Here is a 72,089-nt window from a genome sequence, read left to right as displayed (position 1 = left end):
TATTTTTGAGCCTTTCATCGCAAATGCGATGATAAGGCTAGGCCGGCAGAGTTCACAAATGTGAACAAACCTTCTCAATTACGAAGGGAAACTAGGAGGGGGTATGATTGCAAATGCGATCTTTTACACGCATTTGCGAGGGACAGTGTTCGCAAATGCGACACTTTCCTCGCATTTGCGAAGGCAGCAGGATTGTGAAGGGCTTCGCATTTTCGATGGCTCCTTCACATTTGCGAAGCTCAGGTCGCAAATGCGACATCTGCAGCTGATAACTTTGGACTTAGACGGGATTTTTCATTCATTCTTCCATTTTAAAAACCTAAACTTCAAGAGGCGATTTTCCAAAGACCATTTCTTTCCCAAATCATAGGTAAATGATTCTTAACTCATTTCTTTCAATCTATTATATCTTTTTACATGATTTCGTCCTAGAATCTAAGGTTTTCATGGTGGAATTGGGTGTTTTTTTGGTAGAACTTAGGAATTTCGAAATTTAGGGATTTACACCTCAAATTGAGGTCGGATCCCAAAACCAATTGTACATCCGGTCTCGGGGGTGAATGGATAATTGGGTTTTGGTCCGAATTTCGGGTTTTGACCAAGTGGGCCTGGGGTCGGTTTTTGACTTTTTGGGGAAAATGTTGGGGAATCTATAATTATGCATTGGAATTGGTTTCTTTAGAGTTACTTGATGTTATTAAGTTAATTATGACTAGATACGAGTGGATTGGAGATGGAATCGAGAGGTAAAGTGGTAATTGAGATTTGAATTGCCCGTTGGATTGAGGTAATTATTTGGTCTAACCTTGACTCGAGGGATTAGGGATCCCCGACTTAATTGCTTTGTGAAATTCCATGTGTGTGACGTATAGGTGTGGTGACAAGTACCTATGCACCGCCAAATTATCTGTTAGCCTGTTCCCTTCCCCATTCTTACCATATTGTTTTTCTGTCATAACTTCTACATGCTTATTGATGTTTCCATGTCTAAGTGTTTCTTGTTAAATATTGTTTTCTCTATTGAAAGTATCAATTATTCCTTAGTTTCATTATATTATTTTGTTGGTTTTAGTTGGTTTATTGGTGCTTCATGGTACACTTTGGTTGGTCTCGCTGTGTAATATTTAACTGATGAAGTTTCATAATGGTGTAGATTTCCCGTTGTTTTGGTTTGAGGTATAAATGTTGTAGAGGGTTTTGAGATAAATTGTGAAATACTTGTTCTTATTTTGTGATTGGTACTAATGTGGTGGGATCGGGTTGCATGCTACAACAAGAGTAGTAAGGGTGAAATGTGATTGTCTGGTGGGATCGGGTTCCACGCCGCAACAAAAAGTAATAAGGGTGGAAAGGTGGGATCGGGTTGCACGCCGCAACAAGAGGAGTAAGGGTGTTATTTTAAGGAGTAATAAGGGTGGACTGGTGGGATCGGGTTGCACGCGGCAATAGGGAGTAATAAGGGTGAATGTTAATGTTGTTACTTGTTGTATGGTGGGATCGGGATACGCGCTACATCATTTTGTTGTTTATGTATTCTTCCTCTGCTGTGATTTTATTCCATAGCATTGTAATTCTCTTAAGGATTAGTTATAGCTGAGTATTGGCAAAATATCTGGGTTCCGTATTTACTTTTCTGCAAGTTACTGTTTCAATTCATTCCGTATTTTCTTTTGTTTTATCATATAATGTTGCATGTTATATTGTATAAGCCCCGCCTTAGCCTCGTCACTACTTTGTCGAGGTTAGGCTCGGTACTTACTAGTACATGGGGTCAGTTGTACTGATACTACACTCTGAACTCTTTGTGTAGATTTCAGAGCTAGTTGTGGTTGATCGAGAGGTCGGTTGTAGGCATTCCAGGAGACCCAAGGTAGTCCTGTAGGCGTCTACAGGCCTTGGCATCCCCTCCTATGTTTTCTTCATTTCTATTTTACTTTCTTCGAGACAGATGTATTTTCTTTCTAACCCATACTTGTAGTTATTCATAGAATGTTCGTGAGTTGTGACAACAGTTTGTGGGTGGTAACTATTTTGGTTTTGTTAATAGTATAAGGAAAATCAATTAAATATGTACTTCCGCTTTAATTTTTGTTTGGATGAGCTTTTGTTAATCTTAATTATGAAAATATAAATGAAAAAAAGATGATTATAATTCTAACGTTGGCTTTCCTAGCGAGTGCAATGTTAGGCGCCATCACGGTCCCGACGATGGGAAATTCGGGTCATGACAAGTTAGTATTAGTGCACTAGGTTGCCTAGGTCTCACAATTCACGGACAATCTTGGTAGAGTCTGAGGGATCGGTACGGAGACGTTTGTGCTTATCCCCTAGAGGCTACAGAGTTGGGAACAATTTCACTTCTATTCTTCTCTATCGTGCGATTTGATATTCCCAATGCTAATTGAACTCTCTACTCTTGTTCCTTCGCAGATGGAGAGAACGCATACCGCTTCATCAGCTTATTAGTAGCCCGAGTCCCCAATGGTAGCTCCTACGAGGGGTAGAGGATGAGGTCGAAGCAGGGCAGGGCTCAGCCTAGAGCTCGAGCAGCAGCACTAGCGGCGGAGCCTCAGGTAGAGTTTGACGAGGAGGCTTCGGCCCAGACCGTTCCAGCAAGGCCAGCTCAGGTTCCAGAGGAGTTTATAGCTACCCTGGTACTTTAGGATGCTTTGGTCCATCTGGTGGGCCTTATAGAGAGTATTACTCAGACCAGTACATTCCCTGTAGCACCAGTCTTCTCTCGGGCTGGGGGAGGAGCACTGACTCCTACTACTCACACTCCAGAGCATATGGCTCCCCAGTTTTAGACTCCAGCAGCTTAGCGAGTTGGGGTAGTTCCACCGGGTGTTGTAGCACACACCGACAATGGATCAGCTATGTCTTTTGAGGCCTTATGGAGATTGGACAGATTTACCAAGGTCTTCACCACTGCCTATGGTGGTACATCTTCAGAGGATCCCCGGGACTATTTGGACAGTTGTCATGAGGTGTTACAGAACATGGGGATAGTGGAGTCCAATGGGGTCGACTTTGCTGTTTTTCGTCTGTCAGGTTCTGCCAAGAAATGGTGGAGGGATTATTGTTTGGCCAGACCAGCTGGGTTACCAGCTCTTACTTGGGACCAGTTCTCTAAGCTATTTCTGGAGAAGTATCTTCCTATCACTCAGAGATAGGACTATTGGAGGCAGTTCGAGCGCCTTCAGTAGGGTTCTATGACCATCACTAAGTACGAGACTTGATTAGTTGATTTGGCCTGTCATGCTATTCTTATACTTCCTACCGAGAGTAAGGGTGAAGATGTTTATTAAGGGACTTGCTCACCCTATCAGATTACAGATGGCTAAGGAGTCAGGGAGTGATATTTCTTTCTACGATGCCACCAATGTGACCAGACGAGCTGAGATGGTTCTATCACAGGGGAGTGGTCAGGGGTCTAACAAGAGACCGCATCACTTCGATGGATTCAGTGGGGCCTCATATGAAGGTCGAGGAAATCTTGGTAGGGTCCATCCTCCCAGGCCATTTCATTCAGCACTTTAGACATCCCATGGAGCTTTAGGGGGGCGTGGTCCTTATGTACCTCCTTCAGGGCACCCAACTTATAGTGCACCACCAGCTCCTATCAGAGCACCTCCTCTTCAAAGTTATTATCACGGTCAGCCAGCTCGTCAGGCTCAGCCATAGTATTAGGATGGATGTTTCGAGTGTGGTGAGTATGGGCATATCGGAGGGCCTGTTTGAGATTGGTGGGTGCTCAGCCACAACAGCAGGGTTCTCGTGCCATGATCCCGGCACTGCCATCTCAACCAGCTAGAGGTAGGGGTTAGGGAGCTCGAGGTCGGGGTCAGCCCGCTAGAGGTAGAGGTCAGGCCGTTAGAGGTGGAGGCTAGGCCGCTAGAGGTGGAGGCCAGCCAGCAGGAGGCCGTCCTAGGAATATGGTTCAGTGGTGGGGCCCAGCCCCGATATTATGCTTTCCCAGCTAGGCCTGAGGCTGAGTCCTTCGATACTGTTATCACATGTACTATTTTGGTTTGCAGTAGAGATGCTTCAATTCTATTTGATCCAGGGTCTACATACTCTTATGTGTTTTCTTATTTTGCTTCATATTTGGTTGTGCCTCGTGATTCTTTAAGTGCTCCCGTATATGTGTCCACAGTGGTGGGGGATTCTATTGTTGTAGATCGTGTCTATCGCTCGTATATGGTTATTACTGGGGGTTTTAAGATTAGCGTAGATCTCTTACTTCTCGATATCGTGGATTTCGATGTCATTTTGGGGATGGATTAGCTATCACGTTATCATGCTATATTGGATTATCACGCCAAGACCGCGACCTTAGAATTTTCGGGGTTGCCTCGATTGGAGTGGAGAGGGACTCCTGGTCATACTACCAGCAGGGTTATCTCTTATGTGAAGGCTTGGCGTATGGTCGAGAGGGGGTGTTTGGCTTATTTAGATTATGTTCGTGATTCTAGTGCGGAGGTTCCTTCCATGGATTCTGTACCAGTTGTTCGGGAGTTCATAGAGGTTTTTCTTGCAGACCTGTCGAGGATACTACCCGACAGGGATATCGATTTTTTCATTAATTTGGCTTCGTGAGGTGCGCCGGTGTTATTTGTAAGGAAGAAGGATGGGTTGATGAGATGTGCATAGACTATCGGTAGTTGAACAAAGTCACCATCAAGAAAAAGTATCCATTGCCGAGGATTGATGATTTATATGATCAGCTTTAGGATGCCAAAGTGTTTTCGAAGATTGATTTGAGATCTAGCTACCATCAGTTGAGGATTGGGGCATCCGATGTCCCTAAGACAGCTTTCCGGACTCGATATGGGCATTATGAATTCTTAGTGATTTCATTTTGCTTAACAAATGGCCCAGCATCATTTATAGATTTGATAAACCGGGTGTTCAAGCCCTATCTGGATTCCTTCGTCAGTATTTTCATTGATGATATCTTGATCTACTCCCGCAGCCGAGAGAAGCATGAGCAGCATCTTTGGATCGTTCTTCAGACTTTGAGAGACAACCAGTTATATGCTAAGTTTTCGAAATATGAGTTTTGGTTGAGTTCTGTTGCTTTCCTGGGTCATGTTTTATCAGCATAGGGCATTTAGGTGGATCCTAAGAAGATTGAGGCAGTCAAGGACTGGCCTAGACCCACATCAGCTATAAAGATTCGGAGTTTATTGGGTTTGGCGGGTTATTACCGTCAGTTTGTGGAGGGGTTGTCATCTATAGCGACCTCGATGACTAGGTTTACCCAGAAGGGTGCCCCGTTTAGATGGTCAGATGAGTATGAGGTGAGCTTTCAGAAGCTCAAGACAGCTTTGACTACGACATCGGCGTTGGTGTTGCCCATAGGTTTAGGGCCCTATACGGTATATTGTGATGCATCTCGTATTGGACTTGGTGAGGTGCTGATGCAGAATGGCAAGGTTATTGCATATGCTTCACGGTAGTTAAAGATTCATGAGAAGAATTATCCAGTTAAAGATTTGGAGCTAGCAGCCATTGTTCCCGCGCTGAAGATTTGGAGGCATTATTTATATGGCTTGTCATGTGAGGTGTTCACGGATCATAAGAGTTTGCAATACTTGTTCAAGCAGAAGGATCTCAATTTGAGGCAGAGAAGGTGGTTGGATCTATTGAAAGACTATGATATCACCATCTTCTATCATCCTGGGAAGGCCAATGTAGTGGCCGATGCTTTGAGTAGGAAGTCAACCAGTATGGTCAGCCTTGCGTATATTCCAGTCGGTGAGAGACCACTTGAATTAGATGTTCGGGCTTTGGCCAATCGGTTCGTGAGGTTGGATGTTTCTGAGCCCAGCCATGTTCTAGCTTGTACAGTCGTTCGGTCTTCCTTGTTTGAGCGTATCAGGGAGCGACAATATGATGAACCTCATTTGCATGTCCTTAGGGACACAGTGCGGCACGGTGGTGCCAAGTAGGTTACGGTTGGAGATGATGGAGTTTTGAGGATGTAGGGTTGTGTTTGTGTGCCTAATATGGATGGGCTTCGGGAGTTAATTCTAGAGGAGACCCATAGTTCCCGGTATTCTATTTATTCGGGCGCCGCTAGGATGTATCAGGACTTGTGACAACATTATTGGTGGAGGAGGATGAAGAAGGATATTGTTGCATATGTATCTCGGTGTTTGAATTGTCAACAGGTAAAGTACGAGCATCAGAAACCTGGTGATTTGCTTCAGAAGATTGAGATTCCTGAGTGGAAGTGGGAGTGTATCACTATGGATTTCGTTGTTGGACTCCCATAGACTCCTAGTATGTTCGATGCAGTATGGGTTATTGTGGATAGGCTGAGTAAGTCAGTGCATTTTATTCCTATGGCAGTTTCCTATTCTTCGGAGCGGTTGGCAAAGATCTATATTCGTGAGATCGTTCATCTTCATGGTGTGCCCGTGTCTATCATCTCTGACCGAGGTACATAGTTTACCTCGCATTTTTGGAGGATAGTACAGGGTGAGTTGGGTACGCGGGTCGAGTTGAGCATAATATTTCATCCTCAGACGGACGGATAGTCTGAGCGTACTATTCAGATTTTGGAGGATATGCCCCGCGCCTGTGTTATTGACTTTGGAGGTTCTTGGGATTAGTTCTTGCCTTTAGTGAAGTTTGCCTACAACAATAGTTATCAGTCAAGCATCGAGATGGCTCCCTATGAGGCGTTGTATGGTAGATGGTGTCGATTGCCGGTTGGGTGGTTTGAGTAGGGGAGGCTCGGATATTGGGTATAGATTTAGTGTAGTATGCCTTGGATAAGGTTAAGATCATTCAGGATAGACTTCGTACAGCTCAGTCCAGGAAAAATAGTTATGTCGACCGTAAGGTTCATGATGTGGCATTCATGATCGGAGAGAGAGTGTTGCTTCGGGTGTCACCCATGAAGGGTGTGATGCGATTTAGGAAGAAGGGCAAATTAATCCCTAGGTTCATTGGGCCTTTTGAGATCCTTAATCAAGTGGGAGAGGTGTCTTACCAACTTGCATCACCACTCGGTTTATCAGCAATACATCCAGTGTTTCATATATGCTTCGGAAGTATCACGTCAATCAATCCTACGTGTTAGACTTCAGCACTGTCCAATTGGAAATTGATTTGACCTACGAGGAGGAACCGGAAGCTATTCTAGACCGGCAGGTTCGTCAACTGAGATCGAAGAGTTATCCTTCGGTTCGTGTGCAATAGAGAGGTCAGCCTATTAAGGAAGCTACCTGGGAGTCCGATTCTGATATGCAAAGTAGATATCCTTATATTTTCACCGACTCAAGGTACTTTTCTATGTTCGTTCGAGGACGAACGGTTGTTTTAGAAGTGGAGAATGTGATGACCCAAAGGGTCATCTTCTATTTTAGAACTCAAATTCGTGTTCCAAGGCCTTCGAAACCTCATTTTATCTCTCCTCGATTTGCATGCACAGTCCGGGCGTGTATCCGAAAAGCCTTTATGTGAAAAATTTAAGAAATGATGCTTTTTGGCCTAAAAAGTTAATTTTTTGTTGACTTCGATCAACGTTTTGGATAAACGAACCCAGACCAGTGTTCCTGACGATCCCGGAGGGTCCATAGTAAAATATGGGACCTGGGCGTATGCTTGGAATCAAATTTCGAGGTCCCTAGCCTGAGAAATGAATTTTTGATGGAAATTGATAAGACTGAAAATGTAAGAATTTAAAAGATTTGATCTTGTTGGTATCGGGCCCGTATTTTAGTTCCGGAGACCGGTACAAGTTCATTATGACATTTAAACCTTTTCTGTAAAATTTGGTGAAAACGGAATTGATTTGACAAGATTCGGACCTTTGGTTGAGAAAATAGAAGTTTTTGAAACTATCTTGAAAATTTCATGCAATTTGGTGCTAAATTCATAGTTCTAGGTGTTATTTTGGCGATTTGATCGCATGAACAAGTTCATATGATGTTTTAAGACTTTAGTGTATGTTTCGTTTGGAGCCCCGAGGGCTCGGGTGAGTTTTGGATAGGCCACAGAGTGATTTGGAACTTAGAGAAAATTGTTGGTATGCTTCAGCTTGTTGCAAGCCCCTGATCGCGCAATTGCAAACCCTGCAAGGTCATCATTTGTGAGCTTTTCATCACAAATGCGATCAGAAGGCTAGGCCGGTAGAGTTCGCAAATGCAAACAAACCTGCGCAACTGCGAAGGGAGACTGGGAGGGGTTATGATCGCAAATGCAATCTTTTACTCGCATTTGCGAGGGACAGTGTTCGCAAATGCAACACTTTCCTCGCATTTGTGAAGGCAGCAGGACTATGAAGGGCTTCGCATTTGTGATGGCTCCTTCACATTTGCGAAGCTCAGGTTGCAAATGCGACATCTGCAGCTGATAACTTTGAACTTAGACGAGATTTTTCATTCATTCTTCCATTTTTCAAAACCTAAACTTCAAAAGGTGATTTTCCCAAGACCATTTCCTCCCCAAATCATAGGTAAATGATTCTTAACTCATTTCTTTTAATCTATTACATCTTTTTACAAGATTTCATCCTAGAATCTAGGGTTTTCATGGTGGAATTGGATGTTTTTGGGTAGAACTTAGGAATTTCGAAATTTGGGGATTTACACCTCAAATTGAGGTCGGATTTCAAAACCAATTGTACACCTGGGCTCGGGGGTGAATGTGTAATCGGTTTTTGGTCTTTGGGTTTTGACCAAGCAGGTCCGAGTTTGATTTTTGACTTTTTGGGGAAAATGTTGGGGAATCTATAATTATGCATTGGAATTGATTTCTTTAACGTTAATTGATGTTATAAAGTTAATTATGACTAGATACGAGTGGATTGGAGGTGGAATCGAGAGGTAAAGTGGTAATTGAGCTTTGAATTGCCCGTTGGATTGAGGTAAGTGTTTGGTCTAACCTTGATTAGAGGGATTAGGGATCCCCCGGCTTAATTGCTATGTGAAATTCCATGTGTGTGGTGTATAGCTGTGGTGACGAGTACCTATGCGCCGCCAAATTATCTGTTTAGCCTGTTCCCTTCTCCGTTCTTACCATATTGTTTTCTTGTCTTAACTACTACATGCTTATTGATGTTTCCATGTCTAATTGCTTCTTGTTAAATGTTGTTTTCTCTATTTAAGGTATCAATTGTTCCTTAGTTTCATTATATTACATTGTTGGTTTAAGTTGGTGTATTGGTGCTTCATGGTACACTTTGGTTGGTCTCGTTGTGTAGTATTTAACTGATGAAGTTTCATAATGGTATAAATTTCCTGTTGTTTTGGTTTGAGGTATAAATGTTGTGGAGGGTTTTGTGATTAGTACTGATGTGGTGTGATCGGGTTGCACGCCGCAATAGGAGGAATAAGGGGGAAATGTTATTGTCTGGTGGGATCGGGTTGCATGCCACAACAAAGAGTAATAAGGGTGGACAGGTGGGATCGGGTTGCGCATCGCAACATGAGGAATAAGGGTGTTATATTGAGGAGTAATAAGGGTGGACTGGTGGGATCGGGTTGCACGTCACAACAAGGAGTAATATGGGTGAATGTTCATATTGTTACTTGTTATATGGTGGGTCAGGATGCACGCCGCATCATTTTGTTGTTTATGTATTTTTCCTCTGCTGTAATGTTATTCTGTAGCATTGTAATTCTCTTAAGGATTAGTTATAACTGAGTACTGGCAAAATATCTGGGTTCCGTATTTACTTTGCTGCAAGTTACTATTTCAATTCATTTCATATTTCCTTTTGTTTTATCATATACTGTTGTAGGTTATATTATATAAACCCGCCTTAGCCTTGTTACTACTTCGTCGAGGTTAGGCTCGACACTTACCAGTATACAGGGTCGGTTGTACTGATACTGCACTCTATACTCTTTGTGCAGATTTCGGAGCTGGTTGTGGCTGATCGAGAGGTCGGTTGCAGGCATTCATCCTAGAGACCCAAGGTAGTCCTGCAACCGTTCGCAGGCCCTGGCGTCCCCTCCTATGTTTTCTTCATTTCTGTTTTACTTTCTTCGAGATAGATGCATTTTCTTTAAAACCTATACTTTTAGTTATTTATAGAATGTTCATGAGTTGTGACACCAGTTTCTGGGTGGTAACTATTTTGGTTTTGTTAATAGTATAAGGAAAATAGGTAAAATATGTACTTCCACGTTTATTTCTTTTTGGATTAGCTTTTATTAATCTTAATTATGAAAATATAAAGTAAAAAGGTGATTATAATTATAACGTTGGCTTGCCTAGCGAGTGCGATGTTAGGCGCCATCACGGTCCCGACGGTGGGAAAACCAGGTCGTGACAAGAATATATTGGAAGAAGTTGGGTTGGTTAGTAATTGTTGAATCGACATGATTGTGGTAGTGATCAGTTCCTTCATCGTGTTAAGTTATATATGTTATTTGTGGTTGTACGTGCGAGGCTTGACAGCCACCATAATTTGATTGATCTAGGAGGTATTTGGTTCTAAGGACTCGGTTGTGTAAATGGATTCCGAAAGAGTCATGGCGGTTTAGATCACGACATTTTGTATTTCCCGTGGTTTGAGAATTCAGTTGCATGTTGCATTAGTTCTTCTGAAATGAGCTAAGTAAAAGGTTTATATACGATGAAGTGTTTATTCTATTAGTGGTTCAGGAGTTATGATGAAATTCTTATACTCTCGCGTATTGGCATGTTAGGTGCAGTGAGCGGTATGAGAATTGGAAGATGGGGATCAAGGTTATGGTTCGGTGTTGACAGGAATGTCACAAGCTCGGATGAGCAGAAAAGAATTCAGATGTTTAAAGTAAGTTGGTATTGTCTTTAGCGTCACCTAAGATCTGTGTCCTGTGTAAGAGGCTTTGTGTACTGTTTTGCGGATTCATGAATCGCTTTACAACCTTGTATGGCCAGTGATAGGGATGTGCAGACTTTGCTACCTGGCGCGGAAGGTCGCCGGGGCGTATCCCACGGGAAGATTGTATAAGTGTGACATTTAGTCACTTGATTGATTAAAGATTAAAACCAAGTATGGAGATTTTGGTACTATCGCTAATGTGAGAGTTTAGGCCTGGAAGGCATTCTAATCCTTGGGTTGTAGACTGTGTGAGTTTGTTCCGGATTTGACGGCTATTCTCATTTTTCATGAATAGGTCGGTATGGATCCTTGAAAGGTTATTAGCCCAATGTGGTATGATCAGAATTGGCTTGAGGTCCGTTGATGGGTCTAAATGTGGATGTGTGCTCTACTCCATGATGGTAATGTTCATTCAACATAGCATTTCTTATGGAGGAGTATTTGAACATTGGATGTTATTTTTGTTGTCAGCTATTTCATGTAATACTCTATTGTGCCATGTGGGTTGTGAGACGGTCTGTTTATTCGTATATATGTTGAGGTTCCGCATAGATGTGATGTTATGTGAGCAGGATGGCTCTTGAGATGCAGATTATATATCGCACCTTAGTTGTGCTTGAGTTTTGTATCGTATGGCGCTATCTATCTCCCCAGGGATGGTATTATGCACTTGGCGTGCTTGTGGTCGACATTTGGGTATTTCGTATATACGAGCATTCTGGCTCGGTAGGTATTTCCTTATAGATTATTATGTTTGGATTGAGTGACACACTGCTATGGGTATATTTTTTGGATCGGGTGGCACGCCGCCACGGGTATCATGTGTGGATTGGGTTACACGTTGCAACAGTGTGATGTTGAGTATAGTTCCCCTATATTTATTCTTATGTGTTTTGTTTCCCATTTTCTGAGGAAGGTTCATAATATTCTTTCCGCTGTTTAATTAGTTACGTGGGTTGAGTAGTTCTTTCTAGAGTTCGTTTTCCTTATGTATTACCTTCGAGTTTATAGCTTGTTGGTGCATTTTGGCATCATATGAGATCTTGGTCAATGTTTGAGGTGGCTTATTACCGAGCTGCTTGTACTAGGTGAGACAAGATTTTCGGACCTGAAATTCAGTGCAATCAGATCTATATAAGGTATATCAAAGAGCAAATATTATTATTGTCGCACCTCCTTTTTACCGCGCCCGCGGGGCGCGTGGGGAGTTTTCTCCAATTAAAGGACAGTCGAAACGGGATTTATTTAATTATTTAAGAGTCGCCACCTGGGAATTTTAAGGCGTCCCAAGTCACCAATTTCAATCCCTGAATCGAGGAGAATATGACTCTGTTTATTATTCTGCGAACCAGAAATCCTGAGTAAGGAATTCTGTTAATCCGGAAGAAGGTGTTAGGCATTTCCGAATTCCGTGGTTCTAGCACGGTCGCTTAACTGTTTTTATTATTGTCTTAATTATCATGATTTTATTAAATATATTGATGTTACATGATTTTACTACCGCTTATACTTATTGTGATTGAAGACCCTTCTTTGAATCGAATTACGCGTACGTATATTCGTGTTATAAATTTAAAAATGCGGAATTGTGTCACGCATACGTGTACACGATAACTTTTGGTAAGATATTTATTAAACAATCATTTTTCGAAATTGTGTCGAATCAAGAATATTTGTTTTTTCTTAAATAGTGAACCGTACATCTCGGGTTTTTATGAAATTGATTTAACGCCTTTGGAAAACCTTTTATTAAATATTCGCTCGAAATTGCGCGTACGCATAATCCGAATTTTTTTGCTTTTAAAAATATAATCAGGGTACGCGAACGTATCCCTAATTGCGCAAAATATTTGTAATGATATTAGGTATTTTTCCACAAATTGTTTATTATATTATGAGAAATCTTCATTTAAGATACCTTTTAATTCTTGAAAAAAGAATTCACAATTTATTGAATGTTGCCCGTTGATTATAATTTCCGCATATAACAAGTTCATCCAAGACTATTCAAATTCAAAATAAAGAATAAGAACATGATTAATACTATTCTTCACAAATACAACATATATATCTACATGCCCAATAATGAATTGTATATGAAACTAAAAATGATTTATAAAGGGAAGAATATATATTTTTTTTCAAGAACTTTTATTATTTCTATTTAGTGCAAGTCCTATTTCTAATTGTTGTTGATAAAAGTGTTGCAATTTGTATATCTCATCTTATTCTCATATACTTGCTTTTAATCTAATAGGCCTAATTATTTATTTAGGATGGTAAATAGGCATCAAATTGATAATAAAGGGAATTATTGTACAAATTAATTAACAACATTGCCTTACAAGCCACCTATTTGTATGTCTTGAAACATTCGTAGCACTTTAACATTATAATGAGCCATAACAACTCAACTCACCATCCACTAATGGTTCTATAAATACCTGTTATCATACCACATAAGAACGTACAACTTATATCATTCCATCCATAACTAAATCAAGTATAAGAATAAACTAGCAATATGGTTTTGATATTTTCACTCTATTCTAACAACGCCACAAGGCCTAGTAAATGGCCAATCTTTATGTCATGTTTCTTACCTTGACAATTCAAATATGATTAAACTAATGAGATGAAGGGCTAACATTATTACAAAGCTTTATACGAACTTTCAAAGTAAGACAATTAGCTCATAGCTATCAAATTGAATTCACTACTAATTAACTAACATGAAACAAAAAATGAAATTTAAACTGATGAACTTGGACAAATGGAAAATAGAATTTCAATTCAAGCTTCATTGATGAGTCATGTTGAATCTCTTTCCAACTTAAAATTTAAAAGACATGTACCTGAAAATGAAGGTAGAAGGAGTAAATTTCAGCAGTTGCAGCAGTAACAAAATTAGCAGAATATACCAATAACACAGCAAGTCTGAACAAGACCCGTTAACCCAGATGAACAGTGACAGAGACTTGAGAAAAATTTTAGATTTGGACTGAACAATATTCACAAGCAAACAACGGACAGATTCTAGAAAGATAACATTTCAGATTTCAGTTTCTTTCCTCTTCCTGTTTCAGATTCCTATTCCACATTTCTTTCTTTCTGTCTTTCACAAATGTGTATGTATTTCTGTGTATATTTCCTAATGTTTTGAAAATCAGCCTCTCTTAAACAGATAACCTGAAGAAAAACAAAACTGCCTTTCTAAATCAGATTGTTCCTCCTCTTAAAATCTACCCAAAATCTCAGTTTTCTTTGTTCTAATCTCTCTAAAAACTGAACTTTAAAATTTCTGTCTGAAAACTGATTTCTCTCTCTCTGAAAACTCTTAAAATCTGTCTAAATTCTGTTCTGAAATCTCTCCAAAAACTCTTAAACTCTCTTCAAGTTTTCTCAAAAACTCCTCCTAAATCAGTCCCCATTCCCCTCTATCTTATACAGGTCTGTCCGGCTCTCTTAAATGCTGCCTGGACCCTTTTTTTTTTTTAAATAACAGAAAATCCCATTAAAAATCTGCTTTTACTACTTTAAGTCCCATTAAGTTAACTTTTTCCTGATTTCTAGCAGCCCATTATCCCTTGTTTCCCATTAGTATCATTAACTAATAGTCATTAACATACCACTTTCAGCCCTCTATTATATCATATTACCTCACTGTTTCATACCAGTAGTACCCCTGAAAACCTACTGTTATTACTGAAAAATCAAAACCCACTGTAAAACAGATTCTATAATCTGTATAAACGTAATTATCCTTCTGATTTACAGCTATAACCAATCCTATGATTTTGAGACAGTATATCACATTTCTAATAACTGATTGACAAGAACTGAATTTAAACAGGGGATTCTCAACTGAACACTGAATAAAACACCCTTAACATTACACAGAACATGCAGGATTATTTCAACTGAAATTCAAAACTGAACTAAAAGCAAACAAATACAGGAGCATTGTCAATATACTGACAATGCCCTGTTCAGAAAACAATATATACATACCATTGACAAACTTTCTGAATTATTAAAAGAGAATCAATTAATTGGGAAGAACTAATTGACTGAGTTCAATAACAATAAACAATTCCAAACGGATAAACAGGGTATTACAAACAGCATTAATGGCAATAAGAATTTACAAAACAACTAATCGACGAACTTAATCGAGTCGATTACACATATTATGACCATTCGTAAACAACAGAAACAACAGTATGATTCTGATCCAATAGACGAGTATGAGACAGTATAACAGAATTGACTAAAAAATATGAAAAAATTAAACAGACTAATGAAAACAAACATAAAATACTCATAGAATGCTCATAAGAAACAGAAATTACCTCTGAACCTTTAAATTCAAATGAACTCAACTCGACTTGGATTTGGACTTTGTTTGAAATCAAACAGACCTTAGTCGAAGTATTTTCCACTGAAAATATTTCGACTAAGGTCGATTAAACCTCAATCTTTATTCAATCTGGACAGAATCCAAAAGTTTGGTATTTTAGGGTTCTTGAAAGTTTGATTTGGGACTTACTCATTTCTGGTTAGATTCGAGGGAAACCAAAGATGTTCTAGGCACGAGGGAGGTCAGGGGGTAACTGGTGTGGGTTTGAAGTAGGTTGGGATAAGGTCAGGTTGTACTCGAATCTTCAAATGAAGATTCGAGTAGTTCCATTATGATTCGAACCATGCAACTAACAGATCCATGATGAGGGTATCTAGGGGAAGTTGTGGTGTTATTTTGGAAGCCATCGGAGAAGATCAGGTTTTCAGGCCAACCTTCGATTTAAGATTCGAAGGGTTGGGGCCTGATTCGAATGAAACTAAGGTCATATTCGTGTAGAGGATGTTCAGGGGGTCTTAGGGTGTTATTTTGGTGACCGGCGGCGTTGATGCCGCCGGGTTTCAGGCGGTGGGATCTTAGGGCGGCTAGGGTTAGGGGGAGGGTCTGAGGAAGATGATGAACAGTGAGAGGAGGGGGGGGTTCAGTTAGGGGTCGGGGTAGGGCTTGGGACTTATATAGGGGTGGGGTGGATTGATATTGTCAGTTAGATCAAGTAGAATGAAGGGCCAGGATCAATTCATTAATCCAAACGACGTCGTTTGGTTTAACATTGGGGTCGGACTGAGTCGGGTCACTGGATCGGGTTACGGGTAAAGGTGATGAAATCGCGTCCGTTGGTTGGATTTGATCCAATGGTCCTTGATAAATGTGGCCAAACGTCGTCGTTTGGTCTTGGCTTTGGACTGGACCGGACTTGGGCTGCCTGGATTGGGCTAAAGGGGGTAATTTGGCTTGGGCCTAGATTTAAATCCAGGTCCGATTTTTATTCCTTTTTCAACTATTTCATTTTTCTAATTTAAATTTCCAATTTTAATTATAAAACAATTTTAACTTCACAAAAATATATTAATTACTCTATAACAATTATTTAACACATAGACAAAACATCAATCACACAGTGAAATATTTAAAATAGAACTATCGCATATTTTTGTGATTTTATTTAAATTATCTTTTAAATGCATAATTAAATCCTATATGCATGCAACATGTATTTTATTTTATTTTTCATTTTATTATGACAAAGTAAACATTTACGGACATAACACAAATATTTAACACCACGCAAATTCAAAAATTACACAGTAAAAGAAATTTATTTTATTTTTTGATTTATTTTGGAGTAGTTTTCGTTAAGGCAAAAATCACGTGCTCACAATTATTTAGTTCAGAAAAAGGTAATGGTCCTTAACAAGAAGAGAGACTCCATGATTTGTTTATTCAGCAAGTGGTTATGAGTTTATACACACCTCTTCCGTCGTGGATGTATTGCGATAGTTGAAACAGGGCTTATATATGTTATGAGGTATACTACGGGATTTGGATCAATGGAAATTTTAGCTATTGTGCTGAGGGGAGATTGCCTTGGGCAAATAAGTTATGTGGTGCATGGTATGATTTCAGCAGAGTAGCATGGTCATGTTGGGTTCAGTGTTTGGTGATTGGTACGGTGTCCGTATGTGAGAATCTGGTATTGTAGAGGATTTCGGATGTTGGAATTTGGTTCTACAGCTTGTTAGCTAAGGTAGCATGATGGATCTTCAGCCTGGCTCGAGCTAATGTGCCCAACCTGGTTGTTGTAGCACGAGTAGGTGCACGGGGTGTTAAACAATGATTTTGGACAACTCTGGAGCAGTTCTTAGCACGTTCGAGGACGAACGTATGTTTAAGTGGGAGAGAATGTAACGATCCGACCACTCGTTTTGAGCTCTAACGCGTCATTCAGCTGTTTGAGGCCTTGAGTAGCTTCACTTCAGGTATTATGACTTGAACGTGTGGTCGGAATTAAATTTCGGGAAGTTCGAAGTTGATTTAGATGGAAAATTCTCATTTCGGAAGCTTTAAATTGGAAGAGTTAACTAAGGTTTGACTTTTTAGTAAACGTGCTCAGAATAGGGATTTGAAGGTTCCAATAGGTTCGTATGATGATTGTGGACTTGGGCGTATGCCTGGATCGAGTTTTGGATGGCCCGGGAGCGTTACGGCGCCTATTGTGGAAAGTTGGCATTTTGGAAGAATTTCATGAATTTGGGTTGAAGTGTATTTTAATGTTATCGATGTCCGTTTGGGATTTCGAGCCTGGGAATAGCTCTGTATGGTGATTATGGTCTTAGGAGCACGTCCAGATGTGGATTTGGGGGTCCGTAGGTCATTTCGGGGTCATTTGGTGAAAGTTGGAAGTTGAATGTTTTTGGAAGTTTGACTGGTAATGGACTTTTTGATATCGGGGTAGGATTCCGATTTCGGAAGTGGGAGTAGGTCCATAATGTCAATTATGACTTATGTGCAAAGTTTGAGTTCAATTAGAATTGATTTGATAGGTTTCGGCATCAAATGTAGAAGTTTGAAGTTCTAAAGTTTATCAAGCTCGAATTGGGGTGCGATTCATGATTTTGATGTTGTTTGATGTGATTTGAGGCCTCGAGCAGGTCCGTGTTATGTTATGAAACTGGTTGGTGTGATTGGGAGGGGTCTCGAGGGCCTCGGGTGTGTTTCGGGATGGTTTCGGACCAAGTTTGGTTGAGTTGTGGCGGATGATGTCTGGTGTCTGGTTTTGTTCTTCGCGAATGCGATGGGATTCCTGCGTTCACGAAGAAGGATCTGTTGGTTGCTGACTTTTGAGCTACGCGTTCACGAAGGAGAAATTGGGCCTATGGGAATTTTAGCCTTCGCGTTTGCGAAGGTTCGCCTGGTAAAGCATCGCATTCGCGAGCAGTGACTCGCGTTCGCAAAAAGGGATTTTTTGAGCCGGGAGTGGTAATTGCTTCGCGAACACGAGGGACATGCCACGTTCGCGAAGAAGGTCGTACTAGGAAATGTTCTTTTATAAATCGGGAGTTTGGCCATTTTTATCTCATTTCCTCCATGGGAGCGACCTAAGAGTGATTTTGGAGCACCATTTTCATCGTCAATCATGAGGTAAGTGATTTCTAATAGTTGTGAGTTAACTACAAGGGTTATATGTGGATTTAGACATGAAAATTTGTAGGAATTTGGAATTTTGAAGAAAATCCTAGAAATTGGTATTTTTGGATTTTGACCATGAATATGGGCATGCAATTGAGAATAAATTATATATTTGAGTTCGTGATGTTATGTGTAATGTTTATGTTCGAAATTTTTTCGAATCCGGGCATGTGGGCATGAGGGTGACTTTATCGACATTTCAAGCAGAGTTGGAAATTATTATAAATTAAATTATAATGAGTATTAGAGTATATACTTATGGATTTGCACACGAAGCGATGGGCATCAGTTTGAGTTGTTGGAAAAGCTTTCCAGCCAGTTATGGAACTTCGGAGCAAGGTAAGTCTCTTTTCTAACCTGTAAGAGGGAATTAACCCCATAGATGAATGATTTAATATGTGCTTCTATTTGTGGGAGCTACGTACGCACGAAGTGACGAGAGTCCGTACGTAGCTACTAATTATTCTTTTGTCCGGGTAGTTTAGGACCCAAATCATGTGATACTTGCGATATTTGCACGCTACTTGCTAATTTAAATGGTTAAGTCATATTGGAACTTGATAAAAGAATTGCGAAAGGTCGAATTTCATTTACTTGAGTTTGGTACAGGTTACTTGACCGTTAATGAGAATTGGTGTTTCTTTGAATATTAGCCTCTTAATAATCTTGAATCGGTTGTTTATAAAAAATATTTTCTCTTCTTGTGGAGCTGGCCTAACGCCTTGGTAGCAGATAGATGCATCTATTGTTCGTGTTGTTCGACCCTTAGCAGTGCACAATTTATATAGTTGTATGTTGGATCGGGCCGTACGACCTCGGCATAATTCGTGCGTAAAAATTCATGGAGCCCAATTATAATTGATATTATTTTATTGGCTTAAGAGATTAATTTGTTAAATGATGAAACTTAATTAGGGATTTACTATTAGTGAAAGAATCATTTATTTATTTCTTGTTATTGAGTTTTCAGCTGTATTTTTGTAATCCCTTCTTAATTATAATTTCGGTACTTTATTGTTAGCCCATAGTAAGTGTCAAAGTTGACCTCTCGTCACTACTTCTTCGAGTTAGACTAGATACTTACTGGGTACGCATTGATTTACGTACTCATGCTACACTTGTTGCACATTTTGTGCAGACACGTATATGTCTAGTGGTCTTGTGGGCGCAGAAACGCGATTATTGCGGGGACTTAAGGTAAGCTGCATTCCATGTTTTGAATCCACAGCATACAGAGTCCCCATCAGAGTTATTTACATTCTGCTATCTAATTTGTATTCCAGACAGATGTTGTATGTTATCATGTTTCCTAGTTGATGCTCATGCACTTGTTACACCAGGTTTTGGGGATGCTTACGGGTCGTTCATTATTGTAGTTGTGAAAAATGTTATCATTACCCTGTAAATTCTATTTCTTACTATTTAATTGATGAAAAATTATGATTTTGGCAAAGGGCTAAATATACCCCTCTACTTTCAAATATTGTTTACCCCTAGCTCTCGTTATACTATTGGGCTATCTATACCCATACCGTCATACTATTGGGTTATCTATACCCCTACTGTCATACTTTAAAACAAAAATATCCCTATTTTGGATGGAGTGACACGTGGCAACACCAGATTAAAACGACCCATTTCTTTTTTTTACCCGACCCGTTTTTAAAGAAAACCCACAACCCGACCCCTATTTTCATTTTTTTCCAGTTTTTTAAAAAATGAAAATATTTTGTTAAAAAACAAAAAATATTTTTTTTTCTGTTTTTACAAATTTGTTTTTCCAGTTTTTACAAAACAAAATTCTTTTAAAAAACTAAAAAAATGAAAAAAATATTTTTTAAAAACGAAATATTTTGTTGAAAATAATTTTTTCAGTTTTTAAAAAATGAAAATATTTTGTTAAAACATGAAATTTTTTTCTGTTTTTACAAATAAAAATTCAGTTTATACAAATTTGTTTTTTCAATTTTTACAAAAAGAAAATCTTTAAAAAAACTGAAAAAATGAAAAAAAAATTTCAAAATCGAAAATATTTTGTTGGAAATATTTTATTCAGTTTTTAAAAAACGAAAATATTTTGTTAAAAACTTACAATTTTTTTCAGTTTTTACAAATATGTTTTTAAAGTTTTTACAAAAAAAAATTGTTAAAAAAATGATTTTTTTTCAGTTTTTACAATTTGTTTTGCAAAATCTTCGGTATCTACTCAGTTTAAAAAAATGAAAATATTTTGCAATTTTTTTTAAAGTTTTACAAAAAGAAAATTCTTTAAAAAAACTAAAAAATGAAAATATGGTTCGAGTTGTGGGTTTTTTGTAAAATGGGTTGGGTTAAAAAAAGAAATGGGCCATTTTAATCTGGTGTTGCCACATGGCACTCTATCCAAAATAGGGGTATTTTTGTTCCAAAGTATGACGGTAGGAGTATGGATAACCCAATAGTATAACGAAGGGTACAAGTAAACAATATTTGAAAGTAGAGGGATATATTTGCCCCTTTGCCATTTCAAAAATACTAAAATGAGTAATTAAGTTAATCATTCACTGTTGGCTTGCCTGACGGCGGTGTTAGGCGCCATCACGACCTTTAGTGGATTTTGGATATATGTTCCCTTAGGTCTCACGAGTCATGAGCAAGTCTAGTAGAGTCTTGCGGATCGATACAGAGACATCTGTACTTATCTTTAAGAGGCTACATGGCTGTTAGGAGCACTTCCTTTCTTGATTCCTCATAGTGAGATTTGATTCCTTTGAGGCTTATGCCTTTATTTCTTTCCTATTAAATCTTATGCGACGTGAAACACTTGTTATCAATTAGGAATCGATGGATTGTAGTGGTACTGCAGATGTTGTGCAGGATGTTTCTCCCTGCGTATTTGATTGGACTAATGTCTTCGCCTTGCGGAATGGATGTTCTGTCGTTTAAGGTAAGCATACGTATTGCCTATGGTTTTGAGAATGGGCACTGATTGTTATGATGATTCGTGCGTTGCTATCGCACAATGTTGGTGTAATAGTAGGGTGCTTATTTATGGATCGCGGTGGTGAATGGCTTGAAAGGAGGATTTCTCAGCGCATGATATAGGTTCAACATTTATTTCCAGCAAGGGAAAGACAATCAAACTATATTTGTTCGGGCTTGAGCTGATGGAGTGTCGCGCCCCCTTTTTTCCTCCGCAGAGAAAGTTCGGGTTTCGACATTCATGGGGGGTAATAACTCAGTTCCTTTTGGGAATTGGGTATTTGAAGAGTAGCCACCTAACGGGTTATGATGAGTTAGGGCACCTAGGGCGATTAATTCTTGGATTGGTTTGCATTACCAGAGATTAGGGTAAGGGCTCGAAATGACCTCGAGGGGAAGGTGTTAGACACCCTTCTTGGTCCACAACTATGGGTATCGGCCGAACTTATACTTACGAATTAGTCCATTAACAAATAAATAGTTGAATCAAATAGTTTGCAAGTAAAGCACGTTGGACGTTGTATAACTCAAATAACAAGGCAAAGATTTTGAACAAGTTGCATACTATAAAACAAGGTTTAAACAAAAGGAATTTTGGAAAAAGGGGAAGTCCTAGGCTAGTTAGCCTATAGGATCACCCCACATAAGGTCCGATAAACACTCCTCAATGAGGGGCTACACGTGACATTAGCGCGTAGTCATCATATCCCATATCTACCCTTCCCACCCCCTTAGTGGTCATTAAAGCGAGTGTTGGTCAGCAATCTCTATTGCGTGTTGTTACCCGTCCCTTCTTAATGGTCTTGGAGAAAATTTAGGACCTCTACCTATAGGTAGTTCTAGACAGACCACTAAGGTTTAAAGGAGAAAATACTAAGGCGACTGGCAAGAACAAATAGGACCTTAGCACATAAGACAGGAAAGAAGCAATTAGAGGCTCAAGTTTACCTCCACAAACAATGCACATAAGCAGCATGACTAAAACACAAATAAGGGCCTTTTGTTAAACAGTATCTTAAGGCATGATGTCTAAATAAATATCAAGACACAGAAGATAGGCAGTTTATTTATTTTATAAACTCAGAAGTAATGGCCTTATCAGTTTGCCTAGTGATTTTTTAAGCCTATTAAAATTAGAACGACACTAAGTAGCAGAAACAGTTTCAAAGTTACAGGATTTGAAAATGCCCTACAGGCTTGCCTACATACGGAATAATGATAACTACGTTTTATATAGTAAAACAGGGGAGATTTTAAAACAGATTCTTGAATCCCTATAGGCATAGACATGCTGTCTAATGATAAATTAAGGAAGTTTTGAAAGAATTCATTTCAGGGAAAATAAACCACTAATTAAACTAGTTTCGAAGTGAACTAATCATGGACTAGATTGATTTATTTAAACTAAACTGGTTTTAGATCTATAGGCAGAATTTTTGATGTTGTTCCCTATAGGCATGATATCTAATTATTTAAAAAACTGATGTAGAAATTGGTAGGCATGATAACAAATGAAAGCACATATAAATATCTGTTATAGTATAAGTTGAACCGGATCTTATTCTATAGGCATGATATCTACTTGTAAGGTTGATTTTAAGACCTATAAACATGATTTCTATTATTAGAACCACTTGATACCTATAGGCATGATTTCTAGCATGGTAAGGCAAACATAGCAAAATATAAAGTCCTATAGGCATGGTTTCAACCTGTATTACCCTACAAATATGTAACTACCCACCCTTTTCACTAGTTACCCCGATATTCATTTACAAATTATTATAGACCATATGAATGAATTACATAAATAGATAAAAGGAAAAAAAGAAGTTACACTATAGGGAGCCTGAATCAGACCCAAATAAGTTCTCAAAACCTCTGACAACCTCAAATGCCAGTTTCATAGACAATATCATTGTCTAGGTACGTCAGATTTTTCTAAGGATCTCAAGGATCTCGGGTAGTGCTCACACCTAGACTTTGTAACCAAATTGAGTAAGTGCAGTGTGGAAGGGATAGCTTCAGTGTGCCAGAGTTCAGAGGGTTCTCAAGAGGATCCCAAGGCAGTACACACACTGGAGGGGACGGAACCTAGTGACTTATGAGTAGAGTGAGAGTGCTTGACACAATTTGAAAGGTTTCAGTCGGAAAACAATATTAAAAAGAGAGATGTGCTTGAAATGGTTTTGTAAAAAAAAACATAAGACAATTTAAAAGAAAGATAAGGTGACTAACAATCAATCAAACTAAATACAAAACTAGAAGCACTTCAATACATGGAGTCAGATAGGTGCACATATCCACTTAGGGGTAATGGGGATTTGGGATCAGCATAGGGTATATAGTAAGCACAGATGCACCTAGGCACAGAATCAGAGGAGCCTTAAAAGGGGCCAAGGCTTTTAAAGTATAGCATGAACTTTAGGGTTAATACAGAATCAATAGGCGAATTACTTCATACAGGAAGGTGCATGCCAGGAATCAGAGAAACATAGTCACATTGGGACATACTAGAAGGGGATCCTAAGGGAGGTATATAGCATGCAGCAAAGAAGATAGTGAAGTACATATGTTAATTGCAGGTTGAACAACAAAACCATAGATAGAAGCATAATATAAACATGACAAATTGAAGTAATAGGAGAAACATGTTGTTTTGGGACTTGAATTAAAATTAGAATGTACCAGTAAGGGGATAGTAAACACAAAGTAAAAGGGAACCCAGTAGTCAGCCTTGGCTTACAGCTGGCTGATTTTAGACAGTAGTAAGTGACACAAAAGAGATCAGAAAGTTTTTAGTATGTAAGAGAGAGTTTTTGAACCAATGTGTTCGTGTGTTTGTGTTAATGAGAGAGTGTGTATATAAATTAGGCAAAATAAGGCAAGAATCACAGTAGTATAGTAATTATGGAACCAAGTACTAATCAGAATCAAATCAATGCAAGTACTCCTTTAATTAAGGGGTAATCAACCAACGGTAATGAGCAGAAAATGTTTAAGGAAAGAAATCAAGTAGGGCATTAGGTACAAAATAGACAATTAGGGGTAAGTACATAAGGGTTCAATTAAGAAAACAGCTAGTGAAGAATCAGTAAAATACTCGGTTAACCAAATAAGGTAAGAAAACAAAATAAAGTTGCAGAATATGAAAATAATCGAAAATCAGCATATAGTAAATCGGTGAATCAAGGACTCGAAATTACTGATTTAAGGAGAGTAACATGGGTTCCCATGAATAAGCAAATAAACCAAGTTTAAACAGGAGAATCGAAGGTCTAAAGGGAAGTTTTCAAATCAAGCCAAGAAACAGGGAGCTCAGAGTCAATCAAAGAGAGAGTCATGAGTCAATGTTTTAGCATATAAATAGAGTGAGATAGGAGTAACCAAACATAGCAAGCAAAGAGGCAAGTATTGACCAGTTAAGATGAACCCCAACATATAGAGTTGATGTAAGTTAGGCATAAAAACTCAGTAGAAATATATTTGAGGCGAGATAATCATAGAAACTTAAACAAGAACAGGCAATCACAAAATCAGACGAAGAAACCTAGAAAAATTAGGGCTTTCAACATAGACGAGTTAAAGATGTGATAAACTCATAGAATCAGTTAAAATAATGCAAGAAGTAGAAGTTTAAACTCAAAGAATCAGTTAAACAAAATTTTAAAAGAAGTTCTGAAACCCTCATTTTTAGAAGAAGGTGAAAAACACTTGAAATCAACAATTCTTGTAAAAAAGTTCCAAGGACAGTGTAAAACATTAAAAAAAAACTCAAGTCGTCCTAGATCTGTACAGATCTAAGAGATATAGGAAGAAATTAGGGTTTCAGAAGAAATCCATATAGAGATGAAAGAACTTGTCTAGAATCCCAAGGATCGTAACAAATATAGCATGACTTTGCTCAAAATCACATTGGAGTAGCCAAGAACAGACAAGTGACGAACCCTAGATGCAAGTCGGCATGGACTTGGGCCCTTGAAGACCTTAGAGAAGGTAGGCATTACATGAGAGAAGCCATTGGAGGCTTAAGAGTCGATGAGAGATCAGCGGAGAAGACCGGAGAAGAGAGATCGGCGGTTGAAGGGCTAGGCTTTGAGGGTGATGAGAGAAGATGGGAGAATACAGAGGCGGCGGGTTTGAGAGAATGAGTTAGGGTTAGGGGCCGTTTAGAGTTAAAAAAGGCAAGAGCTAATACGGTCTGTTGATCTTTTTAGATCAACGGCCATGATTTAATTGGTTCTGGGTTGGGTAGGCGGGTTTAAGGTTTGGGTCGGGTAATTCGATTAGGAATTGGGCTGGGGTTGGGTTAAAATTGAGGCTAAAATTGAAATGCAATCTGGCTATATTTTAAATAGCCAATTTATCCCCATATAATTTATAATAAATAACAGATAATTCCTAGATAAATAATTTTGTGTACAAAAATGATTTAAAATATATATTCAACATTTTAAAAATATAGAAGGTCGTTTTGTACATATAAAACGTAATTGTACCCTAATAAGGCTAGTATTGTTATTATATGCAAATTGGCTTTAAAAATACAAATTGCAATTATAAAAATGCACAAAATATTTCAACAGTATTTTGGCATAAATATAGGATTTAGATGACTAAATTACCACAACAATAATTTGAGGGATAATTGTTGGGGATTTTATGAGTAAAAGGGAAGGAAATAAATCAATTTAAAATCTTTAAAATTATAGAAAAAATTATAAAAATCTTTGCATGCTTGTACATGCATATATATGCTCTTTTGAAAGTATTTATGCATATAAAAAATATATAGGGAAAAATTCAGTATCAACGACTGCCTCTCTTTATCCGGGAAGGATTACAAGAATTAGGCCATGAGTAGTTCTAGATTTATTGGCGGAATATACAGATGAAGTCATTGCAAGAACGGGCACGGGACACAAAAGTGGCTATGGTGAGCGGTTTAGGTTCGAGACAGTAGAAGGAACTGAAGCGAGATCGCTCCTGCTAGGATAGCGGTTGCTTACTAGTTACCTGCGGATAAAAGATGCTATAAACATGTATTTGCGAAAATTTAAACATGATGCAAATTCCCTTTGGACCATGAAGGTTGTCTTCAGACGGTTGAAGATGACTTCCTCAGACCATGACGTCTTGGGCCATGAATTGTTCAGTGAGGGATTCGCAGGCCATGAAATGATGTTCTCGGGCTATAAAGATGGTGCCTCTGAACCATGACACCTTTGAATAATGATATGCAAATTTGAGAGGTCTTCATGCCATGGCATAGTGTCTTCCGGGTATGAAGATGATGCCTTTAGACTATGACGCCTTCAGATAGATTGGCGATATTTCAGCCCATGATATGCAGTAACGATGTTAACAAGACAAGGCTTTGTCTCGCGAAATGGAGGATAACCTGACAGAAGAGCAAATAGATAATGCTAGAAATAGAGCAAAATTTGTACGAAAAGGGACAGTGCTTAGTCCCATGCGAATGGGAGGGGGGCAAGGATTAGCCTCATGCAAGTAGAGAGTCAGGGATTAGACTCATGCAAGTATGGAGGCAGAGATTAGCCTCATGCAAATTAGGAGTCAAAGATTAGACTCATGCAAATAGGGAGTCAGGGATTAGACTCATGCAAGTATGGAGTCAGGGATTAGACTCATGCAAATAGGGAGGCAGGGATTAACCTCATGCAAATAGGGAGTCACGGATTAGACTCATGCAAGTGTGGAGTCAAGGATTAGACTCATGCAAGTAGGGAGACAATGATTAGCCCATGCAAGTATGGAGTCAAGGATTAGACTAATGCAAGTAGGAAGGCAGGGATTAGCCTCATGCAAGTATGGAGTCAAGGATTAGACTCATGCAAGTATGGAGGTAGGGATTAGCCTCATATAAGTAGGGAGGCAGGGATTAGCCTCATGCAAGTATGGAGTCAAGGATTAGACTCATGCAAGTAGGGAGACAGGGATTAGCCTCATGTAAGTATAGAGGCAAGGATTAGCCTCATGGAAATACGGGGGACAGGGATTAGTCCCATGCAAAGACCGAGCAGCAAATAAGAGTAGTGTATGTCTTAGCTGGAGATGTATTCGATGTCTGATGGCCTAATTGATAGTGAATTATCTTTGTGTATACATGTTTTGCGAATGCTATCGTTATGTCAAATGTGCCTGCGTTCAAAGAAAAATTGTAAGTTTTGTGGGGAAAGGTTGGTTCGTGCTCCTATTGGCTGGATTTGCTTTGCTCCGTTCTGAAATCCTTTGGAGTTCCCCTGGGTGACACTTGACTCTTATAGAAATAGAGTTTCGAACAGATGCAATTATTGATAAAAATAGAGTTGTTTTGGAAACGTATTGATATATCAAGTAATTTTTTATGAACTAGTACTATAACACATCTCAAAGGCATTGCAGCTCTCTCATATTGGAATTTTGAGGGTCCTCCTCAAAATTCTGCCCCAGTTTGGTAGATGATCTTTGACTGTTTGCAGATAATGGATCTTGCTAAACCTTCTTCGGAATTTTGAGAATCCTTCTCAAAATTCTGCCCAGTTTCTTAACCGATTCCTGACCGTCTGACATGCGATGGCGTTGGCTGGACTTGCTCCGGAATTTTGAGGGTCCTCCTCAAAATTCTGCCCCAGTTTCTGATCTTGGGGGAAATGAAAATTTTATTATGATATGACCAAACCCATAAGGCTGCCTACGTATCCCCTCTTAAATGAGAATCAGGTCAAGCGTAGTTTAATTACATCAGAAGAGAAATGTAAAGTAATCTAGGCATAATATCTCTTGACTATGTCTGAATTGATTGGTTTTGGCCAGATTTCTCCATCCATTTCTGCAAGTATGAGTGATCCTCCTATTAGTACCCTATGAACCATGTATGGACCCTGCCAGTTAGGAGAGAATTTCCCTTTGGCTTCATCTTGATGCGGGAATATTTTCTTCAATACCAGCTGCCCTGGTGCAAACTGTCTTGGTTTGACCCTTTTGTTGAAAGCTCTGGATATTCTGTTCTGATAAAGTTGGCCATGACATACTGCGTTCATCCTCTTTCCATCGATAAGGGCCAATTGTTCATAGCGGCTCTTTATCCACTATGCATCGCGGAGTTCAGCATCTTGTATGATTCTTAAAGAAGGGATCTCTACCTCGGCTGGGATGACAGCCTCGGTACCATAAACCAGCATGTAGGGAGTAGCTCCGGTTGATGTGCGAGCTGTAGTGCGGTATCCCAACAAAGCGAAGGGTAACTTCTCATTCCACTGTTTGTGATTCTCTATTATTTTCCTTAGTATCTTCTTAATGTTTTTGTTGGCGGCTTCTACGGCTCCATTCATCTGAGGTTTGTAGGCTGTAGAATTCTTGTGCTTGATTTTGAAAGTGTCACACATAGCTTTCATCAGATCACTGTTGAGATTGGCGGCGTTGTCAGTAATAATGGACTCGGAACTCTGAATCGGCAGAAAACACGATCCTTGACAAAATATGCGACGACTTTCTTGGTTACAGCTTTGTAAGATGCAGCTTCTACCCATTTTGTGAAGTAATCAATGGCTACCAGAATAAACCTGTGTCCGTTTGAAGCAATGGGCTCAATCGGACCAATAACATCCATTCCCAAACGGCAAATGGCCAAGGAGAGCTTGTTGCATTGAGATCATTTGGCGGCACTTTTATCATGTTGGAGTGCATTTGACATTGAAAGCATTTGCGGACATACTGAATGCAATCCATCTCCATGGTCATCCAAAAGTAACCTGCCCTGAGTATCTTCTTAGCCAAGATGAAACCATTCATGTGTGGACCACAGGTCCCAGCATGCACATCCTCAAGTAGCTTAGAAGCTTCCTTTGCGTCAACACATCTTAGTAAACCCAAATCAGGAGTTCTTCTATACAAGTTCCCTCCGCTATGGAAGAAGTGATTTGACAATCTCCGGAGTGTGCGTTTCTGAGTGTGATTTGCATGCTTCGGGTATTCTCCTTTTGATAAGTATTCTTTGATGTCATGGAACCAAGGCTTTCCGTCTGCTTCTTCCTCTACATGAGCATAATATGTCGGCTGATTATGGATCCTTACCGGATGGGATCAATGTAGTTCTTATCTGGATGTTGTATCATAGAAGACAGAGTGGCCAATGTGTCGGCAAACTCATTCTGAATTCTAGGCACATATCGGAATACTATCTTCGTAAACCTCTTTCTCAATTCTTGCACATGGTGCAGATATGGTAATATCTTGGAATTCTTGGTGGCCCACTCTCCTTGTACCTGGTGCACAAGCAAATTTGAATCACCGATCACGAGCAACTCCTGAACGTTCATGTCGACTGCCATGTTGAGCCCTAGTATGCAGGCTTCATATTCTGCCATGTTGTTGGTGCAAGGAAATCTGAGTTTAGCAGATACCGGATAATGCTGACCCGTTTCTGATACCAAAACCGCTCCAATGCCCACTCCTTCGAAATTTGCGGCTCCGTCAAAGAACATCCTCCAACCGTCATATGTTTCGGTGATGTATTCTCCTACGAATGATACTTCTTCATCAGTAAAATACGTTTTTAAGGGTTCATATTCTCCTCCCACCGGATTTTCAGCAAGGTGATCTGCCAGTGCTTGTCCCTTGACCGCCTTTTGAGTTATATAGATGATATCGAACTAACTTAGTAGTATCTGCTACTTAGCCAACTTTCTGAATTTTCGGTGGCCGTTGGCGACGGAGACGATGATGGAATAGGGGCGGCTAGGGTTTCACGTTTGAGAGGGTTAGATACAGAAATGAGAGGATTGATTTGGGGGGGGGTCTCTAATTCGGACACTTTTAAGGGAATTGAGTGACCAGTTCCAAGCCGTTGGATCAAACGAATCCAACGGCTGAAATGAAAGATGGGGTAAAACGAGGTCGTTTTTTGGAGCTGGGGCTGGACCGAGTTCCCTGGGTTTTGGGCTTGGGTTAGGGACAGATATGGCATGGCATTTGGCCCAAATTCAAAACAAATTAAACCTTTTTTTTTCAATTAACCAATTATTTCCTTTTTCTTTTGTTTTTCTTTTCTTTTAATTAAAAATTCTATATTAAATTACTAAATTAATCCAAATTGTAAAATTAAACTAGTTATCTAATTATAAAAAATTATAAAATTACTTGATCCTAAATTAAGAGAGAAAAAATCAATAATATAAAAATTAAAAGGCAAAAATGTAAAATGGGCCATTTTTGTGATTTTTATTTTTTAATAAAACAAATAATTAACTAATTATTCCTAAAAATATAAAAACAAAATATAAATGCAATGCATGGTATTTTTGGCGTTTTTCATAATTTTAATAAAAAATAAACGTGCACAAACATACAAACAATTAATAAAATCCTACAAAACTCATATAAAATGGCAAATAATTGGAAAAACCTATTTTCTTGGATTTTATAGGAGTAATTCATATAGGGCAAAAATCACATGCTCACACCTCCATGACCACTCCGAACACAGAACAACCAACACGATATGATGAAATACAGCTGAACAACACATAAAGAAGCAGAAATGGGGAGAACGAGACTTTAACTCATGAAATGACCGGCCAGGTCGTTACAACTATACTTTCTACAGTGCTATACAAATCGGTGTAACTAGTGTATAAAATCTATGAGATAAATTACTCATTTCAGTCATTCATGATAGAAAAATGCAAACACTACCTTAGAAAACTCATAACCATTATCGAATGTAATTTACTACATGCATATATTAAACTATCATGCAATCCAATTAGAAGTGAATAAGACCGATGGCCGTGTATAATGCTTTACTTTGAATTTCTTATGCTGAAGCCTCTAGCTTAAAATACCACCGGACTTAATCAGAAAGAAAATAAGATCAACTCTTGTAGTTAGAAATTCGTGTTGATAACGTTTTAAAAAATCACGAGCAAACTAACAACATGAAACAAGAAAATAGACAAGATATGTAGAGAAGAGGAGAGAGCTTTTCTTCTTATTTCAAGTATGCTTCTTGTGTGTTCTTCCATAGGCAAACAATACCTTATATATAGTGTACAACATACATCCAAAGTTAACCAAATATAGGTCCTAGAAATTAATACGTACATCTATCCAAGTAGTACATTAAGTAAAATATATAGATAGATTAAATGAACAACCATATACATTCACTTTATTTATAACAAGTTCTTGTTTTTTCCTGCTCATTCTCCTACAAATTAGGATCCCTTTTTTGCCCCTGGTCATTTTTACTCCCAATTCTCAAAAAGTCCATGAAAAAGGAATTACTGCGTTAACTACCATACCAACGATAAAATACTTCCTGATTATTTGTCATTTTACGGGGGTCTTTGTTGGTTCAATAAAAATTCAACTCAATATTTCTTTAATAATTTTATCTATTATTTCAACTTGAACTTGAAATGAAAATTTTGAAACTAAAAACTGGTTTAATGAGTATATTAAGTGAAGTAATGGTTTGTACTCACAAAAGATAACATTTTAATGTCCAAACCTTCAATTATCGTTTTCAATTTTTAGTTTAAATACTTTTTTTTTGTATAAAACTCAATCAAATATAAATGAGTATTTAAAATTTAATCCGTTTTCCTAAAACGTACACCCGGGTCAATATTCTCGTTCATTAATCACCATACACTCGGTCGATTTTTAAAAATGATTGACTAAAATAACAGACCTATTTCGGTCGATTTTTTGAACATTAATTCTAATTTATTTTATATGAAAAACTGACCGATTTCGGTTGGTTTCTTAAAAAATAAATTTTGCGGGACACTAAAATAGTTTTTCGCATTTTTGCACCAAAAAAAACCGAACGAAGTTGGTCGGTTTCGTTAAAAAATTGACCGACTTCGGTCAGTTTTTTGACGGTCGGTTTTTGACTAAATTTCTAATAGTGATTACACAATATTATAATTATGACAACCCGTTTGTAAGTCATAATATAATTACAAGTGTATTATTTGGTTGCACAAGTATAATTACACAGTTAGATTAAATTTTAAATCTAAAGTTAATTATCAAAAAAATAGTTAAGATTTAGCAACTATATACCTTTATAAATGATAGTACTAATTTTTACATTTAAGATAAATATTATTTCTTGAAAAATATATTAATTACTAATAATATATTTGTAACTAATATTATAAAAATAATTGACATATATTTTAAAATTAATAATATTTTATTTTAATTAATAATAAAAACTAAAAGCACATATTTTATAAGAAAAACATGAAGTGCATGATAAAAGATTAATATTTATGAATATAACGCCATAATATTATTCAAATATTTTATAAAAAAATAATCTATCAATTCTAATTGAAAAATGAACATCATATATCTGAATTAATAAATTAATATTAAGAAAGCAAATAAAATAGAATAAAAAATATAACATAAATTTAAAATTCAAAAAAAATTAGCATAATACTCTTACGTAAAATTGAAATAAGTTTCAACATAATTTAAGTAAATATAATTCAAAATAAAAGGAAAACATACGTCTATAACCTCATTCAACAATGAGATTCTACTCCAATGACATCACTTCTATATGCCAAATTTATTAATAACTTATTGTTTCTAATATTAGGTGGTGTAATTTCAAAACTAGTACAATAGCACAATATGATAAATGAAGAAAATAAAGAAAAATAAAAAATATGAGCAACTACATGAAATCTCAAAAAATAAAGGTTGAAACGTGAGAATATTATTTAAATATAAAAAGTAATATATCATTTTAACATAGTTAAACTTGTCCAATAACAAAGTTCAACTTTAATGACATCATTAATTATATGTTGAGTTTGTGGATAACTTATTCTTTCTAAGATTACAAGATATAGTATTTTTTTTAAAAACTAGAATAATAACATAGCTAAGTGTAATAATAATAATAATAAAATAATTACAAAAAAGAATACCAATTTTTGAAAAAAGAAGAATTTAAAAAGTTAAAATAAAAATAAATTGAAAAGAATAAAAAAAAGATTCAAAAAATAGTCTTGTAATTACACCATGTAATTACCAGCAATTCTCAACCCCTTGCGAATTGGAGAATGTAATTACACCCACTTACATGTTGACCAAGTAATTTTACTTGGTCAGACAAACATATCAAAACTGCGTAATTATAGAGTGACTTTCCAAACAAGTCCCTTAATGGACAGAAGAATATAATTTAGATAAAATTTTCGTGTTTTTGACCAATATTGTCAATTATCTTTGAGGATAGGTCTATTTTGGTCCCTCAAATATAACCCTGAGCATATTTAGTCCCTTAATATGCTAAAGTGGAGCATCTTTAGTCTCACTGACAGAATGTGTTCAAAAGCTAACAGTATTAACCAACTCTGATTCATGAAGCAAGTCTTCTGCTCTGAAGCAAAACATTTCCTCTCCTTTTATTGGATATCGCAAATTATCACTTTAATTCCTCATTTTTAGATAATGTCTTCTAAAATTTTGACCTTGACAATATCCCCTTATGTGCCAGTTTTCAATGTGAAATGACATTGTAGAGCCTCTGTAAAAATAATAGCCGAAAAATATATACATTTTGTATGTTAATATACAAAAATTATAAAAATTTAATACTTTTTTGGCTACCAGATGTAAATAGTTTCTGGCGTGAGCTAAAAGTGATAATACAATCAGGTTATTCGTTTGCTTCAATAATATTTCATAGAAGTGATCTTGGTAGCTCTATTTTTTTCCTACAAATTTAGAGTCCGTTTGGATGAGCTTATTTTAAGTGATTTTTAAGCCAAAATAGCTTTTAAGCTATAAGTTAGGAATTCTAACTTTTGGCTTTTGGCTTATTTTTGTCATTTTAGCTTAAAAACAAGTGCTTAAAAGCACTTTTTTACTTTATCCAAACACTACAAAATGACTTAAAAGCTATTTTAGCTTAAAAGCTATTTTAGCTTAAAAGCACTTCAAACAAGCCAATCCAAACAGGCTCTTAAACTTTTCTTTTTGGAAAAATCAACCGAAATTTTTCAAAGTGAAAGTTTCAACGTTAAAATCTTAAATTTATTAGCTCTATACTATTAGTGGGTGTTGGTTTATAAAATACGAAAAAGGGTTCAAAATACCCCTAAACTATTGAAAAAGGTTTAAAAATACCTTTCATCCACTTATTGGGCTAAAAATACACATCCATCCACCTTTTTGGTTCACTTATGCCCTTTGACTGTTAGGTCAATGCTGAATTAAAAATAATTATTATTCTTTTTGTAAAACTTAAAAAAAATATTTTACAAAATATTTTCGTTTTTTTAAACTAATGCACCAGTAGTCCACTAATTTAGTAAAATCTTCTTCTTCTTTTTTTAGTTTTTACAAAAAAAATTTAATTTTTACAAAAAATATTTTTTTTCATTTTTTAAAGCATTTTTTTTGTAAAACAGAAAAAAGAAAAAAAATGTTTTTAATAAAATATTTTTTGTAATTTAAAAACTGAAAAAATATTTTCGTTTTTGGAAAATATTTTTTTTTCAATTTTTGAAAATATTTTTTCTTAAAAAAAACTGAAAAACGAAAATAAAACGAAATGCTTTAAAAAATTGAAAAAAATGAAAAAAAATATTTTATTAAAAGTGTTTTTTTTCTGTTTTTACAAAAAAAATGCTTTAAGAAAAATGAAAAAAATGAATTTTTTTTTTGTATAAAACTGAATTGTTTTTTGTAAGAACTGGAAAAAAATAAGCAGACTTTACTAAATTAGTGGACTATTGGTGTATTAATTTAAAAAACGAAAGGTATTTTACAAAAAGAATAATAATTATTTTTAATTTAGCATTGACATAAAGGTCAAAGGGGATAAGTGAACCAAAAAAGTGGATGAAAGGTATTTTTAAACTTTTTCCATTAGTTTAGGGTCATTTTGAACCCTTTTCCGTATAAAATATTTTTGATAACAACAACAACGACGACGACGATCCAGTAAAATTCCACAAGTGGGGTATGAGAAGGGTAGTGTGTACGCAGACCTTATCTCTACCCCGACGGGGTAGAGAGGCAATTTCTGATAAAAAAAATTCGATAAGTAAATTAAAAAAGACGGTGAGTGCCGAAACCAATTCCGTAATTGACCTTGGACAGATTCTGTCAGTGAGACTAAATGTGCTCCACTTTAGCATACTTAAGGGACTAAATATCCTTAGGGTTATATCTGAGGGACCAAAATAGACCTACCTTCAAAGATAAGGGACAATATTGAACAATATTACATGTTGACCAAGTAATTTTACTTGGTCGGACAAACGTATCAAAACTATATAATTACACCCAAATTCAATTATAAAGAGGCTTTCCAAACAAGTCCTTAATGGCAGAAGAATATAATTTAGATAAAATTTTCTATAATTAAGGTTATTAAATATATTCTAAGGAGCATATAAGAAACTTTAGCTAAAAGATCGCGTTACTCAAGACTTTGTCGTATGCCTGTTTAGGATAGATTGGACTGTGTGACTCTGTGTGGGAAGTGGAGCTTCAAATGGATAAGAATGACGACATGTGTGAAGCCAGGAAGAAGTGAAGAGACCAGTTGTCAGATGCGAGCTCTATCCTATTTTATTTTTACTTTTTCCAAAAATACATTCTCCTTAGTAAGCTGACAAAATACTATCTTAGATTGTAGCTATGGCGACAGAATAAGTTTACAGCGGTGATCGGCGACGGCTTCTGCTACCGGAGAATCAGACGACTGATTAATCTGTTTGTGGGTCTTGCTATTACTTTGCTGATGAGGTCATCGATCGTGTTCCCCACTAGCTAGAGTCCTTAAAGGGTACGCAACTCCAAATGTTTGGGTAATTTTTTAATATTCTGATATATTGGGATTAGTCTTCACAGAATTTTTTTTAGTATCTGAACCATGGTGTTTTATATGTGATGTCCGTTTGTTTGATTGCTTTCACGTGTGCATATTATGTATTTATGTGTTTAGATAGATTTTTGGAATTTGTGCCATTTGGTGTTATATAATGGTTGAATTAAAGGTTTATGGATTGATTTTAGATTGATAGGAGTAAGTAAAAATGATTGAAAAATACAATCATTTGCTTTAATATACTCTCAATAGTCCTTAGATAATTGTTTTAGGGTGAACCTTTTGTTGACGGATCCGCTTACTACACTCATAATCTCAAAAGATTGATTTGGATGCAAAATAAGAAAACTAGGAAAATTTGATGTAGGAACTGTGGTCGCAGTGTCGGAGGCATAATTTCCGTAAAGGGGTTTTAAAAAAGAAAAAAATTAAAAAAGATTGTAACTAGCGGGAATAGAACCAATAAACCTTACATAGGTTTTGAACCCCCTGGCCACTAAGCTATGCTTTTGATCTATGCCAAGGGATTCAAAACATAATATATAGAGGTGAAAAATAGATTTTGCCTTATATATACAATGTAATTTTTTTGCAAAAGGGATTCGGGTGAACCCCTTTGCTCCTCTAAATCCGCCCCTGCGTGGTCGTGGTAGTAGTGGTCAAAGCACAAGCTTACGATTAAAAGAGTAAAGGAAGGAAATTAGCGACTGAACTAAAACCATGGTCATAGGACCAATGGGCCGACCGCGGCTGCAATTGTCAGTTTTAAGGGAAAATCGCAATCATAACCCTCCATCTATGATAGCTACAAGTAGAGCTCTGGGCACCGGCCATGATTGCAACCCACTGACTAAATTTTTAGGAATTTATCCCCTAATTGTTCTTAAATATTTTCATACTCGTTCTAAACTCTTAGAAATCAAAAAGAAGTCAGGTTCCCAAGTCGGAGAGAATTTTAGATTACCCATTTTTAGGGGGAAGTAGGAGAGTTAGACATTGTATTTCCTTTAAAAATAATTACTCTTTCACTAGTTTTGTTTGGAATTGGTTGTTATTATTCATGATTATTGATTTTCGTGTAATGTCAAATTTGTTTTTGAAACTATAGACTTAAGCTATTTATGCTACTACTATCTAACTACATTATACATTAAAATTGAATTTGAGGTTTAATGTTGAATATAGGTTAAAGGGTGCTTACTACTTACCAACCAAACCAGGCTTTGTTCTGTGGGGCGACAAGGGATCTACCCCCCGAGTACTCATTTATGGTTGGAAGGCAATTACTTGAGACAAATTATTTGAGTTCTCTAGGGGTGTTTAAGTAAACAGGGGCTATAGGAGTTCGATGCGGGAACAATTCTTGCAATTAGAGTTTTTCTTGGATGTAATTTTAGAGGATTTTCATGGACTACTTATTAAGAGAGAGATTGAGTTCTTTATGGGCCGTGGCAATGTTGGTACTAGAGGTCTAGGTTATTCTGTGACGAATTGATCACAGGTCGGTACACAGTAAAATCTCAATTATGATTATGTAACCGACCATCTCCATAATTGTGATACTGTAAGGGTGTGATATATTACATCTCTCCTTTCTTGTTTCTCCGTGTCAGGCGATTAGCGTCAACCATATGAATGGAACACTCTTTTTATTGAAAATTAGATGGCTTTGAGTCAATCTTCAAATGGCAGAACTACGATAGGAGTCTAGGAGGCACCAAATACTGCATCAAGTAGGTAGCCATCTTCCTATCTTGGGGAAGAGATAGTTCACAGACATGGCCAATTTAAGGCTCGTGGTGCCAACATGAGAGGTCATTGTATCACCAAAAGATGTGAAAGGAAGCCTGGTCTTGAAATGAGTGTAGTCCCTATCCTACCCTTACATGAGGGTGTTACCGCGAGACACTTACATCTAGAGAGCTTAAAGGACAAAATGGGTAGGTAGGAGAAACCTAATCAATGTACTTAGACTACTAGGAACATAGATGTATCCTTAATAGCATTAGTACATTTGAAACTATGGTAAGTTAATGGGTTACAGTCTAAAGGACCCTTATGTATAGGGTAAGATACTAAAGCCATGACGAGCTCTAGGGTGTTCCGATGAGGTCCGTGAAGCTAACGCCATATAGACCGGAAACATGGAGCATGTTATAATGTTAGGAAAACTTGCAATAGTGGTGTTACATGGGATGGGCTCACTAAGCTGTTTGTGGATCACTTCCTTCCTAATAGGTAGAGGCGAGATCTTTTATGGAGTTTGAGAGATTAGTTTGTACTCTAGATATGGATATACCGACATATGGCATTATGATTTCTTAGTAGGAAAATATGTCACCTACTTAGTGTTGAAGAAGTGTTTGGAGTGCATAGATTCTTCAAAGTGTTGGCTAACCCTCTATAAAAAGTGATAGCGAGGGAAGATGTTCGCCTACTGTGAGGAAACCGATCTTGCTAGAAAGATTGAGAACAAGGTACAAGATATGAGTGCAGTTGAGGATCATGTAAGAATGTCCAAACTAAGGATCTTTCAGCGGAAGTTTAGTGAAGGTTTCGGAGCTTGGGGTCAAGGACGTCAACGGGTTCTTTTGTCTAGGAAATATTGATTTCAAAGTCCACATTCAGTCTGCACTTATAGACAAGTTCTAGCTGGGGTACATCACCCTCATATGAATATTGTGGTTCTAGACAAACGTTTTCTACCAATCCAATATCCCATACACATATGTATAATAGAGAACACTTAGGCTAGTGCAGAATCATGCCTGGATGGTGCTTTGAGTGTTGCCGAACAAGTCACTACTTGAAGGACTGTCTTCCGCTCGCAAGGGAGATTAGCCAATCTTTTTTCACGTTACTTGCATCCACCTAGACTATTCATAACAATCTCAAACTTCCCATTAAGGGCAGCAAAGGTCAAAGTGCCAATGATTGCGCCACTAGGAATATAAGATAAGAGGGGTGTCAATAGAGGCCAACTAAGGTTCTACACACCAGTGAGACAAGATGCTTGGGCATTAAATATGATAGTTATAGGTATTGTTTTTGTTTGCTCACTTGACGCACTTGCATTAATTAATCTAGAATCTCTCCGCTTCTTTGTGTCCTTTTACGTTGCCTTGAGGTCTTGGTAAACAACTAGAGATTGAACTATCCTTTTATGGTTTCCACTCATGGGGTGAATCTTTTTCAATTTTTCGGAGCTTGTCAAATTCAAGTTAAGGGTAAGGATACCTAGCTGACCTAATTGTTCTTGATATAGGCATGGGTATGAATTGGATATCTTCTTTCCACACTACCTTCGGGTGTCATGTGAATGTAGTTAGGTTAGAGATATACAATGGACTTTTTTTTTGCTTAAAATGGGATCAGATTATAAAGATCGACAAGGTTATATCAGTTATGAGGCCAATGATTACTAAAGAAAATAATTTGAACTTTTTCAGTTTGATTAAAAGAGCGGAGAGATGAGGCACCTAGTATGAAAAAGGTACTGGTATCGAGTTCATTTGCATATGTATTTCCGAAGGATTATTGGTACTATCCCCACAATAGGAGAGATTTTTTGTATTGACCTGGCACGTTATTCATAACCCATATTGATATTCTCAAGTCATAAGGCGCCTCCAGAGTTAAAGGAGCTCTAGGAAAAATTTCAAGATCAACTAGATAAGGGTTTTATCGACCAAGCATATAAACGTGGGAGTGTATCAGTACTCTTTGTGAAGAAAGATAATGGGTCTTTAAGGATGTGTATGACTGCAGGAAGTTGAACAAGATTAAATGTCGTAACGCATAAGCATTGCCTCGTATGGATTACTTATTTGATTAGTTATAGTAAGACGTCCACATTTCAAAGATTTATCTTTGGTCGGGATATCATCAATTGTTTCGAACTGAGTTGATGAACTCATTCCTTTCCTCTTACTATCTATACAAGTTCCAAGGAAGACATAAAGTACGAAGAGTGAGCCACCTCTCTTCCTGCCAAAGTGGCTAGCCCATTGAATCATCCTATGTGGCTAGTCTTTATTTTGTATGTATCATGTTTATGTCTAAGACGTCCACATTTCAAAGATTTATCTTTGGTCGGGATATCACCAACTCATTACCAATCTTCACGGCATTAACCACAACAACTAATTGCAAACCCTGATCACCACTAGCATTTCCAATAACCTCATGCCTAATTGGATTAGTCAAGACACCCAGATTAGGGTTCAGTGGTGCATTAGGGTGGGATGATGGTTTACTGTAGTAGTTGTACCTAATTTCCAATTTTCTTCTTCTGTTTGTCTCCACCTTCTATCTAGTTTTTCTGAGTGTTTTTTGCACGATTAGCCTTCTCCATGATTTCTACTTCATCACTCCATAGAGCACTATCATTGTCAGTAGCACTAACAAAACTTTGATCTCTTTTCAAAATCATCTAAAGTGTGAGAAGGAATCTCTTGGCATGCCCGATTTAAGTTCTCATTAAGAACCTCATTTGACGTGCCAAAGGTCCTATTTACTCATTCTACAGTCTACTCCTTATTAGCCACCTCCCCAATCCCATTATATTTAGGATTAGGGTTTGTCACCGCTGTCGCAAATTGAATCCTTGTTTTCATCGCCTTAGGACTTGGTTTCCCAGTTTCTTTAGGCTGGTTTAGCTATTTTGTGCTAGCTTCCTTCTCCTATCTATCATGCACCACCTATGTAGTATGGTATTCACCATCATTTGCCAAAGCATCAAACACATTGTTAGTTGAAATCACATTGCCATTGGCCTTCCCCGTCACATTAGTCATCTCTTTACCATTTGCATTGTCAATTATATGTCCCCTCTTATCACTTTGATATTTACTCTGTCGTCTTTGCACCCATTCTTGTTTTCCAGGGTTAGTAAGAATCTTCCCAGCAACCTTACCACTAGATAACACCTTAGTTGAAGCTGCAGTAGTACCTACAACCTCCTTCTCCTTCCATTTATCAACGACTGGTTCATTAAACTGCCTGTGCAACTCAGGATGAATAATCCAACATTCAATCTCATCATGCCCCTTCTTCTTACACATCTTTACAGTATTTAGGCATATAATCATTCTTAATTTTTTATCCATTTAGATTCCTCATAGTCAGTTTCATCCTCCTCTTCAATGATTTTGACTCTTTGAGGAAAATTAGCTAGTAAATTCACCTCCACATTCACTTTAGCACAACTAGGTCTTATCCCATTTTGTGTTGCCATATCAACACGCTAGGGTCTACCAACTACATTATAGCTAAAGAAAATACGATTTCCTTACAAAGAAAGTAGATGGCAATTCCAAAAAAGAATATCCAAGTAATGAAATTGGTGTTTCTTCCTTAGGTTTCCACCATGGATTCCACTTCGTACATCTCATCTGTCAAATATCTCCTGGTGCCTTTATCTAAAAAGTTGTCTTTGACAATAGATGAGCATAGTCCTCCATTAATGTAAGCTTGATAAGATATGATTATCCTCAATCAATCCAATCGAATAGTGACCTTTTACTTCACACTGGATAGGAATAACTTTACGCACTTCATTGATCACAGATTTGCCATACGAAAATTTGCCAAAGACTGCAAGTTGTAATCCTTGTTGTGTAATGGATTGACGTACCTCTGTCTTTTTCCATATCACAATAGGTTCTCCACGAAGGTATTCAATAGGTTTTATGTTTTCGATAGGTAGCGGCTGCACGAGAGCATTTAATGTTTTTGGTTGTAATAATTGAGCATAGTTTTGGATTGGATTAGGGTTTGTGGATGTTTGTGGAGGCTGTACGGTGAAGGAGACGGCTAACCAACCTCTTTAAGAGGTTGGCTAGTGGTCAAATTGTCCATGGAAGGCTGCTTAAGAAAATTGCCGGTGTTTCGTGTCAAATCGCCTATATTGAGAGCTTTGGGTTAGGGTTCAGGGTTTAGCATTTGAGTTTTGTGCATGTTTCAACACAACCTAAGGCATTGTGTCAAAAAAAATCGTGGATGAGTGGGAGTCTTTTTCTTTTTTCATCAAATGAGTGGGAGTCTATGTTAGTGGCTAGTCGCGTACCCAGAACTTCTCAAGATATCTTCTCAGATACAATGATTTTTTAAATCAAAACAAAAGCTAGGGTGAAATTGAAGAAAATGGAATACCTTATATATGAAAATTTCTATGTTAATCCTAGCCCTCCTGATACATATGTTGCTCGGACTCTTCACTTTTGGTGCCGTACCCGTATTGACGCGATATGGGTGTGGGATACTTACTTGATTTGGTCAACAAATTTTAGGTACTTTAACGAAAATCGACGGAGAAATTCGAACAAATACAATAGTTTTTGAAATCAAAGCAAAAGCTATGGTGAAAATGAAGAGAACTGAATACTTTATATATAGAATTTCCTATGACAATTATTTCCCTTTCTCCTTATTGGTCCTCCTCTTGATTAATGTTTTCTCATTCTCGAAGTACTTTATAGTCCACATAATGTCTCATAATTTAGACATATTTTTGTAACTCAATTTTAAAAATATTTGAATTACTTTTACCTAAACTCCCACACTTGTATCCATACTTACATCCATATCATCGGATCTTGAAATTTATATCATGAATGATCCAACCTATAGATTCGCACCCGTATTGAATAACCGCGCCCGAATTCGAGCAGCTTAGCCTGATACTCCTTTTAAGGTAACACAAAGGGAATTACTACTATGTACTCATAGACCCCCAAGATGTAATACATAAGGTATATCTACAACTAATCACACTTATGATTCACCAGTGTTTTGGATAGCGTGCGGCGGCAAATAGCGACGAGGGTCCGCTTCACTGAGGCGAGAGGCGTGCAGCGAAGCGCTCGCCTTTTTGATGTGAAGCGACAATTTATACAAAAACATAAAATATTATATATATTAATAAATATATCAATTCAAAAGTTAAACTCAACAGATAGTCATAGTAGATTCATAAACTAAAGTCTAAAGTGTAAAACACGCAACATCTATTCTTCTTCAAGATTTTCTGGTGAAAAAACAGAGCCAAAAAAAACATACTTTCTGTTTCTGTTGTTCTCGACAAAAACAGAGCAAAAAAAATAGAAAGAAGAAGAAAGAAGAAAGAAAAGAAACTCAGAGAAGCGTACCTGGTTTCAGATGGCAGAAACTTGATGAAGAAGACGATGGCACTTGGCAGAAACTTGAAGCTTTCAGATGAAGAAGACGATGGCACAGTAATCGTGAGCCCTAACCGCGAACCTTTTTTCAGAAACTTTGCCCTAATCGCGCCTCTGTTGTTCGAAGTTGAAGAAGAAAGAAACTTCTAAGAGTCAAGCCCTAATCGCGACCCTTTTTCTTAAGTTTTTGCCCTTTTTCTTTTTTTTTTTTTTATTTTATAAAAAGCGACGCTACAGTCGCCTCTCGCTACACAAGCAGAGGCGAGCGCTTTATGCAAATCGCAACGCAACAGATGAAAGAAGCGACATAGTCTCGCATCGCCTCACCTCACGCTATTAGCGCTGAGACGAGCGCTATTTATAACACTGTGATTCACTTGATTCAAATAAAGGCTCTCATTCGTTCATTGTCACCAATTCGGAGACACATGCTCGTAGATACTTTTGGTTAACATAGCTGCATGTCACAACCCATTTCACGGATCATGATGGCAGCTACACTATCCCATCGGTGGGTGAACCATCCCCAAAATTATTTATCTTCTGAAAGCAAACTAGCGGAAATGAACAACAACAACAACAACAATAACAACACACCCAATATTATCCCACACCGTGAGGTTTGGGGAGGGTAGTGTGTACGCAGACCTTACCCCTGTCTTGTGAAGATAGAGAGGCTGTTTCCGATAAACTCTCGGCTCAGGAAAGCATAAGCACCACATTAATGAAAATATAGACAAGAAGGGACAGTACCAAAAAACCATATAAAAGCAGAATAAAAATAACAAGACAGTAAGATAATCAACAATGGAAGAAAACAACGATTAGTCATAAAAACCTACTATCAACAGAAAGCGAGACTGCGTGCCAATACTACTGTCATGAACACTCTAGACTACCTACTCTACTACCCTAATCCTCAACCTCCGTACCTTCTTATCAAGGGTCATGTCCTCGGTTAGCCGAAGTTGCGCCATGTCTCGCCTAATCCATAACAACACTGACCCCTTCTTCAGTAAAGGGTGTGTTCATAGGGTCGTTCAATGTTTTGAAGTTGGTGAAAAGGGGGATCGTTTTTGGACCAAGAGCTTGTTGATTTGTGAGCTATTTTATAGTTGTTTAACATAAAGTGGATAGAAGGAATCATGAATGAGTCATTATATATTTGACTACATCATAGACTAATGGGGGACAGTGATTGATTAACAGGTATGACTCTAGCGCTGGACAAGTGTGGAGTTCTAAGGAATTACCAGGTGTTTCATCTAGTCCTTGGATAAGGTTTGTGAGCATGGTATATAAAGGTGAATAGTTGAGAAGTTTCTACAATTAGAAGTGGTTGGGTTATTGCAACGGTAACAATTGATTTTGTTGGAATAGGCAGATTTGGTCGGTACCTTTTCTAGCAGAGGAACTTCATAAAGGATTGTGCATATGATGCGCAGATTTAAAGAAGAATTCAATTTTGAAGTTCGAGTGAGGAAAGGGAAACTACTGGTTGTTTGAGTCAGTGTTGTAAATAGCGCTCGCCTCATCTTACGCATAGCCGAGTCGGGCAAATGCGACTTTTCCAGCCATGCCCCATGACCCCTTGGGCGCGCCCCGTGGCGTCCTAGCAAGCCTCCCAATGCTTAGTGCCACGGACGGCCCCGTGGTCTTGGCCACGCCAAGTGACAAGCGCGCATGTGCCTCTGTTGCCCCATCGATATCCCTCGCCAGCGCGCAGCCGCAGGCAGATGCCAACAACGTCGTGCGTGCAGACTGTGATGCCAAAGACAATGTTGTTGTCCTATTTCTGCCTTGTAGAAAACTAAGTCCTTTTCATTGTAAATATAGAGTAGTTTTATTTCATGTACTTCCATTATGTTTCTCTAGTTTAATCAAGTCTAGTATTGTAGCTTTGGTTTATTTTTTAAGCATTATTAGGGGGGATCAAGCATTCAAAACTTTCTAGCAAGCAAACAATTCTCTTTCCTGGTGTCTCTCCCCCTCGACACCGCGTTGCCTTTCTTTAATAGCTTTCATTAGTGCAATCAAGATTTCTTTCATTCTCAATTCTAATTTCTGTTCTCTCAATTGGTCTGGACATTGGTTTTCCCACAATCTCATCAAGCGTATGGAGGGGACCTTAGTTGGCGGACAGTAACTCCACTGATATCAGTTGATTAGCCTTACGTCGCCCTTCCAAGGAATCTCAGGAAGGCGACATGTAACAATACACATGACATCTTTTTCATTTAACTAATTAATTTATGTATCTAAATACAATAAGAGTCTTAGCACGTTCATATCGCATTCATCCTTATTGAAGGTACTATGCTTTGGGTACTATGGACTTGTTTGTTTACGCTCATGTCTCCTATATATCACACCTAACACATGCAACATCTTTTATAAAAATCAAGTCACAAGTAAAACAAACTTCTATGTTGGGTCTAGCCTTTTAACCTTAGCTCAATGGCTCAATTTTAGTATACCTTCATAAAACAGAACCCGTAGTGAGTTAACAATGAAACAAGCTCCAAACAATGGTTCAGTTTATCCCTAGGCCATCCAATCCTCTAATTTCAACCCAAGGATGAACACTAGGTTCATATCCTCCTCTTTGCCCCTAATCTCAGCATTAATATATGGTTGCCGATAGCTAATAAATCACACTCATTAGCTAAGGAGAAATTTTTCCTCTTTGAAGTCAAAAGTCCCATAACATTTGGGTGATTTGGCATAGAAGGTGGAAATGTAGACAAAAATCATGGATTTGGTAGTTGAATCCAAATTATTAGCCTCAACGCTTAATTTAACTAAAACATGAATTTTTAGCCTTTTCCCATACCTTACGGACTTGAAGATTTTGGGTTATGGCTCAACCCCTCTATACTTAGGGTGCTCTTCCTCTCTTAGGTCGTGCTAAAATGATAAAAGAGGTGGGGGTTGGGGTTTATATTAGAGGGTTAGAACCCTATTAAAATGGCCAATTACCCCCAAAATCGGGATCCAAAAGTATATTGCATGTCGCTTCAACACAACCTAAGGCATTGTGTCAAAAAAATCGTGGATGAGTGGGAGTCTCTTCTTTTTTTCATCGGATGAGTGGAAGTCTATGTTAGTGCCTAGTAGTGTACCCAGAATTTCTCAAGATATCTTCCAAGAGTGTGAAATATACAATAAATTTTTGTAACAAATCAAGGGAAAAAAAGGATAACTTTTGGTCATGTATAACAGATTATGTGAACCTCTGGTAGCCTACCAACCTTGTCATGATATCCCTTACTTTTGTTTATTTTGGTAGGTAAGAAGTGCGCCAACTGAGCTTGCAAATCATTTTCATTAATATTATATTAGAATTCGATGAACATACACAGTAACCTTGTCACAACATCATTTATGTAACTCAACTATAGCTTGATCAAAGTTTCTTGCTTATAAAAACTTCGATGACTATTTTTAAAGCTTATATACCCTCTATTTTGGAGGTTATTCCTTCATTCTTCCTCGTTACAGTGATTCATTTAATACTTCACCTTTGAAACATCTTAGGTGTTCAATTCTAAAAGCAACTTTCACCTTCTTCCCTTGAGGTTAAATTCTAGTTATCGGCTCCAATCCATCGATATTTCTTCTTCAATACTCTACTTCAAGCATGTGCGATTGTGTATGCTTATATTGGTCAGTATAACTTATAGACATCCAGTGATATCTTATCCTTTCTTGGTGCATATTAGGATATGGATTTTATGGTTGAAACAATTTAAGATGGTCATTTACTCGAATCTGGTAGACAGATACTAATATTCTCTTTTTGGCATTGCAATGGGGGTTCTAGTGTCATTTGAAAATTCTCCCCGTTGTTTCTGAACCTCTTATATTGATAGTAATTTTTTTCTGTATCACGGATAGTAGGCTGTCTCTATCTAACCTTCACGACTCACAAAAAGTTTACTTGACTCGTCTCATACTCGCTCTTGTAACTCCTATGATCTATTACCATTGATCTGGATTGCCGTTGTGTTTTTCTTTTTCTCACTTTCTATAAGCATAGGCGGCCCATGTTCCTAAACTCAATGTCAGCACTTTTCAGTAGTGAAGAGTTGTATGAATCTCACCCCATGGTGGTTTCTTTCCAAACTTATAATGTTACGTTGGAGCCAACTAGGTTCTCAACTATATTTGTAAGCGATGTTGGTGTGAAATAATTCTCGTATTACGCTTCTCTTAGTACAACTAAAACTATGTCCTTTAACTAGGTTAATGTACCATCACTTACTCTTGCTAGTTATAGTCCTTAGCCTGTCTAACTAGTCATCCTATAGTCCATGTATACATAACTTGATTTAACTTGGGTCCTCTTGGCAACCCGTCTAACTCGGCCCTTTACCACAACCTTGGTGTAAGTGGCATGTCTTTAGTCACATCGAACATCTATTGGTTTCTATTGCGGGGCTACTGCTTGCTAATTTTACTGCAATCAAGGTATATATAACAACCACATAATAATTTAGTAGCTTGGCTCTAAACGCGTGAATACTAAGAGGAGAGTGAACAAAATAAGAAACTGACTCTCTAACCTGTCTAAATAGCTCTCCACATGTAATTGTGATGTTCTACACAACCATAAACAAGACTTTACTAAGGTAGTGCTCCTTGACTCAACTTCTAGGACTCATGAAACTCAGGCTCTCATACCAAGTATGTGTGTAATGATCGGCACCCGACAAGGCTGGTGTCCCAAGGAGCGAATCTTTAAGCTTGTTGTCCTGACTATGCATAAAGCATATATTGGGGTTCTAAACGAAGCAAACAAACCCTATCATGTGTCATTAAGTTAAGACAGAGAGAATTTTATTAATGAAGATAGAAGTGGGGCATAGCCCTTTAAAGGATTAATAGCGAGAAAGAAATAAGCCGCCATCGAATAAATATGGGGCTTTACTGAACCTATAAGACACGAAGATAAATAGAGTCAGCATATACAATGCAATGAATCTCATAGACCCTCTTCTAAAAAAGTGGATCATTCTTTCCTTTAAATGAAGTTTGTATCAAAATTCGTACTTTAGCAAATTTAAAATTTTCATATATATCAGTAAAACTAAAGTCATAAACATATGAAAAAGCATTAAAAAAGTTCTTTCAATATCCATTATTTTTCCCATCGGACTTAAACAAAATGTTTCTTTATGCTAGCAAGACTTAAACTAACACTAGTGTAGGGCGTATCGTAAGTTGCTACTAATATGGTTCGACTCAAACATCCAAAGTAGACCCATGTCAATTGTCGATGATTGGACGCAATAGTTGAGTATTGAAATTCTAGCATCAAGTCTTTAAGCTTTGATTTGAGGTCAATGGAGACCTAACCTTCCTTAAGTATTTCCTTTAAAAACATGCCTTACAACTGTTCAAAAAATTGCAATGAGAGGAAGCCCTAGATGGCTTGTATCAAAAGTTAGGGACATGAGAAAGAGATGTTTAAACTAGTATGGCTGAGAGAAAAGATTTAAACCTGGTGAAGTGTATTAAAGACTATTCTCGACAAGTGTTGATAGGAGATAATGAGATCAAGAAGCGATAGAGAGTCTATTTGATTAATTGTTCAACTCGAACCACGAGAATAGAAATTAGGATTTTCATACATCTGTACACGATGAATTTAAGCTATACTATGGAATTACGCTCGTAGAGGTAGAGGACGCCTTGAAAATATAAAGATTAAGAAAGTCTGTGGTCCATATGGTATTCCTATAGAGGTTTGGGAGTGTCTTTAGATAAGTCGGAGTAGAATGGTTTACCAAGCTATTTAATGCTACATTAAGAAGTGGTATGACTTCCAACAAGTGGAGAAAGGGTACCCTGATCTCACTTTTATAAGAACAAATGAGATATTCAAAGTTGTGCAAACTATTGTGGCATTTAACTTGTGAGTCATTGCTATGAAATTTGGGAAAAGAGTGATGGAGCGTATACTTGGAGACACTACAAGAGTGACTAACATCAGTTTGAATTATGTTCGGTAACGCTTGCTTAGAAAATTGATAGAAATTTGTTACGAGAGAGAGATTTACGGATGATGTTCATTGATATGGAGAAAACTTATAATAGAGTACCTAGGAGAGTCCATTGGTTTGTGTTAGAGAAAAATTAAATTCATGTTAAATATTTGAATTTCATAAAAGGAGATATATGAAGGAGCCTTTACTAGCGTTAAAATAGTAGTAGGAGCTTAAAAGAGTTTTTCGTAATCGTAGGTTCAGACCGGAACCAACATTAAGCCTGTACATGTTTACCCTAATTATGGTTGAGCTAACCAACATACACAAGAGGATGTACCACAACGTGTGCTATTTGTTAATGATATTGTGCTAATTGACGAAACCAGCGAGTGTGTCAACCAAAAGCGTGAACTATGGGGAAACACTCTAGAGAATAAGGATTTTAAGATAAGTAGAAGTAAGATTGAATATATGCACTGCAAGTTTAGTTAGCATAAGAAAGTGAAGTTGAGGTCAGATGAGATGGGATTGTGGTGCCTAATGCAAACAATTCAAATATCGAGGTTGGTTGTTCTAGGAGGATGGTTGAAATGGATAAGTGGTTTCGGGGTGTTACGTGATAGAACGATACTTACCAAAGTTAAAGGTATTTTGGAAGGTTCTATTGAACATTTATACGTCCAACAATGATATGGAAACACATCACTACCAGGGCCTTTTCGCCTCCCCTACTTCCTACCCCCAAAACCATTAAAATCACTCATCTAAGAAAAAACTGAAGAAAGTGAAATTAAAAAAAATAAAATTAAAGTGGCATTTGACACATGGAGGAGCGTGTAAAATGTAGCCCTCCACAAGCTTGATTTTTTATTTTCAAGGAGGTATTAGTTCCACTCTGAACCATAATAGGGGTAAGGGATCGCCATTGGAGTTTAGGTGTAGAATTGAGTTTTTGGGATAAGTCTTAGGGGCGACTTATGTATTTTTTCAGAAGATTTAAAGAGATACCATTTAGTTGAAAGTATATTGTAGTTAACCTGTTCACTTTAGGTTCTTTGCTTTCTATGAGTCTCTTAGTCATCTTTGAGATTCTACGACTTTATTTGAGCATGATATATTCTATAGGCTTGTTAACATATATTTGAATTGTGAGTCCTATTCGAGATTCCTTCTAGTACTTTTTATTTTTATTTCTGTTTTGTAATGTTAGCCTGGATAAATTTAAATAGAAAATATGGTCAGATCACTGATATAGTCGACCCTAACTTATTTGGGATTGGGGCTTAGTTATTGTTACTGCTTGTTCCTTGATTGGGAAGCTAAGGTTAAAGAAACTAGTAGTATCCATGAAATTATCCATGATTCCAATGAATAAATTATATGAACCAATTGAAAAGTGGGAAATTATTGATTGATTTGAGTTACCCATGGCATGGTAAAACACAATTTGATGATATGAGGGTCAAAGATGAAACCAAAGAGGGTTGAGTATTGGGAATTTGTTATGGATGAGTCTATATAGGGATATAATGAACACTCTTTCTAAAAAACTTGACACTAGATTAATGCAATGTAGTTATAGATTGATTGAAGGAAATGTTCCTGATTGCCCATGAACGATATGCTTGAGCTACACACGCTTGTATTGTGAGTGAAAGAAATCTTGGTAGAAAGTTAAAGCTTGCACTTGTCAAAGATGGTATAAATTATTGTTGATCCTACGAGGATTGAGGTTTCTAATTAACTAATTAATGTTTCCTGAACACAACTTTAGAAATTAGATAACTTTATGAACGATCCTATAACTAAAGTGAATTGAAAAATGCCAAAGTTCTGGAGGCAGAATTGATGGTTGGAGATTCTAATAAGCAAAAAAAAGTTTGGATATGGATTTCGCCTTTGACTAACATATGATCTTCATTCCTCTTTAATCTATTCACTTTCTAAGTTATTTGGTGTTTCTTTAAATTATGCCAAACTATTATAACCTTCTTCACTAGGTGTACCTTTCGCGATTAACAAATAGTGATTAAAGCACCTTAAGTGTTGAAGATGATTGACTAACCCACTTTAGGTCCCACAATAGATATAAACCCTCTTAGTTACCTAGATTTGTTAGCAAGTAGGTTCAAGACTAGCCTTTGCTCGCGTTCAGGATAAGAAAAAACAAATTATGACCATTGAAGCATAGGTGAGAATGTGCCGAGGGTCTATCGGAAACAATCTCTCTGCCTTTTCAGGGGTAGGGGTAAGGCTGCGTACATCTTATCCTCCCTAGACCCCACTTGTGGGAAACTAACTACTGGGTTTGTTGTTGTTGTTGTTGTTGTTGTTGTTGTTGTTGTTAAGAATAGGTTAGAATGTGAAGGATTCAAACGACTTCTTTCAATTAGAATTTCGAAATTGCACTAAGAAAGATTAATCGAATCAACATTAGATGAAACAAAGAAATTAATCCATAAAATTAAATCTTAGGATCCATCTAAATCCTGCTACAAGAAAGCCACTCCATAGCGGAGTGTGATTCAAATAAAATAGTATTGAAGCCACAAATATTTCATAGGTGCAAGAGAACGTAAAATGTGAGAAAAAAGAACTCTTAATCTTGAATTTTTTCCTTGAATCCGTGATTCTTTTGTTGGATCCTTGCTACCTAGCAATGGCTGCGAATGTGTGTCAGAAGTTCTTCAAAGAAAACCTCATTTTCATGATTTGATTTTTTTGGTTGCCTGTTGTTTACATGGTACACTATTGTAAGCTTCTCAAACCTACGTAGTTGATTGTGACACCGTATTTTACATAGCTTATGATTTTTATGATGGGGCTAAGATGATGCCTGTCTGTTACCGCATTGTTACCTTATATATGATGTATTCATGATATAATATATCACTGGTTATTGTTATAAGGAAAGGCATTTCTAATCTATTTTGTGAATACTATGTACTGGCGTGCTTCTTGACTTGTGTCCATATAATGTAGTTGTTGGTAAGCGTTATCTACTCATTGAGCTAGGTGACTCACTTTTTTTTCTATTATTTTACAGAGACATCTATTGACGTAGACGAGGACCTACCTATCTAGAGCTTGCAAAGCTGATAGTATCGGAGAGCCCCTTGTTGGTTTGCGCAGGAGAAGAGGTCTTTATCATTTATTCATGTCCTTTCCTTGAACTCTTAGGATTGCTTTGTTAGTTTTCATGAGTACTTTGGTTATCGTAACACTTTTAGTGTCCGTTGAAATTTTTTTTTATTTAAATTTTCGTGATGGACCTAGTATTATTGTGTTATTAGTGGGAGGTTAGTAATTTTGGTGATTTTTTTGATGGGTGCTTGTTGTGTTGTGATTTTAGCCGAGACATGAAAGTTTTGATAGCCCTTCCCTGAACCCCATGTTGGTTAGCTGGAGCGAAGAGTTTTTGTCATTATTGTCGTACGTTCTTTTAAACTCTTAGGATTGCTCCTTTTGTCAAGTTCATGAGTATTTTGGTTATCGTAAGACTTATAAGTACAATTTTCTACTATTTTTTGGTGATGGAGTTAGTATGTTACAAAAGGGAAGTTAGTAGTGGTGGTGGACTTTGTCGTGTTGTATGATTCTAGCTGAGATAGGAAAATATGGATAGCCCTAGATATAAGAAAACTTTGTCCGATTTTCTTTAAAATCCTGGTAAACTTGCTAGGGATTATTCCTGAGCGGCGATCACATCTCTAAATTGGGTTGTGACGTTTTTGCAGTTTGCAGGATTGAGATGCTCAAATAAATTAGGATTTCCAAATCATTGAAAGTAATGCTGCAAAGGTGGATGCAAGAGTATTGTTTCATATTTTACCTGATCAGTTTGTAGAATATCAAGTTTTGTTGATATGAACCTCATGAAGATGTTTGTGGATGCAGGGCACTAGTATTCACTCCAGAAGCTGCATTGCCCTTACTGCTTCACTGGGAAGTGTGGTTTTTCCTGCATTTTAGAAATAAACCTTAGGATGTTTCAGAAAATGAGATGTTTCATTTTGGAGGCATTTCCTCACTTGAAATGCACTGTCCTTGATCTTCCACATGTTGCTGCTGACATGCCAAAAAGTGAGAATTTAAGCTATGTAGGAGGGGCTATGTTTCAATCTAGTCCACATGTTGTTGCTGATGCCATTTTGCTTAAGGTATATACAAGAACTTTATTCTTTATATATCCTTATGTAGATGAGTTTAGCATTTATCACACTATCAAATCACTTAAAAGATCGGTCCGCAAAAGTGTAATTGGTAACTCGAAAAAAAAGCAGGCTAAGTACGCTAATCGCATAAAAAGTTTTTGCACTGTGAGTTCATACAAGTTAAAGATTGTCAAATACAATTTGGGCAGCTTCTATTTAGGTTGGAAGAAATTTCTCCATTTTCTATACATTATCCGAGGCACATCCTTGTATACTAGCATAGATTATACATAAGCACAAATTTCTCACATGGATTCAACTTTCTATATCCTTTTTGTATTAATTAAATTTACGTCTGTTTGATCTAATTAACTATCTTCGAAATTGGCAGAACATTTGTTCAAATTAATCAGAGTTCGATGCAATGTCACACTGTTATGTTTTGCAGCAAGTAGTGCACAGTTGGAGAGATGAGGATTGTGTCAAGCTACTGAAGAAATGCAGAGAAGCTATTGCATTGACATGGTGTTAAGACACAAACGAAGATGAACCAGACATGACTGAAGTAAAGCTCATGTTTGACATGTTGATGGCAATGGTTTTCACCGCAAAAGAAAGAACGGAACAAGAACTATTCCTTGAAGCTGGCTTTACTCGTTACACCAATCTTTGGCCTTAGGTCACTTATTGAGGTGAGGAAATGCCTCCAAAATGGTCTTAGCCTATAGTCAATCCCAACTAATTTGGGAGTGAAATGTAGTTGGTTAATTTTTTTTTATGTATCCCTGCCCATCTGCCCAGGAAGACGGGGGCAGAAACACATTAGCAAATGTAATTTACTGAAATGTTTTCTTACTTAACGAACATCACATTAGCAAACACATTAGTCTGTTTTTGTTAGACTGCAAAAGATTGTTAGCAGTTGAGTTACCAGTTGATCGCATTATTTGAATTTAGAAGAAATCTAATCTGTATACTGTAAAGCCTTTGTAAAAATACATAGTATAGATTACAACACTAGTATGACTAAGACCAAATCCTTCTAATACAAAATATAGCTTTCGCTTATTCGTTCTCTTCTCTGTTTTATTTGTATTAAAAAAAAAGGATGCTTAATTGCATACATGAATGTGGAAATTTTGGAGGACAGGCAATTCGTTCTTCGTTTGTGTCAGTTGAACCAAGTAGGGAGTATTAGTTACTAATGTATTGTAGATCTATATGCAATGGTTACTTCAGTCTATAACTCTATGCCACTTTTGCCCTATACGTGGTTCTAATTATTGACTTTTGCAATCTTGTACTACTGTATTACATTCTTTTGCTGCATGCTACGAACAATGGTGATACTGTAGACTTGTTATATTTTTCCCTTTCTTTGCGCTGTCAACTCAGCAAGTAGCCCGCAAGGGTTAGCTGAGTCGGTTGGGTAAGTGGTTACCCACGTGGATGACCTGGGATCGATTCCCCTCACCTGCAGCCTTCTCAGTTAGAGTAGCCCGCAAGGGCTTGCCTAGTCATTGCACAGTGAGTAGGTTATATCCAATGCACACCTGAAGGCTAGCGGCTGCGGATTTTCCTGGGATCCATCAATACCAATTTAGCTAGGGTCGAGTACATGATTTCTCTCTGTATTATCATCAGAAGATTATCATAGTTAAAACTGTTTTTATGTCGACTATGAACTTACTGCAACCCCTTTCTCTTTTACAAGAGACTTGGGGACTGATTATTCATCGCGAAACTCACATAACATGTTTCTTGTCCAACTTCTTTGTATTCGGTTCATCAGTCTTTGATAGTTCTAGAGAGAAAATATTTGCATGTAGTCTTTTCCGTCTTATATAACTTGTAATGCTTCGCTTGATGATACTTTCTCATGTTTTTCATCGTCAAACATATTTTAGACAAAACTTTAATTGATATGAAAAAAAAAGATTAAACTTTTCTCTTATGTACACATTATCACTCTACTTTGCAAAGTGGTTGAAACTTATAGTATTACTTAATTTGTTCTAAAAATATGTCGGCCAGTCAAGTATAATTAAGCATTACGTGGTTTGTGCCACGAGCTTAAGCCTTTACTTTAGTATAATTAAGCAGCTAAAGGCACTATAAATGTAGAAGAGTTATTACTACTCATTTCCAGAATTAGACACTATGACTCCATTGGGTATGAGTGTAGGACCATTATATGACGTGAGAAATCTGACGTGAGCATTTCAAAATTGCTGAGAACTATACTATATATGCGCAATGGGACTCTACTGCTGTAACTGTGTGTGTATCAACAACCTGCATTTTCTTCTCCTCCGTTGCTGCTTCATGCCACTTCTGTGATTTTTTATATCTAATTTGTTATAGTCACTTATCAATCAATGCTCTTACCTTAAAAAGTATCATAATTGTGCAAATGTTTCTTCTCATTGACAGGTATAGCATTAAGACTCACCATTTTAATGATAGACTAGGTGAGCTGATTGTCAGCTAGCAGCTAGTCTTCAGTCCTATGATACTATTCATTGGATCTGTCGAATATTCAAATTTATTAAATGATTATCTATTGAAGATTCTTGCAGTTAATAAATATATGTAGCGGGCTTTACATATGATGGTTTATAAGCTGCAAAGAAAACATGCATTGGGTTTGTAAACTATTCTTGAAGGGTAAATCCCTGATGCCTTGAAGCAATTGTTAATTATGTAGGTAAACTTTGACAAAAAAGAAACGAGTAGAATTGCAAGCTATTAAGGGTGTTTGTATTCGCTTAAAATTGGTCAAATTGTTTACCTCAAAAAATGGGAGTAACAATTAAATATGATATGGTTTTAAAGGTATGTGATTTATTCTAATACTAGTAATATACAAGTAATATTAGGTCTAAGTAAGAAGAATTGATGAACCAAACCAATGTTGCTAGAGCAATAAGGACCTCGAGCTCGATTTTCTTGGGGGCCTCAAGGTGAGCTAAGAGCAATGAAATATGTACAGTAAAGTAAAAACAATAAAGCTGAAGAATACTTGTTGAGCACAGTAAACAAGAAAAGCAGAGTAGAATATTTTATTGCAGTGAATAATGTATTTTTTACAAAATAATTGGGGTCCCTTTTATACAGGAAGGGAAAACCCTAATATGGTACATTTCCAATTATGGCAAAGAATTCTATTGGTACAGCTGTATAACAACCTAGTACGGACTTGTACTATTTTGTACAGATCTTATCCTATAATTTATGCCCTGACCCACGTGTCCTTGAGAAATTCCTGCTCTTTCTTGAGTGTTTTCGAGATTATACTGTCCTCGATGTAGGTTGTGCCAGGCCTTCAATCTGCTTCCTCGAGGTGTGTGTCCTTCAGCCGGGTCCGACCCCTACTTTGAGTCGCCTGGACTCAGACTCATAGCCCAATTTAAGACTTCAAAATCAGGCTCCTTGATTTTGATCGTATATAGATAGTCCCCGTGTTTCTTAGAATAAGATGATAAGAAACAATTTGAACCTCGATTTTCCCGAGCCTCTCGTGATGACGTCATGCTCATGACGTAGGCGCTTGAAGTGATCGAAAATATCATGTCAGCATGGTTCCCCAAAACATCAAATACGTTACAGCTTTTGTCGGCCACTTGTGCCGCCGGTCCCGTTGTCGGCTTTCTATAAATAAGGGGTTACTTGGCTGAACAAAAACTACACTTATTCCTTCTTCATCTACTTTTAGCCATTTCCCTTCTTTATCTCTTCCTCTAATCATCTATTTCTATGGTTTAAATCTGTGACCAACATGGCAGCAACTTTACCAGTTACGCCAAGGCATCCTTTTTCAAAGCTGTGGCTCGGGACAACGAGAGAAGGGCACCGAATCCTTCCTGTATCAGGAGATATGCGAACTTTGCACTACTACCCATCTCTCTTAACTTCAACCTGGTGTGGTGCTTCATTACTTTTGCTTTCCATGGAATAAGGTGGCACTATCATCTACTAACTTTTGTATCCCACACCGGAACAGAGTTCTGAGGATGATCACTCTTGGATAGTTGCTCGTGCATCTTTCAACCCCTTTTGGTTTTTTCCTTTTGCTTGTTCTTTCTTAATGTATTATGGCCCAAAGTTTCAATGGAATGCTCAATCCCGGCTGCTGGAGATATAATTACATTTATCGAGGGCCTTCTGCCAAACGTTTCCAAATATCAGAAACGGTGCCCCCGAGAAGAGGATTTCTAGAGATGATGCTCTCGAGGTCGTGGCCTTAAAAGTGAATTATGATCTTTGGCTTTTATTTTTTGCTTCTTTGTTCCTGTGTAAGTATCCTTCGTGGGTGGCGTAGTTATACCTTGTAATCAATTCTTGGAAGTATAAAAGGATCCTTTTGTATCCCTTTCGACCCATGCTGAATTTTATTCTATCTTTATTCGTAAAAGACTCGATTTTATGATTTCAATGACTAGCCCAAATATCGAGCTTAGGACATAATAAATCCTTATGTTTTTAATCGATCAATATAATGCCCCTCGAAGTTCTCGTTAATCCTCGCTGAGCTTAAATGTGAACTCGGTGCATTGTGATCCCCGAGCCCGAGTTAGGTGAGAGCAAGATCTCAGAATGAAGTTAACCCTTAGGTCTTCTTTGCTATCCCCGAGTAAGAAATTTTTCCTGCATGCTATGAACAATGGTGTGACTATAGACTTGTTATATTTTTCCCTTTCTTTGCACTATCAACTCAGCAAGTAGCCCGTAAGGGTTAGCTGAGTGGTTGGGTAAGTGGTTGCCCACGTGGATGACCTGGGATCGATTCTCCTCACCAGCAGCTTCCTCATCGTCGCAATGGGCTTGCCTAGTACGTTTTACATCTCGTGTGTGGTGTGCGAGTTATTGCACAATGAGTAAGTTATATCCAATGCGTACCCGAAAGATAGCTGCTGCGGATTTCCCGGAATCCATCAATACCAATTTAGCTTGGGTCGAGTATATCATTTCTCTCTGTATTATTATCAGAAGATTATCATAGTTAAACCTGTTTTTATGTCGACTATCAACTTACTGGTAACCCTTTCTCTTTTACAAGAGACTTGGGACTGATTATTCATCATGAAACTCACATAACATGTTTCTTGTCCAACTTCTATATATTCGGTTCATCATGTCTTTGATAGTTCTAGAGAGAAAATATTTGCATGTACTCTTTTCCGTCTTATATAACTTGTGCTTCGCTTGATGATACTTTCTCATGTTTTTCATCGTCAAACATATTTTAGACAAAACTTTAATTGATATGAAAAAAAGGATTAAATTTTTCTCTTAAGTGTACACATTATCACTCTTTAGTATAATTAAGAGCTAAGGGCACTAGAAATGTATTTCCAGAATTACACACTATGACTCCACGGGACCATTATATGACGTAAAAAATCTGACGTGAGCATTTCAAAATTCCCCTAATTAGTTATATGAGGATAAGAAAGCGTTGACCTGTGGATGGAGGGTAGGGAGGAAGCCTCAAGACCAGAGCACCTGAATGTTTCTTTTAGATATTAGAAAAATGTAAAAGAAGAAACTTAAAAAAAATGATTTAACTATCTAAGTAAAATACTATATGTAGCAACGAGATATTGTAAGTCACCGAAATTTTAATCAAATAATTAAATTTTTTTTTAAATAGAATGTTTTGGTACATTTTAGGCAGGCTAATCAAGGTTTAAGTGTGAATGAGACATCGTCGGGGCGAAACAACTGAAGGCGTAAAATGTACATAGGGCTCATGTTTCACTTAACGAGTTGTTAATTCTATTAGATTTAACTTTCCCATAGTCATTTCGGGGCATTTAGAGGTTGACTCACCCACGGGGCAAGTTCGAGCGTGTCTTAATTTTGCCTATAAAACATTGCTATATCTAGCCTCCATGGGACTCGATCTACTACTTTTACTGTGTGTATCCATAACCTTCGTTTGCTGCTTCATGCCACTTCTTTGATTTAAGTTATATACATTAAAAATATGTCAATAATCTTTTGCTTCATATTTTACCTGAGTTTATAGAATCTTATGAATTTTAGGACCACAGCTCTACATATCAACTGTACAGTATTATATTTTGGATTAAAAGGAGGCTATCATATATATGCATGGAGCAATAAAGGGCTGCATTTTCGAAAAAAAACATTGCATGCAGAACATTAGGATGTTCAGAAAATGAGAATATATTTTAGTGTAATCTGGTTCAGTTTTCAAGAAAACTCAAGGAAGAAGTGATCCAAAGAGGAAAATTATCGAATGAATTTTACATGCAAAATAAAAAGAGAGCCATTTTAATAATGGAGGAATACAGTGTAACACTCCTCAAATTTATAAAAGTTTCGAGACACGCTATAGTATATATATATATATATATATATATACACACACACACACTTAAATAATTGGATATACAATTAGAGGAATATTAATAATATATTAATAATTTTAGTGTTATTAATTATTGATAGTGGGTATCATTAATTATTAGTTAAGTTTTTTTTAAAAAAAAAACAAAACAAACAAACAAAAAAAGGAAAAAAGGATAGTGCACGTGACCTACCCATGAAGTGGGTACAAAAAAAAGGAATACAAAGGGCTTAATGCCCTGAACAAAAACAGAGTTATTCTGTTTTCAAACGCAGGCCTGCGAAACGGAGGCAGCCACGCACGGAAAATTCTAGGTTCTTTACAAGCCACATATTTTTAAACTCAGGTATATAAAATTCCCTATTGTTAATTACCGTACAGTAGTAATAGGTAAGAATTGAATAGTCAATTTTATTCTTTCTCTATATCAACAATAAATTCCATGTTTAGGTGTGAAAATTTAAAATTGATTAAAATGCACTGGTTGTTGTAGAATCGATTGTTTGATTGGTGTCAATTAGACTGGGATCTACGTATTGGCTCGAGAAGTTTTGAGGTGAGTTGATATAACACTTTACTAAAGTGGTTTAACTCACAAAAGCACGCACACAAGGTGTTTGATGAATTGCATAAAAGAGTTAATATATATTTAATTAGAGTAGTAAGTACCTATTAGCTTAGAATTATTTTCTAGCTAAAGTTTAGATGATTATTTGGATATATGTGCATAAATTTCAGATTTTTATGTTATTCTTATATGCCATCTTCATGTTGAAAATTCATGAAGGATCAAGAACCTTTATAAATTCTTTTAAATGTTTATTCCATATTCTTATGTCATGCCTTACATTTAAGGATACCAGTATGAGTATGTATAAAAGATTTAGACTTGCAAAGTCACAAGAAGAAGTTTTAAAAAGAAATTTTTTTGGGAGTATCCTTTATTCTGAGAAGGGGTCATCGTCCAAGCCTAGGGTCCTGACCAAGGCGTTGACTTCCTGAAACTACTTGTGCCAAAGTAGGGAGCACACGAGCCGAGGGTCTCGTTGCTGAGAATTTACTTAGCCATGCTAAGGTATGAGACATGAGAGCATTGAGAACCATGAAGCGAGTGACACCTCGTGGATTGGGCCTATTCGATCAGGTTGGGATCGAACCCATGCTGATCACACAGTGACTCAGACAGAATTAAGTCAGGATAGTTGGAACTCCCAAAGTATAAAGTGAAGTATATTTTTTTAGAAAGAAAAAGAAAAGAATTTCTTTTAGAATATTCAAAAACTGCTATTATGCAATTATTTAGAATTATTCTTATAAGCTTTATGTTTTACATGCATTTAGAACCTTTGCTCATAATGTATATGTTATTAAAGTTTCGCCCCCTGTTGCTGAGACTCACTGAATACAATGGATGGTACTGACATTCTCTTTTGGGAACCAACGTTGGTCTACGGTACAACGTAGGAACTGGATTTGCAGGCGAGCATGCTACGAGTTAGGACTTCATTCTCTTCTAGTGCTATTGGTGAGCTCTGCTTTTGTTCGTGGAGTATTCCTTAGAGTCATCTTTATTTAGTTATTTATTTGTTACTTAGAGAACTGGCTAGGAAATCTCATGTCCTGAGCAGTGTGTCAGTTTATCAGTAGAGGCTTCATAGACATAGTCAATGGGGTAAGATTCAGATGTTTTTTTATAATAACTTAGCATAAATTTAGTAGTTATTATGAATAAAGTTTTGGAGTTGATTTATTTAAATATTTACATTAATCAAAAGTATTTGGTTGGAGTATTGCCTTGTTGCATATAAAGTTTGGAGTTATAATAGATTTGATATACAGAGATAGTTCGCTCGGTCATGTTTAGTGATCGAGTGTCGGTCCCGGCTTGTTCAGAAAATAGGTTGTGACAAACTTGGTATCAGAGCCTCAAGTTTATGGAGTCCTAGGGGTCTATGAAGCCGTGTTAGTAGAGTCTTGTTTATGGGTATGAAGCGCACCATACTTATAAATAGGAGGCTACAAGCATTTAGGAAAAATCTCATTTTTTCATACTTTAGATCGTGCAGTAGATCCTACCTCTAAGAAATTATCTAATGTATTCGTTTTTTCAAAACTCGTAGAAATGGCTCGTACTCGCAACTCTGACACCGACGCTCAGAATGCTGCTCAAAAAACTAGTGCTACCATTGTGGCTCAAGGTAGAACTAAGAAGGTTTTAACTCAAAAAAGGAAGGGTAGATCCACAAAAGGGGTCCAAGTACCTCGAGTTGAACGTGAAGAAGGGGTGGATAATGATGAGCAAGTACCTCAGGATCCAGTACCTCCCCCAACAGTAGCTCCGACTCAGGCAACTATATCTCCCGAGGTGGGTCAGATGTTTAATGTTGTCAATAGTTCTATGGATATGTTTAAAGCCTTTATGGTCCGTAAACAACATAGAGGAAGAATGAAGGGAATATCTCATCGAGGTAATCATATTTCTTTCGGTAAATATGCTCTTCAGGCACTTGAACCTGCTTGGATTACATCTAGACAAATAGAAGCAGGCCGACGAGCAATGACACGAAATGCACGTCGTGGTGGAAAAATATGGGTTCGTATATTTCCCAAGACGATGATCGAAGTCAGACTTGAGTATGGGACAAGAACTCGCTCATTTTGATCCCCTTGTTGACCAAGCAAGGTCCCACTGTGACTGAGAACACCAACGGAACACTCTCTTACCCCCACTGACCAGCTAGTGTGCAATGACGACCGGACCGCAAGCTACTCGATTTTTTTCTTAGCTGCTCTGGATTCTATTCTAGATGCTACATACTTACATATGATGTTTTAATATACACAGCCCCTCTACCCCCTACTCTAGTCAGCTTTCTATCTCTTTCTCCAACCTTCGATGATCCTCCTGCAGGCAAAAGTTTTTGGCCTTATCTTGCAAGTGACGACGACGTCGAGTTGACAGTAGAGAAAGACTCGGCATTCAGGCGAGCCACCCGGTGGTGTGGTACGTAGTGGGTTTAGTAACCAGAACGAGAGAAGAGATGAGATTCCACCTCAATCAAATAGACAGAACAATTCTGAGTCCTTAAGAGTGAATGAATTTTTAAAGTTGAGTCCTCTAGTGTTCCATGATTTTATAGTTGATGAAAATCTGATGTTGTTACTGGAGGGTGTCAAGAAAGCCCTCCGATTGATGAAAGCATTTGATGATGAAGCTGTGGAGCTAGCTGCTTACCAGCTTAGAGATGTGGCCGACGCTTGGTTTGAGATGTGGGAAAAGGAAAGAGATGAAGATGATAGTCTGCCTACTTGGGAAGAATTTGAAGAGGCCTTCATAGCTAACTTTATCCCAGAAGAGGATAGAGAAGCTAAGGCTACGGAGTTCGAACAGCTCCAGCAAGGGAAAAAAGTGTGCAAGAGTACTACATGGCATTCATAAGGTTAGCTAAGCATGTTCCGCACATGGTTAAGACAAAAAAGCAAAGATTCACAGGTTTGTTGGAGGTTTATCTTACCATATTAAGGATACAACATTAGCTGCAGCTGTAGGGATGACAACCTTCTCCTCTGTTGTGGGATTAGCCAAGCACTTAGAAAAAGACAGAAAACTAAGGAGAGAAGAAAAAGAGCATAACAAGAAAGCCCGGACAACGAGCAGGTTTAATGGTACATCCAGTGGAGGTGGAAGGGATTCCTCTAATAGGAGTCATTAGCACCAGCTCAGTCCAGTCATCAGTCAGGTGGTGGGTCTTCCTTCAGACGTATTCAGAGTTATGGAAATCAATCTCGCCAGAATCAGAATTTTAGGACATCATCCTCACATAGCCAGAGTCATGCTAAGCAACATTCACACCAGCAAGGTCTTTCTGGAACATGTAAGCGGCAACATTCAGGTCGGTGCAAGATCGGGTTTCATGGTTGCTACCATTGTGGAGACATTGGTCATATAAAGGACAACTGTCCAAAGTTGCGACGTAATTTCAGTGGTGGATCAACTCGTCCTTCTAGTTCCTCAGCTACTGCAGTTGCACCACCTCAGGCTCGTGGTTCTCATAATCAGACGGGGCATGGAGCAGGCAGAGGTGCAGACCGAGTTACTCAGGGAGGGGGACAACCCCGTTTGTTTGCTACACTTGATTGTTAGAGTGCAGAAGCATCTGCATAAGTTATTACATGTATACTTTTAGTCTGCTCACATAATGCTTATGCCATAATGGATCTAGGTTCAACGTTTTCATATGTGGCTCCATACTTTGCAATTAACCTCGGACTAGAACCTGAACAACTTAGTGAGCCATTTCTAGTATCTAACTCTAGTTGGCGAGTCAGTAAAAGTCACCAGAGTCTATAGAGGTTGTATAGTTTCAGTCCAAGGTAGCAACACCAAAGCCGATCTCATAGAGTTAGAAATGGTGGATTTTAATGTGATCATGGGTATGGACTGGTTGTCTTCCTGCTATGCCATGTTAGATTGTCATGCCAAGATAGTCAGGTTCCAATTTCCAATGAAGAAGTCTTAGAGTGGAAGGGTAGTTCAGCATCGCTTGTAGGTAAGTTTATTTCTTATCTTAAGGCACAACAAATGATCGGTAAGGGGTGTCTCGCCTATTTGACTCACATTATTAATCCAGAATCAGAACCACAAGCTCTTCAGTCAGTGCCAGTTGTTCGAGAATTTCCAGAAGTTTTCCCAGATGACCTTCCTGGATTTCCTCCCGAAAGAATCATAGACTTCGGCATTGATTTCATGTCAGACACTCAGCCCATATCTATACCTCCTTATAGGATGGCTCCAGCAGAACTTAATGAGTTGAGAGAACAGTTGAAAGACCTTCTTGACAAGGGTTTTATCAGACCAAGTGTTTCACCGTGGGGTGACCCGGTCCTGTTTGTCAAGAAGAAAGATGGGTCTCTCAGAATGTGTGTCGACTATCGGCAACTAAATAAAGTTACCATTAAGAACAAGTAACCACTGCCAAGAATTGATGATTTATTTGATCAACTCCAGGGTGCAACTCCAGGGTACCATCAGTTGAGAATAAGAAAAGAGGATATATCTAAAATAGCCTTTAGAACTCGATACGGGCACTATGAATTTCTAGTGATGTCCTTCAGGTTGAAAAATGTTCCAGCTGCATTCATGGACCTCATGAACAGAGTTTTCAAGCCATTCCTGGATACCTTTATTATTGTTTTTATAGACAATATTTTGGTGTACTCTAAGAGCAAGGAAGATCATGCAGAACACCTCAGAATAGCCTTGCAAACCTTGAAGGAGAACGAGCTTTATGCCAAGTTTTCAAAATGTGAGTTCTGGTTGCAGTCAGTGGTATTCGTAGGCCACGTGGTATTTAGTGAAGGAATAAAAGTAGACCCTCAGAAGATAGAAGCAGTCAAGAACTAGCCTAGGCCGACAACACCAACCGAAATCAGGAGTTTCTTGGGGTTAGCTGGCTACTATAGAAGGTTTGTAGAAGGGTTTTCCTCACTTGCAACTCCATTAACTAAGTTGACTCAGAAAGCAGTTAAGTTCCAATGGTCAGACGCTTGTGAGCAGAGTTTTCAAGAGTTAAAGAAGAGGCTGACCACTACACTTGTATTAACCTTGCCGACAGGTTAAGGTGGGTTTATAGTGTATTGTGATGCCTCCAAAGTGGGCCTTGGTTGTGTTCTTATGCAAAATGAAAAAGTTATTGCTTACGATTCTAGGCAGTTAAAGAATTATGAAAAGAACTACCCCACACACGACTTAGAGCTTGCAACAATGGTATTTGCATTAAAGATATGTCGCCACTACCTTTATGGCGAGCATTCTGAAGTGTGTACAGATCACAAAAGCCTCCAGTACATTTTCAAGCAAAAAGAATTAAATTGGAGACATAGAAGGTGGCTCGAGCTATTGAAAGATTATGACATCAATATCTTTTATCACCTGGGTAAAGCTAATGTGGTAGCAGATGCACCTAGTAGTAAGTCAATGGGTGTCTTGGCCCATCTTGCAGTACAAAGGCGATCTTTGGGTCGAGAAATTCAAAAACTAGCAAATGATGGAATTAGATTGGATGAGATCGAAGAAGGAGATATAACTGCTTATGCCTTAGCGCAATCCTCCCTTGTTGCGCATGTTAAGGCTAAGCAAGACGAAGAGCCGTACTTAGTGAAATTAAAAGAAGGAGTCAGAAGCAAAGAAATCACTGCTTTCACTCTAGGAAGTGACGGAGTTTTGAAGTTGAACGATCGATTATGTATGCCTGATGTAGATGGTCTTAGGAAGGCCATAATGGAGGAAGCTCACAGTTGGAGGTACTCTATCCACCCAGGTGCTACCAAAATGTATCTAGATTTGAAAGAGTTATATTGGTGGAAAGACATGAAGAAACAAGTAGCAGATCATGTGGCTAAATGTTTGAATTGCCAGCAAGTCAAAGCCGAGCATCAGAGGCCTGGTGGCCTAGCTCAAGATATAGAGATACCACAGTGGAAGTGGGAGATTATTAATATGGATTTTGTAGTATGTCTACCTCGCATGTACCGTAAACATGATTCAATTTGGGTTATTATAGACTGCCTAACAAAGTCTGCACATTTCCTACCAGTAAAGACGACAGATTCTGCAGTATGCACAGTTGTACATCAAAAAAATAGTCCGATTGCATGGTACTCTATTTTCAATCATATCTAATAGAGGCCCTCAGTTCACAATGCATTTTTTGGCAGGCATTTCAGAAAAGATTAGGTACCAGGGTCAATTTAAGCACCGCTTTCCATCCACAGACCGATGGCCAGGCAGAAAGGTCCATTCAGACTCTCGAAGATATGTTGCGTGCGTGTGTTATAGATTTTGGAGGTAATTGGGATGATCATATGCCACTTATAGAATTTGCTTACAATAACAACTATCAGGCCATCATTGTTATGGCTCCTTATGAAGCGTTGTATGGGCGGAGATGTAGGTCTCTAGTGGGTTGGTTTGAACCAGCAAAGGTGCCGTTTATTGGTCCAGAGTTTGTTTGTGAGGCCTTGGAGAAAGTTCAGCTAATTAGAGACTTAAAGCGGCTCAGAGTCATCAAAAGTCTTATTCTAACAAGAGGCATCGTGAGTTAGAGTTCATGGTTGGTGATAAGGTGTTTTTGAAAGTTTCACCAATGAAAGGAGTTATGAGGTTTGGTAAGAAAGAGAAACTTAGCCCTAGATTTGTCGGACCTTATGAAATTCTAGAAAAGAAAGGAAACGTGGCTTATAAGCTATAGCTACCCGTTGAGTTGTCCTCTGTTCATCCTGTCTTTCATGTGTCTATGCTTAGAAATTACATTCATGATGAGTCGCATATAATACCTGCTGATACCATAGAAATTAAAGAAGGCTTGACTTATGAAGATGTACCTATAGAAATTCTCGATAGGCAAGTAAGAAAGTTGAGAACAAAAGATTTAGCATCGGTAAAAGTTTTGTGGAGTAATCATGATTCAAAAGAGGCTACGTGGGAGGTCGAGGAAGATATGAGAAAGAAATATCCATATTTATTCGAGGAAAAAGTTATGTGAACCTAAGTTTGGTTTGACATTTATATTTCATTTATTAAATACAAGTTAGCAAGTGTTTCTGTCCTTCCTAGATTATACTTAGTTGTTGTAATAATTTAGTTCCATGCCAGAGTATATTTAATTCATTAAAGTTATTTACTTTTTGTAAAGTGTTGTGCTTTTGAATTTGGTTGGTTATTATGGTACCTCCTTGTCGAAGTGTGTGTAACTAGTTTATGAGCTGTGTATAGTGCATATGAATGGCCTGTTATGATGTATTGGGTTGTTGTTGGGGTATTTGTGGTATTTGTGACTGGGATATTTTCTGGATAGTCCAATTTACAAGGGAAATTCTGCCGAATTTTTTTAAAATATAGGGAGTTAGCCAAAATTTTGAGTCCCTTAGAAGAGTGAGTAGTGCTAAGAAAACTTAAGAGGTTCAAGTACTTAAGGAATGATTGTTAGCTTAAGAATAAGGCCTTAGCAACATTCGAGGACGAATGTTTTTAAGGAGAGAAGATTGTAACACTCCTCAAATTTATAAAAGTTTCGAGACACGCTATAGTGAAAAAATATATATATATATATATACACACACACACTTAAATAATTGGATATATAATTAGAGGAATATTTATAATATATTAATAATTTTAGTGTTATTAATTATTGATAGTGAGTATCATTAATTATTAGTTAAGTTTTTTTAAAAAAGAAAAACAAACAAAATAAAGGAAAAAAAGAGAGTGCACGTGACCTACCCATGAAGTGGGTACAAAAAAAAGGAATACAAAGGGCTTAATGCCCTGAACAAAAACAGAGTCATTCTGTTTTCAAACGCAGGCCTGCGAAACAGAGGCAACCACGCACGGAAAATTCTAGGTTCTTTACAAGTCACAAATTCTTGAACTCGGGTATATAAAATTTCCTATTGCTAATTACCGTACAGTAGTAATAGGTAAGAATTGAATAGTCAATTCCATTCTTTCTCTATATCAACAATAAATTTCATGTTTAGGTGTGAAACTTTAAAATTGATTAAAATGCACTGGTTGTTGTAGAATCGATTGTTTGACTGGTGTCAATTAGACTGGGGTCTACGTATTGACTCGAGAAGTTTTGAGGTGAGTTGATATAATACTTTACCAAAGTGGTTTAACTCACAAAAGTACGCACACAATGTGTTTGATGAATTGCATAAAAGAGTTAATATATATTTAATTAGAGTAGTAAGTACCTATTAGCTTAGAATTATTTTCTAGCTAAAGTTTAGATGATTATTTGGATATATGTGCATAAATTTCAGATTTTTATGTTATTCTTATATGCCATCTTCATGTTGAAAATTCATGAAGGATCAAGAACCTTTATAAATACTTTTGAATGTTTATTCCATTCTTAAGCCATGCCTTACATTTGAGGATACTAGTATGAGTATGTATAAAAGATTTAGACTTGCAAAGTCACAAGAACAAGTTTTAGAAAGAAAAGATTTTTGGGAGTATCCTTTATTCTGAGAAGGGGTCATCGTCCATGCCTAGGGTCCTGACCAAGTTGACTTCCTGAAACTACTTGTGCCAAAGTAGGGAGCACACGAGCCGAGGGTCTCATTGCTGAGAATTTACTTAGCCATGCTAAGGTATGAGACATGAGCGCTGAGAACCATGAAGCGAGTGACACCTCATGGATTGGGCCTATTCGATCAGGTTGGGATCGAACCCGTGCCGATCACACGGTGATTGAGACAGAATTAAGTCAGGATAGTTGGAACTCCCAAAGTATAAAGTGAAGTATATTTTTTTTAGAAAGAAAAAGAAAAGAATTCTTTTAGAATATTAAAAAAGCTGCTATTATTCAATCATTTAGAATTATTCTTATAAGCTTTATGTTTTACATGTATTTAGAACATTTGCTCATAATGTATATGTTATTAAAGTTTCGCCCCCTGTTGTTGAGACTCACTGAGTACAATGGGTGGTACTGACGTTCTCTTTTGGGAACCTACGTTGGTCTGCGGTACAACGTAGGAACCAGATTTGCAGGCGAGCAGGCTACGAGTTAGGACTTCCTTCTCTTCCAGTGCTATTAGTGAGCTCCGCTTTTGTTCGTGGAGTATTCCTTAGAGTCATCTTTATTTAGTTATTTCTTTGTTACTTAGAGAACTAGCCAGGAAATCTCATGTCCTGAGAAGTGCGTCAGTTTATTAGTAGAGGCTTCATAGACATAGTCAATGGGGTAAGATTCAGATGTTTTTTATAATAACTTAGCATAAATTTAGTAGTTATTACGAATAAAGTTTTCATTGATTTATTTAAATATTTACATTAATCAAAAGTACTTGGTTGGAGTATTGCCTTGTTGCATATAAGGTTAGGAGTTATAATAGATTTGATAAGCAGAGATGGTTCGCTCGGTCATGTTTAGTGATCGAGTGCCGGTCCCGACTTGTTCAGAAAATGGGTCGTGGCATACAACTATCCCCTGGTTCTCCACTCCACTTGCTTAAGCTCCTCTATTTTCTTTGAAAACAATACCAAAAAGTAATGGAGGAGTGGCGGGGTGTTTTTCCACGCCTTTATCCAGTGGCAGACTCAGGATTTTGTGCAAGTGAGTTCAATCTTAAATGTACGTAACTTTAGTCATAAAATATAGTTGTCAAGTGGGTTCAAATAAAATATTTATACAAAATTTACACAGCTTTAATCGTAATTTTTACATATACACAGTATTATTTTTTGATGAAGCGGGTTCAGTTGAACTCGCTTGCCACCACGTGCGTTCGCCACTGCCTCTAGCCCCTGCTCTTTGTATCAAATACTCCCTATTTACTATTAGATGTACATGCAACGGTTATTATTTCTTCCGTCGACAACTATGTCCCAACATCTGCGTACGTATTATCTTTCTTAGATGACACTGCGTGAGATTATACTGTCTATATTGTTATGTTAGTCCACAACTCTACGTCACATTTTGCAATCTTTATACTTGGTGTTATGATATAATCTTTGTAATAGATTATGTTGTTGTTATAAACAAAATGGTAATACTGTAGTCTTGTCCCAACCATTCAAATTTTGCATTTGAACTTTATTCCACTCAGCGTACCTTTCTGATATGTCATGTAAAGGTAGTACGTAGTGAGAAGAAAAAACATTGATGGGAACTATTGTAATAAAAGACAGACGTTTGGGATGTTTGACTTATCATGAAATTCTTACAAAATGCAAACTTTCCGCAATAAGCGTCGACGCTCTCGGGTCATCTAAAATCTGATCCGGGCATATTTCCAAGTCTACAATCATCATACGAACCTATTGAAACTTTCAAATACCGATTCCGAGGTCGTTTAATAAAAATTCAAATCTTAGTCAACTCTTCCAACTTAAAGCTTCCGAAATGAGAATTTTCCTTCTGAATCAACTCCGAACTTCCCGAAATTCAATTCCGACCACACGTGCAAGTCATAATACCTAAGATGAAGCTACTCAAGGCCTCAAACCGCTGAATAATGCATTACCGCTCATTTCGACCGGTCGGATCGTTACAACATTGGGTCGGTTGTACTCATGCTACACTTTTGCACTTCTTGTGCAGATACTGGCATTGATACCAGCGGCGTCTAGTAGTGTTCTGCTTAACTCCAGCTACATTCGGAGACTTGAGGTATAGTTGCATAGCGTCCGCAGCCCTGAAGTTCCCTTCTTTATCTATCCTATTTTTAGTCTAGTCTCGAATAGTTGTATTTGCTTCAAACCATATGTGTAGTACTCTAGTTGCTCATGTATTCATGACTCTGAATTCTAGGAGATGTTAGATATCGTTATATATGTTTTATTATTCCATCTCAGACTATTTCAGTTTATTTTATTAATGTTTTATTTCGAATAGTTAAAATTGGTTAAATAATCTAGCTAACTTTGACTTGCCTAGCAAGTGAAATGTTAGGCGCTAGCGGGATTCCAGGCCATGACAAGAATTCTTGAAGAATCTTTTATTGTTTAATGTATGTCAATGTGAATTCTCAATTATTCTGCACATCGTAATTGAATCGGGATGGTCAAATCGACCTCTCCAACTGATAAGTCCTTTGTATCACTAAACTAGCATGTAAATTCATTATGCTTATAGTTGTGTAGTAACCTTCAATATTTACCTGGTATAATTGTAGTAATATAAAGATATTCAATCTTCACATCATTTATAGTCTCAATATGTCACCATTTTGGCTAATATCTTTGAAACTCAATGAGTTTCTTTGAGACTTACTATAAAAATGCTCTTCCGGAGCTCTTAAATAATTTTGTACTATAGTTCTTCCGTCACACCATCCGTATGCTGAATGTCTCCTCCACGGAGAAAACTATATTTTTTGTCATGATCAAAATTATTATAGTCAAGACCATGTTCTCGCTTTACTTTTGCCTTTAATAATATTTGATAAGGGCTGACAAAATATTTTTTACGTAGCATAGGTACGTGACCAATGATATATTCATGCAACCACACATGAATATTTAATCTCTTTATTTCTCTCAAATCTCCTTCAGATGTGAGTTGTGGTATTTATCCAACCATGCATGAGCACATCCTTATTCATAATATTTATCACATACAGTTATATTCACTTCCAAGAATGAGTCTCCATTCACAATGCTTATCAC

The 72,089-nt window shown here is 37.4% G+C and overlaps 1 long non-coding RNA gene across 3 annotated transcripts; it reads left to right on the top strand.

The window, feature by feature from the left end:
• Positions 1-35,761: 35,761 nt before the first annotated feature.
• Positions 35,762-54,407, top strand: LOC107811730 (uncharacterized). 3 transcript variants are annotated; one of them, XR_001653981.2, is made up of 6 exons: positions 35,762-35,921; positions 36,006-36,162; positions 52,419-52,512; positions 53,110-53,173; positions 53,270-53,532; positions 53,975-54,407. It is a non-coding gene; the product is annotated as an uncharacterized LOC107811730 (long non-coding RNA). The 3 variants fall into 3 exon arrangements; XR_001653983.2 differs by having other exon boundaries at positions 35,770-36,162; positions 53,918-54,407; XR_001653980.2 differs by having other exon boundaries at positions 35,778-36,162.
• Positions 54,408-72,089: the final 17,682 nt, after the last annotated feature.

The sequence above is a fragment of the Nicotiana tabacum genome, chromosome 1, assembly GCF_000715075.1.
Source record: "Nicotiana tabacum cultivar K326 chromosome 1, ASM71507v2, whole genome shotgun sequence".
Taxonomy (NCBI): Eukaryota; Viridiplantae; Streptophyta; class Magnoliopsida; order Solanales; family Solanaceae; genus Nicotiana; species Nicotiana tabacum.
Note: the sequence above shows the minus strand (reverse complement) of the source record. Positions and strands in the feature narration are given on the sequence as shown.